The sequence below is a fragment of the Lithobates pipiens genome, unplaced genomic scaffold (genome assembly GCF_037356315.1).
Source record: "Lithobates pipiens isolate NorthernLeopardFrog02 unplaced genomic scaffold, aLitPip1_a1.2 Scaffold_19, whole genome shotgun sequence".
Taxonomy (NCBI): Eukaryota; Metazoa; Chordata; class Amphibia; order Anura; family Ranidae; genus Lithobates; species Lithobates pipiens.
Window position 1 is genome coordinate 594,702,730 of NW_027507764.1, and position 63,954 is coordinate 594,766,683.

Consider the following 63,954-nt stretch of genomic DNA (forward strand, 5'->3'; position numbering starts at 1 on the left):
GTCTGCCGTACTTTTGAAATGAGCGGACTTTTCCCGCCTACCTGGATACCCGCTCATTTCGAGCGGGTATCCAGGTAGGCGGGGCCCGTGAAGGAGACGTCGCTGGCCCCGCCGCCTGGAATGGACTTAAAGGGGAACCCCAACGGCGAAAAAAATCGGCGTGGGGGTCCCCCCCAAGTCCACAACAGACCCTTGTCTGAGCACGCTACCCGGCCGGCCAGGAAAGGGGGGCGAGCGAGCGCCCCCCCTCCTGAGCCGTACCAGGCCGCGTGCCCTCAACATGGGGGGGTGCCTTGGGGAAGGGGGGGCGCGCGGCCCCCCCACCCCAAAGCACCTTGTCCCCATGTTGATGAGGACAAGGGCCTCTTCCCATCAACCCTGGCCGTTGGTTGTCGGGGTCTGCGGGCGGGGGGCTTATCGGAATCCGGGAGCCCCCTTTAATAAGGGGGCTCCCGGATACCGGCCCCCCACCCTATGTGAATGAGTATGGGGTACAATGTACCCCTACCCATTCACCTGTAAAATAAAAGTACAAAAAAAAACACAACACACGAGATAAAATACTTTATTGCACAGCTCCGGGGGTCTTCCGTCTTCGGGGGTCTTCTCGCCGGACTCCTCCGCTATCTTCTTGTAGCTCTTTTGCTAGCGGAGGAGTCCGGCTTTCTTCCTCGCCACCGGCCTCTTCTCCCGACTTCGGGGGTCTTGTCCCCCTCTTCGGTTCTTCTGCCGGGCCACCGCGCCTTCTTATAGCTCTTTTACAGGCGGTGGCCCGGTCTTCTGTCGCCGCTGTCGCCGCCGCCTTCCGTTCTTCTTCTTCTTCTTCTTCTCCAGGCTTTATGTCACATGGGTTGGTGTCACATGGTGACCCCGCCCCCTTACGATGTCATAGTCCCCATGTGACATCAACCCATGTGACCAACCCATGTGACATAAAGCCATGTGACACCGCCCCATTGTCCCTATATAAGTGGCCGCGCAGTGTGTCCCTGGCATTCCGGCCGGAGAGATCGTCGAGGCAACATCTCCTGGAGAAGAAGAAGAAGAAGAAGAAGAAGAACGGAAGGCGGCGGTGACGGCGGCGACAGAAGAACCGAAGAGGGGGACAAGACCCCCGAAGTCGGGAGAAGAGGCCGGCGGCGAGGAAGAAAGCCGGACTCCTCCGCTAGCAAAAGAGCTACAAGAAGATAGAGGAGGAGTCCGGCGAGAAGACCCCCGAAGACGGAAGACCCCCGGAGCTGTGCAATAAAGTATTTTATCTCGTGTGTTGTGTTTTTTTTTGTACTTTTATTTTACAGGTGAATGGGTAGGGGTACATTGTACCCCATACTCATTCACATAGGGTGGGGGGCCGGTATCCGGGGGCCCCCTTATTAAAGGGGGCTCCCGGATTCCGATAAGCCCCCCGCCCGCAGACCCCGACAACCAACGGCCAGGGTTGTCGGGAAGAGGCCCTTGTCCTCATCAACATGGGGACAAGGTGCTTTGGGGTGGGGGGCCGCGCGGCCCCCCCTTCCCCAAGGCACCCCCCCATGTTGAGGGCACGCAGCCTTGTACGGCTCAGGAGGGGGGGCGCTCGCTCGCCCCCCTTTCCTGGCCGGCCGGGTAGCGTGTTCGGACAAGGGTCTGTTGTGGACTTGGGGGGGGGGACCCCCACGCCGATTTTTTTCGGCGTTGGGGTTCCCCTTTAAGTCCATTCCAGGCGGCGGGGTCAGCGACGTCTCCTGCGCGGGCCCCGCCTACCTGGAGACGCGCTCGAAATGAGCGGACTTTCCTCCGCGTGTGTGGGCGAGTCCGTTCATTTCAAAAGTAGGGCGGATAGTATGGCGGACTTAGTACGCCGTATTAGTCCGCTCAAAAAGTGCCGTGTGTGGGCAAGTCCGTTCATTCGAAAGTATGACGGACTGTCCGTCGGATTGTCTGACGGACTAAGTTGGCCAGACAGTCCGCCCCGTCTGTACGCGGCTTTACTGTGTGCAATAGTATTAAACGGTGGGCCGTAACCCACTCATCAACTGGATCAGAGTTCGGGGTGATGGCTTTGATCCAATAACTGCAGCTTGCTCCCGCTCAGGCTGGGCCAGATGCTCTGTGTCGCTCCACAGATTGGATCCTGTCCTCCGCTACTCCAACAAGTGTCTCCGAACCTTGTCAATCTGATCACCAGCTCTCAGGCTCCGTCAAGTCACCTTGCAAACGGTTTGGTTTGCACTCTGTCTGCTAATGTGTCCGAGAACCTTCAACACAGTTCCGCACAGACAGGCAGCGTGGTCCCAAGAGAGCAAATATGGCTGCTGCAGCTCCTTTTATCCCCTACCCAGCATGCACTGCATATCAAAGTCTTCATGGGTAGGTCACACAGACTCCTGGGTAACAAACAGGCATGTACTGGCCATCGGGACTACCGGGAGTTTCCCGGTGGGCCGATGGCTCAGTAGGCCAGTTTGATTGACAGCCATTACTTTGAGCACTGCTGTACTGCAGGGGTGGACTGACCTATCGGCACTGTGGGGCCCCCATGACAGGCTCTGCAACACTAGCACTGGAAGTGGCTGCAATTGGACCTTTCACAGCGTGCTGTGAACCCGCCGGCCCCTCCTTCCCTCCTGTCCACCCCAGGTGCTTGTACATGACATCATCCGGGATGGACAAGAAGAGCGGAGGGGCCGACAGAGAGCAGCGTACCATGTGAGGTTCTTATTGCAGGCATTGGGTGAGGCTGTGTACTATTGCCATCACTGAGGAGGGTGGAACATCACTGAGGAGGGTCCTCCACCCCCCACGCTGTCCCCCTCTGTCCTCCACCACCCACTGTGTCCTCCACCCCCCCCCCCCAAGGTGTCTCCCTGTGTCCTCCACCCACACTGTGTCCTCCACCCCCCAACTGTGTCCTCCACCCCCCACTGTGTCTCCCTCTGTTCTCCCGTCCTCCACCCCCCCACTGTGTCCTCCACCCCCCACGGTATCCCCCTGTGTCCTCCACCCCCCACTGTGTCCCCCTCTGTTCTCCCGTCCTCCACCCCCCCACTGTGTCCTCCACTCCCCATGGTGTCCCACTGTGTCTTCCACCCCCACTGTGTCCTCCACCCCCCATGGTGTCCCCCTGTGTCCTCCACCCCCCACTGTGTCCTCTACCCCCACTGTCTCCCCCTATGTCCTCCACCCCCCACAGTGTCCCTCTGTGTCCTCCACCCCCACTGTGTCCTCCACCCCCCACTGTGTCCTCCACCCCCACTGTGTCCTGCACCCCCCGGGGTGTCCCACTGTGTCCTCCATCCCCCACTGTGTCCCCCTCTGTTCTCCCCTCCACTGTGTCCTCCATCCCTCACGGTGTCCTTCACCCCCCCCCCCCCCCACTGTGTCCTCCACTCCCCATGGTGTCCCACTGTGTCTTCCACCCCCACTGTGTCCTCCACCCCCACCTGTGCCCCACTGTGTCCTGCACCCCCCACTGTCTCCCCCTATGTCCTCCACCCCCCCAACAGTATATATACTGTTTATGTGCGTGTTTGTGCAAAATTAAAGTGGGCCGGTCTGGTTTCAGACAGTGAGGGAGATAGCAGCAGAGAAGCCAATCAGCAGGCAGTGCCAGCACCATGGCTGAGGATCAGCACTGGACTGGCACCTCCGGACCTCCTCAGTGGAGCCCTGCATAGGTGAGGGTAAGGGCCGGGCAGAGGGAGGGGCTCAAGCACAGGTTGGCACACGACTGCGCTGCCCTGACTGTGGCACTGATCATCTCCTGCACCCTCTTCATAGCCTGGCCTGACCTTTCCTCTCCTCCATTGCCTTCATGCGCTCCTGAGTCCTGAATTGTCAAAATTTCACAGATAAAAAAAGAATGCTTGTCGTTGTCGATCCCAGATTCCCTTCATACTTTTGTTATGTCAGTGTCCATGTGGTGGGACTATGTGTGCACAGCTAGTAATTATTTTGTGACTGAAAATATGACCTGTAGGTTTTTAAGGTTCGCCTGCCATTGAAGTCAATGGGGCCCGCCGCAAACTTTGCGGTTCGTGAACTTTTGGTCACGTTTGCGGTTCGCGAAAATGTCCCATTGGAAGTTTGTCCATCACTACTAGCAGTGCCCCTGGGTCTAGCTAAAGCTGGCCATACACCTATAGATTATCCGCAGATTTTCTATGGTTAGATGGAAAAAGTGGGAGATTCCTCCATCCACACAGAACATGGAGAAATCTGTTGCACTTTTTCCATCTAACCATAGAAAATCTGTAGATAATCTATAGGTGTATGGCCAATGTAAGACTGAACAAACTTATGCTAAACAGGAGGGGAAGACAGAGAAAAAAATAAAAATCACATAGTGAACAAGTTGCAGTGGATCAAAACTGCCACAGGGTGTCAGCATACTACAAACAATAGTAACTGGATGCAGTTGATAAAATATACACATGTGGGGGCAGGTGAGTCGGAGGTGCAGGAAGTGAGGTGCAGCTCCTCCGCCACAGGCATCACAGTCCAGGAATTAGATGATAATCCTGGATGATGCCTGAAAAAAGATGGTGCCATCCTTCTGGAGAGAAAAGCAGATGGAAGCCATGCTGGGGGGAGTATTGTGATCCCCGTACGAGGAAATAAACGCCTGGAAGGGGTACACCGACACATGTCTGAGAATATATGATGAGGAAATACATCTGACAGCAGACTGGACACCGGATGGAATAAAGGAAGATAACAGAACACGAGGGGTCGGCACTGATGTATGAAGGACAGAAAGCAAAAATGCAGCCAATCGGTCACAGTCGATTGAAAATAAGCAAGCCCTGTGATTGGCTGTCAGTCGACGGCTGCCCCTGGGTGCCATTCATACTAGACGGCATCCAAAAAACACGGTGCGATTTTGTCACGATTGTCACCCAACCAAATCGCACAGCAATCAGCAAAACAGCGACTTTAAAAATCACATGAAGCTCGGCGCCCAAAAAGGAGCTTCTCTTAAGTGACAAACGCAGATCAAGCGGGCTTATTCCTGCCACGGAAAATCACCCACAGAAAATCCCCAGCATGTGAACCCCCAAAATATGAACCCCGACATATGAACCCTGAAATATAACCCCCACAATGTGAACCCCACCACATGAACCCCACTGCGTGACCCCCACCATGTGAACCTCGCCATGTGAACCCCACCATGTGAACCTCGCCATGTGAACCCCGCTATGTGAACCCAACCACATGAACCCCACCACATGAACCCCACCATGTGAACCCCCGCTATGTGAACCCCACTGTTTGAACCCCACCATGTGAACCCCACCATGTGAACCCTGCCACATGAACCCCGCTGTGTGATCCCCACCATGTGAACCTCGCCATGTGAACCCCACCATGTGAACCTCGCCATGTGAACCCCGCTATGTGAACCCCACCACATGAACCCCACCACATGAACCCCACCATGTGAACCCCACCATGTGAACCCCACTGTTTGAACCCCGCCATGTGAACCCCACCATGTGAACCCTGCCACATGAACCCCGCTGTGTGATCCCCACCATGTGAACCTCGCCATGTGAACCCCGCTATGTGAACCCCGCTGTGTGAACACCGCCAAATGAACCCCGCTGTGTGAACCCTACCATGTGAACCCCGCCACATTAACCCCGCTGTGTGAACCCTACCATGTGAACCCCGCCACATTAACCCCGCTGTGTGAACCTCACCATGTGAACCCCACTGTATGAACCTGGCTGTGTGAACCCCGCCATGTGAACCCCGCTGTGTGAACCCCACCACATGAACCCCACCATGTGAACCCCGCTGTGTGAACCCCACCACATGAACCCCACCATGTGAACCCCGCCACATGAAACCCCACTATGTGAACCCAACTGTGTGAACCCTGCCATGTGAACCCCGCCGTGTGAATCCTGCCACATGAACCCCGCTGTGTGAACCCCACCATGTGAACCCCGCTGTGTGAACCCGACCATGTGAACCCCGCCACATGAACCCCGCTGTGTGAACCCCACCATGTGAACCCCGCCACATGAAACCCCACTATGTGAACCCAACTGTGTGAACCCTGCCATGTGAACCCCGCCGTGTGAATCCTGCCACATGAACCCCGCTGTGTGAACCCCACCATGTGAACCCCGCTGTGTGAACCCGACCATGTGAACCCCGCCATATGAACCCCGCTGTGTGAACCCCACCATGTGAACCCCGCCACATGAAACCCCACTATGTGAACCCAACTGTGTGAACCCTGCCATGTGAACCCCGCCGTGTGAATCCTGCCACATGAACCCCGCTGTGTGAACCCCACCATGTGAACCCCGCTGTGTGAACCCCACCATGTGAACCCCGCTGTGTGAACCCGACCATGTGAACCCCGCCACATGAACCCTGCTGTGTGAACCCCACCATGTCAACCCCACTGTGTGAACCCTGCTGTTTGAACCCCGCTGTGTGAACCCCACCATGTGAAGTGTGAATGGGGCCCAATGATTTCATTTTTATAACATTAAAAAGTACATAAAATTTGTTTTTGTTTTTTAAAATGACATTTTAGTCCTGTAGAAATCGATCGACATCAGCCAGGCGATCGCTGAGATTGTCCGGCATGCTGGAAATGTAATGGAGGTACGAACATTTTCCTTCTTCATCGTTACCAGGAGGCTCGGGATCTGTGGCACGGATTGTACAGATGTGATTGTATGGTGCGGAGAGGCGAATCTTCACCCAGAATTCAATACTGAGAGCAGGAAAGACCTGATTGTGTCCTGTGTACACCCCTCCCCCTCCCCTCCATACTACTGGGGAGGAAAGGGTTACTGAGCAGCTCTGCCCATTGGACTCTACCATTCCACACATGGGGGGGGGAATCATCCGATCACTCCCAGTACAGACTGGAATGAGCAATGTGAGTCCCCTCCCCCCACTCCATGGTTCATTCCACCCTGGGAGAGGATCATGGCCGATCATTGAGGTACAGAGCACAAAACACCCAACAAAATATACAAATAACAACATACCGATACATAATATATCATCACATAATACAATGTAACATCCCACCGATACATAATATATAATACAATGTAACATCCCACCGATACATAATATATAATACAATGTAACATCCCACCGATACATAATATATAATACAATGTAACATCACACCGATACATAATATATAATACAATGTAACATCACACCGATACATAATATATAATACAATGTAACATCACACCGATACATAATATATCATCATATAATACAATGTAACATCACACCGATACATAATATATAATACAATGTAACATCACACCGATACATAATATATAATACAATGTAACATCCCACCGATACATAATATATAATACAATGTAACATCCCACCGATACATAATATATAATACAATGTAACATCACACCGATACATAATATATAATACAATGTAACATCGCACCGATACATAATATATAATACAATGTAACATCACACCGATACATAATATATAATACAATGTAACATCACACCGATACATAATATATAATACAATGTAACATCACACCGATACATAATATATAATACAATGTAACATCACACCGATACATAATATATAATACAATGTAACATCACACCGATACATAATATATCATCATATAATACAATGTAACATCACACCGATACATAATATATAATACAATGTAACATCGCACCGATACATAATATATAATACAATGTAACATCACACCGATACATAATATATAATACAATGTAACATCGCACCGATACATAATATATAATACAATGTAACATCCCACCGATACATAATATATAATACAATGTAACATCCCACCGATACATAATATATCATCACATAATACAATGTAACATCACACCGATACATAATATATAATACAATGTAACATCACACCGATACATAATATATAATACAATGTAACATCCCACCGATACATAATATATAATACAATGTAACATCGCACCGATACATAATATATAATACAATGTAACATCGCACCGATACATAATATATAATACAATGTAACATCACACCGATACATAATATATAATACAATGTAACATCCCACCGATACATAATATATCATCACATAATACAATGTAACATCACACCGATACATAATATATAATACAATGTAACATCACACCGATACATAATATATAATACAATGTAACATCACACCGATACATAATATATAATACAATGTAACATCCCACCGATACATAATATATAATACAATGTAACATCACACCGATACATAATATATAATACAATGTAACATCCCACCGATACATAATATATAATACAATGTAACATCCCACCGATACATAATATATAATACAATGTAACATCACACCGATACATAATATATAATACAATGTAACATCCCACCGATACATAATATATAATACAATGTAACATCACACCGATACATAATATATAATACAATGTAACATCCCACCGATACATAATATATAATACAATGTAACATCCCACCGATACATAATATATAATACAATGTAACATCACACCGATACATAATATATAATACAATGTAACATCACACCGATACATAATATATAATACAATGTAACATCACACTGATCTCACTGATACAACAATCACAGAAAGCAAAACATTCACACTAAATAATAACACAAATACAAAACAAACAATCACATCTTCAATAATAAATACAAAGATTCCTCCACATCACATCATTCATCTCCACCATAGACCATCACTGCAATCCGATCATCACACATACACCGTATACAAGGACAGCGATACAAACTATCACCAGGGTCATAATAACGTCACAGCGATACAATATGACATCACAGCGATACAATATGACATCACAGCGGCGATACAATATGACATCACAGAAAAACAAAACATTGCACTGATAATAACATTGGGGTTTATTTTAAAAGCAAATTCACTCAGCACTACAAGTGCACTTGGAAGTTCAGTCGCTTTAGATTCAAGGGGAAGATCTGAAGTGAGGGGGAAGCTCTGCTGATTTTATCATCCAATCGTGTACAAGCTAAAATACTGTCCTCCTCAGATCTACAGCGACTTATAATACAAAGTGGATTTGCTTTTAGTAAATAAACCCCAATATACAATACGTGTGTGTGTGTGTGTGTGTGTGGGGGGGGGGGGGGGGGGGCACCTAACATTCCTCAGTCCTAGTCCCTGAGATGAATGCTCTGACAACACCTGAATGTCTGTGTCTGATTTTTGGAAAGGGGCGGGGCTGGTCACACGCTCCACGTGCAGAGCCTGCCAGGAAGACGGTGCAGCGCTAATCACAGGCACTGAGACGTTGCCCCCGATATGCGGCTGCAGAGATCGGGAAATGTCTCACTGCCTGTGATTAGCACAGCGCTGCGCCGACTTCCTGGCGGGCTCTGCATGTGGAGCATGCGAACACACCACAGCTCATCATTAGCCTTCACCATATCTACATGTTACAAATCACGCCCTAGTCATACATGCCACGGATCACGCCGTAGTCATACATGCCACGGATCACGCCGTAGTCATACATGCCACGGATCACGCAGTAGTCATACATGCCATTGATCACGCCGTAGTCATACATGCCACGGATCACACCGTAGTCATACATGCCACGGATCACACCGTAGTCATACATGCCACGGATCACACCGTAGTCATACATGCCACGGATCACGCCGTAGTCATACATGCCACAGATCACGCCGTAGCCATACATGCCACGGATCACGCCGTAGCCATACATGCCACAGATCACGCCATAGCCATACATGCCACGGATCACGCCGTAGCCATACATGCCACAGATCACGCCGTAGCCATACATGCAACGGATCACGCTGTAGTCATACATGCCACAGATCACGCCGTAGCCATACATGCAACGGATCACGCAGTAGTCATACATGCCACGGATCACGCGGTAGTCATACATGCCACAGATCACGCCGTAGCCATACATGCCACAGATCACGCTGTAGCCATACATGCCACAGATCACGCCATAGTCATACATGCCACGAATCACGCCGTAGTCATACATGCCATGAATCACGCCATAGTCATACATGCCACGGATCACGCCGTAGTCATACATGCCATGGATCACGCCGTAGTCATACATGCCACGGATCACGCCGTAGTCATACATGCCACGGATCACGCCGTAGTCATACATGCCATGGATCACGCCTTAGTCATACATGCCACTGATCACGCTGTAGTCATACATTCCACGGATCACGCCGTAGTCATACATGCCACAGATCACGCCGTAGTCATACATGCCACAGATCACGCCGTAGTCATACATGTCACAGATCACGCGGTAGTCATACATGGCATGGATCACGCAGTAGTCATACATGCCTCGGATTACACGGTAGTTATACATGCCATGGATCACACCATAGTCATACATGCCACGAATCACGCCATAGTCATACATGCCATGGATCATGCCGTAGTCACATCTTTGTAGTGTTAGCACAGCAGTATGCTGTGGAGGCAAACGATCGCATACACTGTACTTCCATTCTTCTGGCCTTGTGCCGGGATCTGAGAGGACTAAACTGCACCGGACGTGACATTTCCGGCCCACCCGGGAGTAGATTTGCCACCTCAAACCTGAACACATATGAATTACACGGGTTCTGAAGGCTCATGTAATGCAGATGAGGCTCCAAGTGAGTTTAATGACCACCTAAATCAGCCACAGAAGACGTGTAATTCATATGTGTTCGGGTTGGTGGCGACTCTACTCCCGGGAGCCCCCGGTGCCCCATGCCTCTGGCTGTACAAGGGAATGGCTGTATGGGGGTCACACTCTTGTAAATGCCAATACTTCTGTCCTCCAACGTTTATCTGCACCTACAATGTATTCCCCAATACCAAACCCCCACATTCGGGAAGTACGTCACACACACATGTGCATATTGGGGAGGGTAGGAATCCGGTCAGGAGGAAAAGTAGGCCAACATCCCACAACCAACTGAAGAGCAGAAAGGAAACCCCCCGAAGGGACTTTTTAGTCCCCCAGATACATGTGTGGGCAGATGATGAGGCTTCTGTGCATCGGTAGAAATCCGGCCCCATTCAGACATTGACCTGTATGGCCGGCCGGACACAGCCCCCGCTCAGCGGATTTCCATCCTCTCACCATCCGTGTTCATCAGGCCGTCCATCACGGGTGCCCAGCTTGTGGCCCTCCAGCTGTTCCGGACATTCTTGTCCCATCAGGCCTCTGCCTTTGGGAGTCATGCTTGCAACTGCCAGCAGCTTGCAATGCCTCATGGGAGTTCAGCAACAGTTGAAGGGCCACAGTCTGAGACCCCCCCCCCGGCTCTTTAAGGGGATTTAAATGCCAGGAGGTAGGGCCTACATGAGAAGGGGGAAAGCGGACATCTTACTACACCCACCGGAGTTTTGCATTTTACACTTATTTTCAACAGTAAAGTGAGTTTTTATGGTGAAATACATGACTTAGAACCCTGTCTGATTGCTTGGATGTTGAATTTTAAAAGCAGCAGCAAGCCTGATCACCTCACAGGTTTCCTGATCTGACAGAACATCTCTGCTTTTAAAATTCAGTTAAAGAGGAAGTAAACCCTTCCAAACAACTTGGACCTATAGGTAAGCCTAGATTAAGGCTTACCTGTAGGTCCAAGCAATATCTCCTAAACCTATATGGTTTAGGAGATATTTGCCCGAAAATGGGCACCGCTGTCTACGGCGCATGCGCCGTAGACAGCGGCGCGCAGGCGCACTAAATGCGGCAAATCCAAGAATGGATTTGCCTAATTTGTCGACTCCCGTGCGCATGCGCGGGAGTGACGTCATCGCGGCTTCGCCGTATGGCAGCGGCGGAGCTGCGAGACTCGACTCCCGTGCGCATGCGCGGGAGTGATGTCATCGCGGCTGCGCCGCTGTGATTCGTCGGAGCTGCGAGACGCCACCAGCAACATGGATGCGGCGGACTACAGGGGACAGCGGCGACTTCGCTGGCTCCTGTGTCAGGTAAGTGACACATAATGAGCTACTATGCGATGCATAGTAGTCCATTATGCCTTACCTTTGCAGGGAAAAAAAGAGGAAGTAAACCCATCAGGGTTTACTTCCTCTTTAAATAAGTGTAAAATGCAAAACTCCAGTGGGTGTACCAAGATGTCCGCTTTCTTCCTTCTCACTGTCTCCTTACTATGGAGGAGTGCGGGGTGTACCAAGATGTCCGATTTCTCCCTTCTCACTGTATCCTTACTATAGAGGAGTGCGGGGTGTACCAAGATGTCCACTCCCCCCCCCCCCCCCCCACCCTTCTCATGTATCCTTACGATGGAGAAGTGTGGGGTGTACCAAAATGGCGACAACTGAATGTCAATTCCATTACCATTTCTGATTTGTCGCCATATCTGACGGAACACCAGACTTTCAGATCATGTGACCGCTGTGATTGGCTGTCACAGTAGTCACATGATTGGAAGCTCCCAATCACAAGTAATATAATGGAGAGCTGCCTGTGACGGTGTGTTGGGAGCAGGCAGTGAGCGCACCCCCAACACTTAAAACTCATTCCCCATTGACATGTATATATATATATATATATATATGTGTGTGTGTGTGCACGGCCGGCAGGAACAGGTTAACCACTTGCCACAAATCGCCGTAGCTGTTCATCGGCACCTTGACACTAAATACCTTTGTTATGACAGCAGATAGCTACCATAACCCCGCTATTTTCAGAAACCGCGGGGGCGGTCCTCTTTAAGGTAAAAGTGGTCTCTGTGGCAAGATCACTTTTATCAGGGTTGGGAGAGGTGCCCCCCCCCCTCCCGCCGCGCTCTGGTCGTCTCCGCCGCTTGCCGGAGCAGCCGGTAGCGGTGGAGACGTTTCCTCTGAGAGGCCTGGAACCGAGTGATGGAATGATGGGCCCCCCCACTCGGCTCCATACCATTGGATGATGTCAAGCATCACTTCCGCCCAATGATCTTAAAGGGGGAATTTTTTTTTTTGGAAAAAAATAAATGCCCCGCAACTGCATGCTTTGCAGTCATGGCCAGGTCAGGGGGTGGGCATGAGGGGGACCGGCTTCCCTGGTATCATGTGAGGTTGGGGGAGGGGAGGTGCACTATGAAGGGATTGTGAGGGGGAGGGGATTTGTGTTGGGAGGAGGGGTTGGGGGGGGGGGGCAGCAAGGGATGAGAATTATTCTAGGAAGGGGAAATTAGGGTGTGTGTGTGCTAGGATTAGTGATTCAGGGGCGATTTGTTTTGGGAGGGGGATTGAAATACAGGATTTGTGCTGGGAGGGGGGATTGGGGGGGGGGGGTTGTGCTAGAAGAGGTGATATGGTAGAGGGAGGAGGAAATTTGTGCTAGTAGGGATGATTTGGTGGGTATTTGTGCTGGGGGGGCAGGTGGGGGATTTGGAGTTGAGGGGGGTGTATATTATGAGGGGAAATTTGAGGGGTGGTGGATTTGTGATAGGAGGGGTGCCTTTTTGGGGGGGGTTGTGCTGGGGGATGGAGGGTGATTGAGGGGGCAGAGATTGTGCTGGGAGAGGTGATTTCAGCAGGGGGGGGGGGGGAATTTGCCCTGGGAAGAAGGAGAATTTATGCTGGGGCGTAATCATGCAGATTAGTACCACTATTTTTGGGGGGCGGGGGGGGATTCTTGTTGACACATAATGCTCATCCTGGACTGGTAAATAGGACGTATTTACCGGGCCCTTCCCCTTGCTCTCCACCCTCAACTGATCCCTATGTGCCCACAGATGCTGGTGGGGGAGGAAGAAGAGGGAAGCCGGAAGCACTGTGTAGGGGGGTGGGGTGCGCAGACAGCGGGTGGAAGGGGCAGATATTAGAACCAATTGCTCCCAAAAGGGAGAAAACCAGCAGAGGAATCCACAAGAGCCACAAGGCAGCACAGCCGGCGCTCCTGCTTGGCAAGTGCCCGGGCCCCCCTTTTAAGCTAATGGGACCCCAAGCCCGGTACAGCAGGGCCAGCTGTGCTGCCTTATCAGTGGCCTTGCTTGGGCCCCAGTAGAGGGAGCATTGATTTGTAAAGGGTCCCTTATTTTTAGAAAAGTCCAGTGGTCTCATGCAACTCGTCCTTGGTCTCTGATGGTCTCCTATAACATGACTTCCATCTCCAACCCAATCTAGTAGAATATTCTCCACCCATTCCTGTAGAATATAGCAGGCTTGGACCGACTCTGGCCTGGTCAATATGTCAGCCCCTAATGTAATATCTTCAGTCCATGACAGTTTTCTGTAGCATTACGTGTAATAAATATTATATGTGGCCCTTTGGGAACTTTAGGGTCCGCATTTTAGGACCCCTTTTCCATACAAGTTGACCACCACTGCTCTAGCCCCTGTATCACTACAGTAACGATGTAGAAGAGGCTACGGGACAAGGGGTGGGCAGGAGGGGCGGTTGCCCTGAGCACTGTGGTGTCATGTGAGGTGGGGGGGTACCACAAGGAGATTAGGGGGAAGGAATTTGTGTTAAAAAGGGGAATTTGGGGGGCTTCAGGGGGGTAAGAATTGTTTTAGGAGGGCAAATTTAGGGAGGGTGTGCTAGGAGTTGTGATTTGGGGGGGATTTGTGTTGGGAGTGGGGGGGTGGGGAAAGAGGATCTGTGTTAGGAGGGGGGATTTGTGCTATAAGAGTAAAATGGTAGAGGAGAAATATTTTTGGGAGGGATTTGTGCTAGTAGGGATGATTGAGGGGTATATGTGCTGGGAGGGAAAATTTGTTGGGGGGGGGGTTGTGCTAGGTTGGGGGATTAGGGGAGCGGGATTTGTGCTGGAATGGGGGATTTGGAGTCGGGGGGGGAGAGTATTTGTGCATGAAGGGGGGTATTTGTGCTGGGGCATATTGGGATACAAAGGGTTTGAGCTGGGGTGATGGGGGGGCAGAGATTTGTGCTGGGAGGGGGGAATTCAGCAAGGGGGGCAGATTTGTACAGGGAGAAGGGGGTAATTTATGCTTAGGGGTTTAGCATACAGATAAGTGCTTGATTTTTTGGAGGGAGAGGGAATTTTCACTGACAAATAATGCCCATACATCTTGGGGGGGGGGAGGGGGCACAATTGGGCATGTCCGCCCTGGTCTCTAAATGACCTTGTCCCGCCACTGATTGCAGCACAGCAGCAGATGCAATGGAAAGTGTCGAGTGGTGAACATTCTCCAGTTACCAGAACTTGGAAGCAACTCTTACACCACCACCAAATGCTACTGATAGGAAGGCAAAACCAGTGCCTGGTGATGGGACACTCTGATGTAAGGGGGCTGGTGATGGGACACTCTGTAAGGGGGCTGGTGATGGGACACTCTGATGTAAGGGGGCTGGTGATGGGACACTCTGATGTAAGGGGGTGCTGATGGGACACTCTGATGTAAGGGGTTGGTGATGGGACACTCTGATGTAAGGGGGCTGGTGATGGGACACTCTGATGTAAGGGGGGTGGTGATGGGACACTCTGATGTAAGGGGGCTGGTGATGGGACACTCTGATGTAAGGGGGCTGGTGATGGGACACTCTGATGTAAGGGGGCTGCTGATGGGACACTCTGATGTAAGGGAGTGCTGATGGGACACTCTGATGTAAGGGGGCTGGTGATGGGACACTCTGATGTAAGGGGGGTGGTGATGGGACACTCTGATGTAAGGGGGCTGGTGATGGGACACTCTGATGTAAGGGGGCTGGTGATGGGACACTCTGATGTAAGGGGGCTGCTGATGGGACACTCTGATGTAAGGGGGTGCTGATGGGACACTCTGGTGTAAGGGGCTGGTGATGGGACACTCTGATGTAAGGGGGCTGGTGATGGGACACTCTGATGTAAGGGGCTGGTGATGGGACACTCTGATGTAAGGGGGCTGGTGATGGGACACTCTGATGTAAGGGGGTGCTGATGGGACACTCTGATGTAAGGGGTTGGTGATGGGACACTCTGATGTAAGGGGGCTGGTGATGGGACACTCTGATGTAAGGGGGGTGGTGATGGGACACTCTGATGTAAGGGGGCTGGTGATGGGACACTCTGATGTAAGGGGGCTGGTGATGGGACACTCTGATGTAAGGGGGCTGCTGATGGGACACTCTGATGTAAGGGAGTGCTGATGGGACACTCTGATGTAAGGGGGCTGGTGATGGGACACTCTGATGTAAGGGGGCTGCTGATGGGACACTCTGATGTAAGGGAGTGCTGATGGGACACTCTGATGTAAGGGGTCTGGTGATGGGACACTCTGATGTAAGGGGGCTGGTGATGGGACACTCTGTAAGGGGGCTGGTGATGGGACACTCTGATGTAAGGGGCTGGTGATGGGACACTCTGATGTAAGGGGGCTGGTGATGGGACACTCTGATGTAAGGGGGTGCTGATGGGACACTCTGATGTAAGGGGTTGGTGATGGGACACTCTGATGTAAGGGGGCTGGTGATGGGACACTCTGATGTAAGGGGGGTGGTGATGGGACACTCTGATGTAAGGGGGCTGGTGATGGGACACTCTGATGTAAGGGGGCTGGTGATGGGACACTCTGATGTAAGGGGGCTGCTGATGGGACACTCTGATGTAAGGGAGTGCTGATGGGACACTCTGATGTAAGGGGGCTGGTGATGGGACACTCTGATGTAAGGGGGCTGCTGATGGGACACTCTGATGTAAGGGAGTGCTGATGGGACACTCTGATGTAAGGGGGCTGGTGATGGGACACTCTGATGTAAGGGGGCTGGTGATGGGACACTCTGATGTAAGGGGGTGCTGATGGGACACTCTGGTGTAAGGGGGCTGCTGATGGGACACTCTGATGTAAGGGAGTGCTGATGGGACACTCTGATGTAAGGGGTCTGGTGATGGGACACTCTGATGTAAGGGGGCTGGTGATGGGACACTCTGTAAGGGGGCTGGTGATGGGACACTCTGATGTAAGGGGCTGGTGATGGGACACTCTGATGTAAGGGGGCTGGTGATGGGACACTCTGATGTAAGGGGGTGCTGATGGGACACTCTGATGTAAGGGGTTGGTGATGGGACACTCTGATGTAAGGGGGCTGGTGATGGGACACTCTGATGTAAGGGGGGTGGTGATGGGACACTCTGATGTAAGGGGGCTGGTGATGGGACACTCTGATGTAAGGGGGCTGGTGATGGGACACTCTGATGTAAGGGGGCTGCTGATGGGACACTCTGATGTAAGGGAGTGCTGATGGGACACTCTGATGTAAGGGGGCTGGTGATGGGACACTCTGATGTAAGGGGGCTGCTGATGGGACACTCTGATGTAAGGGAGTGCTGATGGGACACTCTGATGTAAGGGGGCTGGTGATGGGACACTCTGATGTAAGGGGGCTGGTGATGGGACACTCTGATGTAAGGGGGTGCTGATGGGACACTCTGGTGTAAGGGGGCTGCTGATGGGACACTCTGATGTAAGGGAGTGCTGATGGGACACTCTGATGTAAGGGGGCTGGTGATGGGACACTCTGATGTAAGGGGGTGGTGATGGGACACTCTGATGTAAGGGGGCTGCTGATGGGACACTCTGATGTAAGGGGGTGGTGATGGGACACTCTGATGTAAGGGGGTGCTGATGGGACACTCTGATGTAAGGGGGCTGGTGATGGGACACTCTGATGTAAGGGGGCTGGTGATGGGACACTCTGTTGTAAGGGGGCTGGTGATGGGACACTCTGATGTAAGGGGGCTGGTGATGGGACACTCTGTTGTAAGGGGGCTGGTGATGGGACAATCTGATGTAAGGGGACTGGTGATGGGACACTCTGATGTAAGGGGGCTGCTGATGGGACACTCTGATGTAAGGGAGTGCTGATGGGACACTCTGATGTAAGGGGGCTGGTGATGGGACACTCTGATGTAAGGGGGCTGGTGATGGGACACTCTGATGTAAGGGGGTGCTGATGGGACACTCTGGTGTAAGGGGGCTGGTGATGGGACACTCTGATGTAAGGGAGTGCTGATGGGACACTCTGATGTAAGGGGGCTGGTGATGGGACACTCTGATGTAAGGGGGTGGTGATGGGACACTCTGATGTAAGGGGGCTGCTGATGGGACACTCTGATGTAAGGGGGTGGTGATGGGACACTCTGATGTAAGGGGGTGCTGATGGGACACTCTGATGTAAGGGGGCTGGTGATGGGACACTCTGATGTAAGGGGGCTGGTGATGGGACACTCTGTTGTAAGGGGGCTGGTGATGGGACACTCTGATGTAAGGGGGCTGGTGATGGGACACTCTGATGTAAGGGAGCTGCTGAAGGGAAACACTCTGATGTAAGGGGGCCGGTGATGGGACACTCTGATGTAAGGGGGTGCTGATGGGACACTCTGATGTAAGGGGGCCGGTGATGGGACACTCTGATGTAAGGGGGTGCTGATGGGACACTCTGATGTAAGGGGGTGCTGATGGGACACTCTGATGTTAGAGGGTGCTGATGGGACACTCTGATGTAAGGGGACTGGTGATGGGACACTCTGATGTAAGGGGCTGGTGATGGGACACTCTGATGTAAGGGAGCTGCTGATGGGACACTCTGATGTAAGGGGGTGCTGATGGGACACTCTGATGTAAGGGGGTGCTGATGGGACACTCTGATGTAAGGGGACTGGTGATGGGACACTCTGATGTAAGGGGCTGGTGATGGGACACTCTGATGTAAGGGAGCTGCTGATGGGACACTCTGATGTAAGGGGGCTGGTGATGGGACACTCTAATGTAGGGGGGGTGCTGATGGGACACTCTGATGTAAGGGGGTGGTGATGGGACACTCTGATGTAAGGGGGCTGGTGATGGGACACTCTGATGTAAGGGGGCTGGTGATGGGACACTCTGATGTAAGCGGGTGCTGATGGGCCACTCAAAATGTAAGTGGGCCGATCTGGATGAAGTCCAGGGCCAAATTTCTGTCCCAGTCCAGCCCTGACAGAGCGGACGACCAGAACATGCAAAATCCTGGAAGTGGTGGGTTTTCGAGTGGCTTCAGGAGGAGATTAATGCATTCCAGTTGTTGATACTTCTTGATACACATTTCGTAACTAGTGGTTTGAGGGTGAGCACCAAGTTCTTTCCAAGGGTTTGGGTACTTTTTAGGAAGAACTTTCCCGTTATAAAATAACTTTTGTGGTAGAATACATAATCCCAGTATTCTAGCAGCAATATATTAATTATTTTTTTAATCTTTTCTCTGATTGATACAGGTTGTAAATTTGGCCCGGCAATGTACAAACATCGGGGCTTGAAGACTGCATCACTGGAAGTGCCCGTTCCAGAACATACAGCCCACTCTAGAGTCTAACCGGATCACTAGAGATCAGCTCCACACGCCAACATTCCATCATGTAAGAGTTGATGATTTACACCCAGCATGGCTTTACATTTGTCTCCGAGAGGAAGGCCGACCACCAGGGCTGCCACACAGAGTACCGAGATGCCTTCTAACAAGAAGAACCAGGCAGCGGAGACCGAGTCCAGCCCCAACCTCCATCCAGCAGCTGATCCAAACGATGTGGACTTTGTGAAAGTTCAGTGTCCTGCAAAAGATGGAAGCAACTTCAAAAAAGTCCCTGAAATTGAAATCAAATTGGAGTCAAGTGATGAGGAAGAGGACAGGTCTGAAGAAGGTTCCACTTGTTCGGCTCCTCCTGACAAAAGGAAAAATGGACCCAGTACACCTTACAATGTATTCTCCACTGTACAGGGAAAAGGACACTGTGGGGACGATGGAATTCTCTCTTCAATGATGCGTCCAATCAGAAAGAGAAAGTCCACCTCGGAGGTCTGGCAGTTTTTCTCCCGTAACCCCACCAACATCACCAGAGCCATATGTGGACTTTGTAAAATGAGTGTCAGCCGAGGGAAGCTCGGGGGTAATTTTGGGACCACGGCCCTGAAGCGCCACCTAGAATGCAAACATCCACAGGAATGGGCCCAGCGGACGTCCATGAGGCTGCAGAGAGCGGAGCTGGAGGAAGAAGAAAAGGAAACCTTTGAGGGTGATGAGGAGAAGGATGAGTCCTATCAAAGTCCAGCCCCCGATGCCCCATCCTGCCTACCCAGTGCCCAACATGCTGCTCAGAAAGGTGTACAAACTAAGTATTGCTCTTTTCTACCTTCTCAGGATCCCAGTTCACCAAAAACATATGAGATCATTGATTCCAGCGAAGAAGAGGAAGAAAGAGGGGAACAAACTCTAGGACAGCTTGAAGAAGACAACGAAAGGAAAAGAAAGAAATTGGAGGACATTGATAAGGTAACCCTTCCAAATGGCCATTTCGCTATTGACACAGGAGATCCTTCCAGTGCTTCGCTTGGCCTTGAATACGCCCAGCCTTCAAGTTCCCTAACTTTTACAATCCCAGACTATTCCGCCGTGCCTCTAGGAGCCCGTCGAAGGAAATCCATTTCTGCCGTATGGCAGTTTTTCTGCCTTGACCGCACCAACATCTGCAGAGCCATCTGCACGTTATGCCAGACAAGCGTCAGCCGCGGCAAAATGGGTGGACATTTTGGGACCTCGGCACTGATGAGACATCTCGAGGGGAAACATCCCATAGAGTGGGGGAGGGGGAAGTTTAACAAACTGAACATTGCCAACACCATAGAGGTGGAGGATGAGGAAGATGAAGACATGGACGAGTCAGCTATGTATCCAGATTTTCCTTTCGGCAATTATGGACCGGCAGATCTCACTTTGTATTCTAATATGCCAGAAGCTATAAACCAAATACATTATAATATGCCAATCGAGTACAACTTTGACAGTGAGGAACCTGTGATGGATGGTAGGGACGTCTCTTCACCGATGTCTCTACCATCTTTTAAAGGGAACGTTGCTGCACCAACAAACAGTAAAATGAAACCCATTGGCAGGTATCCCCCCAACCACCCGAAAGCCCAGGCATGGAACAGGAATATTACTGAGCTTCTCTGCGAATCGGCCTTACCCTACTCCTTCGTCAGCTCCAAGGCTTTTAAAAAATTCATGGGCAGAGCCGACTCGCAGTACTCCGTCCCCACAAAATCATTTTTCTCTAAGAAGGCTGTCCCTCAGCTCTATGAAGCCGTGTGCGAGAACATCGCGAGGGAGCTGAAGAGGTCATCGTGTCCGTTCATCCACATCACCGCCCACGTCTGGAGTGGTGACCTCACTTCTTACTATTTGTCTCTGACGGCACACTGGTCAGTTATGAGCCCCGAGGCCGACCAGCCTACCGAGAGGAAGTATGCCGTTCTTTGTGTTAAACGTTTTCCAAAAGAATTCACCGAAGTCAGCATTCAGCAAGAACTAATTCGGCAGGCCAACCTTTGGCTTATGTCCAACGCTTTAAGTCCTGGCTTTTTCATCTCCAATAGAGACTTTAATCTTGTTCAGGCCATCAAAGGCGCCAATTGCACCTACATCCCCTGCTTTACCCATTCCCTGAATTTGTTGGTCAAAGACTTTCTACAGAACAATCGTTACATTGCAGGAATGCTTGCCGTGGCCAGAAAAGTATGCGCCCATTTCATCCACTCTGCTAGAGCGAGGAGAATCCTTGCAGGGTTACAATACCAAAATAACTTGCCTAAGCAGTCTCTAAAACTAGAGACGGTTCCTCACTGGACTTCCACATTCTACATGCTGCAGAGGCTTCTTGAGCAGCAAAAAGCCGTCCAGGCATACTTCCTGATGCACAAAGTAGATACGGTGGACACCGTCCTCAACCCAAGTCACTGGAACCTTATGCTGTCCTTGGTGGATCTCCTGCAACCGTTCGAGATGGCCACCCGTGAGGTCAATTCCCATAACTCCTGCCTTAGCCAGGTGTTGCCAGAACTTCGTTATCTTCATATCTTCCTGAAAAAAATCAGAGGGCATTTCGAAAATACAGGGGATGCCAATGGAGTTGTCATAGCTGACAGTCTGGCCCTCAAGCTTTCTACAGATTACGGAGTCAATGAAATGTTCCAGAAGGAAGAGTATGTTCTGGCCACGTTGCTGGATCCGCGATTCAAAGGAAGGATAGAGGCCATACTGCCTCCAGAGTCAGATATTGACCACTGGAAACAGGTCCTAGTGAAGAAAGTCAAGGAGCTAATGTTGTCCTCTAACTCCTCACTCCAGGTGAGTAGGACATCTTGCCAGTTTCGGGACAGTGGAAACTCAGAGCCGGAGCTGTTTTCTGGTAAGTTGGTAGACTTAGAAGCAGGTGGGCCTCCATGGAGTAGGAACATGGCTGCCGCACCCTTAATTTACAAGGAGAAATCTTTAATCGAACACTTGGAGAGTGTAGGCCTTCTGGCATCAAAGTCTACAGGGGCCTCCTTGTCGACAGAAAGCCACTCCGCAAACGTCATGGTGGAGAACTACCTTCAGGACAATAAAACGATCGGAGCCAAAGACGACCCCCTGATCTACTGGCAGAAGAGAACGTGGCTGTGGCCGGCCTTAACCAAGCTGGCCGTCATGTACCTGACCTGCCCACCCTCCAGTATTTTTGCAGAGCGTGTTTTCAGCTCTCCTCAGACGTTTATGGACAAGCAGTGTTCTTCGGATGTCATGGAAGGAATGGAGCCCATCGTCTTTCTGAAATGTAACCTGGAGAACTTTCCTAACTACAACCCTCCCCCGCTAATCTTCTCCTCCGACAACGAAGCTGAGCAGAGTGACTCCGATGAGGCGTTTTAAAGGGGTTGTAAAGGTTCGTTTTTTATTTTCTAAATAGGTTCCTTTAAGCTAGTGCAGTGTTGGTTCACTTATCTTTTCTTTCTATTTCCCTTCTAAATGTTTTTTTTCTTTGTTTTCTTTGTCTGAATTTCTCACTTCCTGTTCCTCCTCAGTAAGCTGTTCTGGCTGACTAACCACCACTCAGATGATGGTGTGAAGTTTACTGAGGAGAAATAGGAAGTGAGATATTCAGATAAAGAAAAAAAACATTTAGAAGGGAAATCGAAGGAAAAGGTAAGTGAACCAACAATGCACTAGCTTAAAGGAACCTATTTAGAAAATAAAAAATGAACCTTTACAACCCCTTTAATGTCAATGTTGAATGTCACGAGGCAGATTAGGGAAAAACATTGCATATCGTATTAGTTATCTCTTATTACATCTTGAAGTGTTAGTGTGGTCAGGGGGAAATTTTATTAGTTGGCACAGATGAGGAATTGTACATGTTGTCGGAGTCCAAGTAGCCAAAAATTTCTCAGCGGATGTGTCCAGAGCTGGTACAGCTGCAATGAGAGATAGAATGTTTTATTTCTAGAGTTAATAAATTTCCTGTTTCTGCTTTATGATGTCATAACGACCCTGAATTCTTCATCCCAAAGAGGAGCACACTGTACAACACAAAGAACCGATAGATGAAATGACACATAATGGCCAACAGGGGGTGCTATAGTGAGTGTGGGGCCAAGATGACTGAAGGGGCCCCACTAGGGATTACATAGAGGCACAGAGTGAGCATTATATAATGCCTCTACCATGGATTACATAGAGGACCTCACATACAGCCCCCAATAGAGACCTCCACTAAGCATTATATAACGCTCTCACTAGGGAACACATAGTGGTCCCCACTAGGGATTACATAGAAATCCTGCTACGAAATTACTTGGCACCCCCACTAGATATATAATCCCTAGTTAAGGCCAACATGTAATCTCTAGTGTGGACTGCTAAATCCACACTAGAGATTACATGGTGGCCCCACTAGGGATTTACATAGAGGACCCCACTAGGGACTACACAGCACCCCCCCCCCCAGGGATTACATAGCACCACCACTAGGGATTATATAGAGGCCCCCCACTAGGGATTACATAGAGGCCCACCACCAGAGATTACATAGAGGCCCACCACCAGAGATTACATAGAGACCCCCCACTAGGGATAACATAGAGGTCCCCCACTAGGGATAACATAGAGACCCCCACTAAGGATTACATAGAGGCCCCCCACTAGGGATTACATTGAGGCCCCCCACTAGGGATTACATAGAGGCCCCCTACTAGGGATTACATAGAGGCCCCCCACTAGGGATTACATCGAGGCCCCCACTCGAGATCACATAGAGGCCCCCGCTAGGGATTACATCGAGGCCCCCACTAGGGATTATATTAAGGCCCCCAATAGGGATTAGAGGCCCCTACTAGGGATTAAATAGGGGCACCCCTTAGGGATTACATCAAGGATCCATTTGGGATTACATCGAGGCCCCCCATTAGGAATTATATAGAGGCCTCCACTAGGTATAACATTGAAGCCCCCACTAGGGATTACAGCGAGACCCCACTAGGGATTAGAGGCCTTTACTAGGGATTACATTGAGGCCACCACTAGGGATTATATAGTGGTTACCACTAGGGATTGCATCGAGGCCTCCCAACTAGGAACTACATCAAGGTCCCCACTAGGGATTATATTGAGGCCCCCACTAGAGATTAGAGGCTCCTACTAGACTAGGGATTACATCAAGGCCCCGACTAGGGATTATATAGCAGTCCCCACATGAGTTTATATACCGATCCCATAAGGGATTATATAGCAGCCCTCACTAGGGATTACAGCGAGGCCCCCACCAGAGATTACATTGAGGCCTCCACTAGAGATTACATTGAGGCCCTCACTTGGGATTACAGCAAGGCCCTCACTAGAGATTACATTTAGGCCCTCACTAGGGATTACATTGAGGCCCTCACTAGGGATTACAGTGAGGCCCCCACTAGGGATTACATTGAGGTCCCCACTAGGGATTACATTGAGGCCTCCACTAGGGATTATATAGCAGTCCCCACATGAGTTTATATACCGATCCCACAAGGGATTATATAGCGGCCACCACTAGAGATTACATTGAGGCCCCCACTAGAGATTACATTGAGGCCCCCACTAGGGATTACATTGAGGCCTCCACTAGGGATTACAGCAAGGCCCTTACTAGAGATTACATTGAGGCCCTCACTAGGGATTACATTGAGGCCCTCACTAGGGATTACATTGAGGCCTCCACTAGGGATTACAGCAAGGCCCTTACTAGGGATTACATTGAGGCCCCCACTAGGGATTACATTGAGGCCTCCACTAGGGATTACAGCAAGGCCCTTACTAGAGATTACATTGAGGCCCTCACTAGGGATTACATTGAGGCCCTCACTAGGGATTACAGTGAGGCCCCCACTAGGGATTACATTGAGGTCCCCACTAGGGATTACATTGAGGCCTCCACTAGGGATTATATAGCAGTCCCCACATGAGTTTATATACCGATCCCACAAGGGATTATATAGCGGCCCCCACTAGAGATTACATTGAGGCCCCCACTAGGGATTACATTGAGGCCCCCACTAGGGATTACATTGAGGCTCCCACTAGGGATTACATTGAGGCCTCCACTAGGGATTACATTGAGGCCTCCACTAGGGATTACATTGAGGCCTCCACTAGGGATTAGAGCGAGGCCTCCACTAGAGATTACTTTGAGGCCTCCACTAGAGATTACATGGAGGCCTCCACTAGAGATTATATAGCAGTCCCCACATGAGTTTATTGACCAATCCCACAAGGGATTATATAGAGGACCCTACTAGGTATACATAGCACCCCCACTAGGGATGATATATTAAACAAGCTGCACCTCAGCAGTTTCTCTGACATCTTAGGGTGTTGGGGACACTGAGCTCTGTACATTGCCGGGTTTCCAGCTGACTTCCTTGCAGATCTTCAGCGGACGGCTCGGTCCTTCCCGCTGGCTGAGCAGAACTGACTGCAATGTGGGAGGATCTGATTCATTATCACCACCTGAGCAGTGTCAGTGTTGTCATATGACATCCGACAGCCTCCACATTCCACTTGTATCCAGTCTCAGCAATGGCGGAGATGGGGGCCACGGCGCGGGTCCTGGGTCTCTGGCCTCCACAGGCTGCCCAGTCCTATCACTGGTCACCAGGGAGTCTGTGCTCTATACAGAGAGGAATACTAAATACAACTCCGCACAAAACACTCATAGACACAAAAACATGTCTGCCGTCCTACCCACTGAAAGATTATGTATTCTGTTCAGTTGGTCTTGTGATTTAGACACCTCTGCCACACTGCACAGCCTGGTCAGTGATTCCAATACTTTTCAGCTTCCTGTGTCACCTGATGACAGTTCACTGACCAATGAGAGGGCTGAAAGCAGAAAGACGGAACAGAAAGAAGCAAGAAAACCCTCTGGAAGGTAAATCGATATACTGTATATATGTATACTATCATCTGATATATCTATCTATATACACAGGCTGGGAAGGGGATAACATGTAGGGCAATCAATGGGTTAAATGTGTGCCTAACAAGTGTTTTCTCACTGTGGGGGAGGTGCTTTTACTAAGGGAAGACATAGATCCTGTACTTGCTTTGCAGGAACACAGGATCAATGTCTTCCACACTGACAGAATGGAGAACTGCCTTGTTTACATAGGCAGACCACTAGGCGAGTCTGCCAGATCCGCTGATTGGCTCTGACACCCAGAAATGCAGGATCATGTATATACGTGATCCGGCGCAGAGCAACCCCCCTGTAGCAGTAAATCTGCTATCAGGCAATCGGAAACTGGTAAAGATCATCAGCATTATGATAACTCACAGGCAGGGGGCACTCTATCATGGCTCTGCCAGCATTATGATAAGTCACAGGCAGGGGGCGCTCTATCATGGCTCTGTCAGCATTATGATAACTCACAGGCAGGGGGCGCTCTATCATGGCTCTGTCAGCATTATGATAACTCACAGGCAGGGGGCGCTCTATCATGGCTCTGTCAGCATTATGATAAGTCACAGGCAGGGGGCGCTCTATCATGGCTCTGTCAGCATTATGATAACTCACAGGCAGGGGGCGCTCTATCATGGCTCTGTCAGCATTATGATAACTCACAGGCAGGGGGCGCTCTATCATGGCTCTGTCAGCATTATGATAAGTCACAGGCAGGGGGCGCTCTATCATGGCTCTGTCAGCATTATGATAACTCACAGGCAGGGGGCGCTCTATCATGGCTCTGTCAGCATTATGATAACTCACAGGCAGGGGGCGCTCTATCATGGCTCTGTCAGCATTATGATAAGTCACAGGCAGGGGGCGCTCTATCATGGCTCTGTCAGCATTATGATAAGTCACAGGCAGGGGGCGCTCTATCATGGCTCTGTCAGCATTATGATAACTCACAGGCAGGGGGCGCTCTATCATGGCTCTGTCAGCATTATGATAAGTCACAGGCAGGGGGCGCTCTATCATGGCTCTGTCAGCATTATGATAAGTCACAGGCAGGGGGCGCTCTATCATGGCTCTGGCAGGCTCTGTCAGCATTATGATAACTCACAGGCAGGGAGCGCTCTATCATGGCTCTGGCAGCATTATGATAAGTCACAGGCAGGGGGTGCTCTATCATGGCTCTGGCAGCATTATGATAAATCACAGGCAGGGGGCGCTCTATCATGGCTCTGGTTGGCTCTGTCAGCATTATGATGTCACAGGCAGGGGGCGCTCTATCATGGCTCTGGCTGCGTTTGTCACAGTGTGTCACATAACATGGCTGCTGGGTGCTGATTTTGTTAACTTCTGACCAATAAGTGCCCCCCGCTGCCTGTGAGTTCTGATCCCCTCCATTATACCAGAGAGACAGACACAGTGCAATGTAGTCTATTCACAGACACCCCCAAAGCTCACCTGTGTTGAAGCCTTGAAGGCACTGGCAGCCCCCCGATTGGATCCCCTCCCCCTCTATTCCTGCTGCTGGACATCATCAGCGGAGCTCAGCTGCCTCTTTCTGCCCGTTGCCTCCGCCACTGGCCTCACAGCCTCTCAGGTCTCACTCTCTGGGCCCCGCCTACTACTGAGTGGGGAGCGGAGGAAAATGACTCTGCCGGGGAAGGAGATAAGCAGGCAGGCGGCTGGCTGGGACTTGAGCCAAGGCAGAAGAAGATGTGAGCGGAGCTGAATGGGCATGTGCTGTAAACTGAAGTAATAATCCATCCGCTCCGACCAGAACATCATCATCAGAAAGGGGCACAGATAATGGAAAAAAATACACCCCCCCTAAACTAGTAGGAGCGGGGGGGGGGGGGGGGTAATTCAGTTTTTTTTTATTCTGCACTGACTGTCTTTGAAAATTGCCCCAGTTCCTGTTGAAGTCAAATCCGGGGACAAAACCGGGGACAGACTTGGTCCGGGGACAGTGTCCTCAATCCGGGGACTGTCCCCTGAAACCGCGGACATCTGGTCACCCTAGTTTGGGGTGGTTATCATGCTGGAATACTGCCCTGCGGCCCAGTCTCTGAAGGGAGGGGTTTATGCTCTGCTTCAGTATGTCACAGGTAGGGATGAGCCGAACACCCCCGGTTTGGTTCGCACCAGAACTTTCGAACGGACCCCAAATTCGTACGAACGTTAGAACCCCATTGAAGTCTATGGGACTCGAACGTTCAAAATAAAAAGTACTAATTTTAATGGCTAATATGCAAGATATTGTTTAGGGACCCGGCATCTGCCCCAGGGGACATGGGTCAATGCCTAAAATGTTTTTAAAAACGGACGTTTTTTCGGGAGCACTGATTTTAATGACGATTAAAGTGAAATATTCCTTTAAATATGGTGCCTGGGGGGTGTCTGTAGTATGCCTGTGAAGTGCCACGTGTTTCCCGTGTTTAGAACAGTCCCTGCACAAAATGACATTAAACGGAAATAACACCATTTAAAGCTGCTTGTGGTTTTAATGTTATATCTGGTTCCTGCAATACGGATGAAAATCATTGCGAAAAATGGCATGGGTAGCCCTCCCTGCCCATTACCAGCCCCTTTGGGTCTTGTACGCATATTAAGGGGAACCCCGTACCCATATTAAAAAAAGGAAATGCGTGTGGCCCCCAGGCCCTATATACTCAGAACAGCAGTATACAGGCGGTGCAAACAAGACAGGGACTGTGTAGGTTTGTTGTGTTAAGTTGAATCTGTTTGTAATTTTGAACCGGTACATTTTTAAAGTGTAGCTCCAGTCAAAAAACTATTTTTAAGCTTTTTGGAAAACATAGGGAAGGGTTATCACCCCTGTATAATTTGTTTTGTCGTCCATCTTTTTTCATCTCACTTGCTGTTGTCTCCTTGCGTTTGCAAGTAGGAGATGTTTGTAAGTTGGATGTTTGAAAGTAGGGGCCTGCCCTATATGCTCTGCAGAAATGGCGGAACAAGGTGTTGGTTTTGCCACAACATTGTAAGCCCTCAAAGTGACTCTTGGTGGGCGCTGGAGCGCCCTGCTGTGAACGATTATATCAAGAATTGTAATTACATGCCATTGTTGAACAGTGGTAGAAAAATTGACCTTTGGTGGTTGTGGTGCTGGTGCCACAACACTATAAGTCCTCACAGTTACTCTGGGTGGGCACAGGAAGGGGCCCTCCTGTGAAATATTATATCAAGAATTGTAATTACATGTCCCTGTTAAACAGGGGCAGAAAAATTGGGCCTTAGGCACTGGCACTGGTGCCACCACACTGCAACCTCTCCCATATACTCTAGTTGTGGTGCAGGAATGAGCCCTGCTGCAAAGCATTGCATCAAAAATTGTAATTAAACGCCCCTGTTAAACAGGGGCAGAAAAATTGGGCTGGTGGCATCACCCAGAGCCAGAAATGTTCTTCCAACATATCAGCGGAGGAGGAAGAGGATAGACAATCAACATAACAGGACAGTCACTCAGCATCAGCATAGGCAGTCTTGAAGGGATGTGATATTTCAAAAAAAATTATTCGGTTACATCAGCTTCAGGTGCTTGGTAGCTGTGGGTGATCCAAGACTGATTCATCTTGATGAAGGTCAGTCGATCAACTGATTCGGTGGACAGGCGCACCCTGTGATCGGTAACAAAGCCACCAGCAGCACTGAAGGTGCGTTGCGAAAGAACGCTGGATGCAGGACAGTCCAGTAGCTCAATTGCATACTGTGCAAGCTCTGGCCAGTGATCCATCCTCAAGACCCAGTAAGCCAGAGGATTTTCGGTGGGAAAGGTGTCCAAGTCTGACCTTGCCCCTAGGTATTCCTGCACCATGTAAATCAGACGCTGGCGATGGATTCTGGAACCGATCATACCTTGGGGCTGCGGACTAGAAAATTGTCTGAAAGCATCGGTCAGACGGCCACCTTCTCCACCGCTCCTTCTGACCGATGCCTCAGCAACACGTTGTCCAGGACCAGGAGTTTATAACCCCCCAGTCTCTAGGAACGCGTTGCACAGACCTTTCTGCAAGGCCTCCCGGAGATGTCTCATCCTCTGCTCCCTCTGCGATGGCAAGATAAGATCGGCAACCTTACCCTTGTACCGTGGATCAAGGAGAGTGGACAGCCAGTAATGGTCCCTCTCCTTGATCCGAAGAATACGAGGATCCTTCCGCAGGCTTTGCAGGATCAGGGAGGCCATGCAGCGTAGGTTAGCTGAGGCATTCGGTCCGGAGTCCTCTGGGTCACTAAGAACAACATGATCCGCAGCTACCTCCTCCCAGCCACGTACAAGTCCACGGGTTTCTTGGGACTGTAAATCATCCCTACAAGACTGCTGCTGCTGATGCTGAGTGCCAGCCTCCACCTCCATGCTGACACAATCATCCTCCTCCTCCTCCTCCTCTTCCTGTGTGATGGGTGGCACAGCAGGAACACTGTCTGGATAAAGGGGGCCTTGAGAGGCAAGGAAGTCCTCCTCTTCCTGCCTCTGTTGTGCCTCAAGTGCCCTCTCCATTATTCCACGCAGCGTATGCTCCAAGAGGTGGACAAGAGGTACAGTGTCACTGATGCATGCACTGTCACTGCTCACCATCCTTGTGGCCTCCTCAAACGGTGACAGGACAGCGCATGCATCCCTGATCATGCCCCACTGACGTGGTGAGAAAAAACCAAGCTCCCCTGACCCTGTCCTGGTGCCGTAGTCGCACAGGTACTCATTGATGGCCCTCTGCTGCGTGTGCAGCCGCTGCAGCATGGCCAACGTTGAGTTCCACCTGGTGGGCATGTCACATAGAAGGTGGTTCTTAGGCAGGTTCAGCTCCTTTTGGAGCTCAGCCAGCCGAGTACAGGCATTAAATGATCGGCGGAAATGCACACAGACTTTCCTGGCCTGCCTCGGGACATCCTGTAAGCCCGGGTACCTGCCCAAGAACCGCTGCACCACCAGGTTAAGGACGTGAGCCACACAGGGCACATGGGTCAGTTGTCCCTGTCGGAGGGCGGAGAGGAGGTTGGTGCCATTGTCGCAAACCACCATTCCTGGCTTAAGCTGGCGTGGCGTCAATCACCTCTCGGCCTGCCCCTGCAGAGCTGACAAAACATCCGCCCCAGTGTGGCTCCTGTCCCCCAAACAAACCAGCGCAAGCACGGCATGGCATCGTTTTGCCTGCGTACTTGCGTAGCCCCTGGAACGCCTACGGAGCACCGCTGGTTCTGAGGACAGAGCACTGGAAGAGGCCATGGAGGAAGAAGAAGAGGAGGGGGTGGAGGAGAGGGGTGTGTCACAACCAATAGTAGCATTTTGGAGGCGTGGTGGCGGAACAACCTCCAACACTACTGCACCTTGTCCTGCATCCTTCCCAGCTGCCAGAAGAGTGACCCAATGGGCCGTGAAAGACAGGTAACGTCCCTGTCCATGCCTGCTGGACCATGAGTCAGCGGTAATATGCACCTTACTGCTGACCGCCCTGTCCAGCGAGGCAAGGACATTGCCTTATACATGCCGGTAGAGAGCCGGAATCGCCTTCCGTGAGAAAAAGTGGAGTTTGGGGACCTGCCACTGAGGAACCGCACATTGTACAAAATCACGGAAGGGGGCCGAGTCTACCAACTGAAAGGCAGCAGTTGAAGTGCTAGCAATTTAGCCAAGCTAGCATTCAACCGCTGGGCATGTGGATGGCTGGGAGTGAACTTCTTTCGCCGGTCCAGCAGCTGGGGCAGAGACATCGGTGTACAGCTAGCAGAGTGCCCGGAAGCACTTGGCTGTGACACACCTAATTCTACACCTTCATTCCTCTCAGAGCAGGTTTCAGAGAGGACTAAAGGTCTAGTGGGGTTGGAGATGCCAGCTGATGAGGAGCAAGGAGAGGTCCGCTTTGTTCTTTGGTGTGAGTCTTTGAGGTACGCTTGCCAACGAGCTGCATGGCAGGTCAACATATGTCTGGTCAAGCATGTGGTGCCCAAGCGGCTGATGTTTTGGCCACGCGAGATACGCTTGAGACATATGTTGCAAATAGCAGCGGTGCAATCTAATGCACCCGTCTCAAAAAAAGCCCACACCAAAGAACTTTTAGAATAACGTGCAGAGGCAGCGCCCTGCACAGGCGGACTCTGCGGTTTGATTCAGTTGGCGTGCTGCCCCTAAGCTGGCCCCCGGAGGGCATCCTGCCTCGTTGGACATGTGCCTCCTCCTCCTCCTCCTCCTCCTCCTCTCTCCTACCAGGCACCCATGTGGAGTCAGTGCCCTCATCATCCCCTCCCTCTTCATCGCTGGAGTAAACCTGGCAGTATGCTGCAGCTTGTGGAACATGACTGCCAGATTGCTGTCCTTCTTGAGCATCCCCTCTCTCTGCATTCACGCTACTGCCTTCCTCTAGCTGAGTATCATCATCAGAGCCTACAAAACACTGGGCATCCTCCTGGAGCATGTACCCAACACTGTGCTCAAAGAGTTCAGGAGACTCCTCAAGAGGACGTGGTGGGTCTAGGGAAGGAGTCACTGATGATGACATTGAGACGAGGGAAGACGATGCGTTGGCAGCTGCTTTGCTAGTACCCTGAGACTGGGTGAGAGAGGATGAGGAGGATGAAGAGGGCTTGGTCATCCACTCTACCAAGTCGTTGGCATGTTGCGGCTCAACATGTCCAGCTGCCGAAAAGAAGGGCAAGCGTGTCCCATGGCCATGTGCTGATGACGATGCACCGTGTCCACGACCAGCACTGTTGTCTCTAGACACAGAGCCTGCTTGCCCTCTTTTATCGGCTCGCGCCTGTCTGCCTCTCCTTGCTGGCCTTCCAGACACGGTAATGGCCTGAAGGGAGTTGGGAAAACCAGCAATTGGGTAGTGTATATTGTACTGGAGGCACACAACACCCACTAACTCCTGCAGATGGCAGATGGCCCAAATAGAGAAGAGCTATGTAGGTGGATATAGCGGTGTATACTGGGTTCAGAGCACGCAAACAGCACGCACAATCTCCTACAACTGACTGCAAGCTCTATTTAGTGTTGAAAATATTTTTATTGGTGCTTTTCAAGAGAAAATAGTAAAACAGTAAACATCATGAGATAAATGTAAGCAAAGAACAGTAACAGAAATACATTTACGGGCGGCCAGCTAATGACTATCGGCCACAGCTGGTCCCCGTCAGTAAGCTTGGAGAATTGGGAAGATAGCCTATTCTCTGATCCATGAGGTCATACTAGTGAGAGATGCTCATGGGTTACTACATGAGCCAATGTCTAAACAATAGCATAAAGGAGACAAAAAGAGAGAAAAGAGAGGAAAGAGAAGAACAAAACAAAGAGGGAACAAGGTGGTAGAGGGGTGAACTGAACAGCAAGGAGGGAGGAGAGTAGAGGGAAGGGGAGAAGGGGAAGGGTTACGGATAAGGGGGCAGGGTAAGAGAGAGCCCAGGGTGTCCCTATGCGTTCGAAATTTTGTTCAACAATGTGTCAGAGGAGGAGAAGCGGAGCCAGATCGACCATTGAGTTATAAATTTGGTGTAAGTGTCATTGTCCAGTGCCAGCATCTCCTCCATTCTCATGGTGTCATTCATAATTGATACCCACCGTGACAATGGGGGAGTATTCTTTGTCTTCCAATAAGCGGGTATCAATTGCCTAGCAGAGGACATAAAGAAACGGAGCAATCTTTGCCTCTGCGATTTAATAGACCCGGGCAGTATAGAGAGTAATGCAATTTTCGGAGAGATAGGAACCGGAATATCAGCTATAAGATTATAACATTCAAAAACCTGTGTCCAGAAGGGGCGGATCCTCTCACAGTCCCACCAGACATGTAGATAAGTTCCGACTGAGGTTTCACAGCGCCAGCAGGTGGCTGGCGCAGACGGGAAGATTTTTTGTAAAGTTGCAGGGTCTCTGTACCATCTGGACAAGAGCTTGTAGTTCTTTTCTTGGGAGTAGCAGGAGATAGTTGATTTATGCGTAAAGTGAAAAGAGGTTTGCCATTCCGGCACAGAGATGTCTTCACCCAAGCCCGCAGACCACATCCTAGTGTAATGCGGGAGTTGATCATGTGCTAAAGTCTGCAGTAGGTTATATAAGGAGAATAGGAGGTGTTTGGGAGTTTCTGGAAGCGAACACAGTTCCTCGAAGTTGGTATGCTTGCGATGTATTTGAGAGGAGGTATGTAGACGTTTGGTAAATGTGGACACATGTGAGGCTGTGAGCCAATCTCCAGAGTCTGCCGGATGGACCGGAGTCCCCTGAGAAGTGTGTACAAATGTGTAAGCTTGTGGCCAGTCCGTGCGTTTAAAGAACCCTAGGGAGGCTGCCCCCGTACCTTGTGGTAGAGCAGGATGGTCAAAAAGGGACATCAGGGGCCCTGGGTCAGAGGAGAGGGTGGTGTTTAGCCCTTTCTTATACCACAGCTTCAAGGAGGCCAAAGTCAGTGGGGATAAGGATGTCAAGCGAGTGTAGTCTTGTTTGTAACCCCATAAAAGAGCCCGGAGGTCTACAGGAGAAATGTCCTGTTCAACGGTCACCGAGGCCTTGCAGTGGGGTTGGGGGAACCATTCTATGATGCGAGCCATATGAGCAGCTGTATGGTAAGTCTCAAAATCAGGGAGGCCTGTTCCTCCCATAGTCTTCGGAAGCGTAAGCAGTTTAAATTTAACTCTGGGAAGACCCCTGTGCCACATGAATCTGGTGGCTAGTAGGCTTGTGCAATTCGTTTCGTAACTAATCGAAATTCGGCCGAATTTTGCATCTTTCGTACATTCGGATGTATCCGAATGTCCGAATAAAAAAATAACAAATTACAACAAATATGAAAGAAATATAACAAATGAATTCGAATGAATTCGACATGATTCGAAATTATTTCAACTGCATTCGACATTATTTCAACCACATTCGAAAATATTTTGTGACCCGACTTTAGGGCCATGTATCTCGGGGTCACTTGGTGCTAGACAATTTGGATATGTTGTAGTGCTAGTATTATTTTGTTTGCATACCAAATTTGGGGTTTCTAGCTATAAGTGACCCCGAGATATGTGGCCCCAAAATCGGGTCGCAAAATGTTATTAGTTATTAGAGCAGAGAATAACATTTTGCGACCCGATTTTGGGGCCACATATCTCGGGGTCACTTATAGCTAGAAACCCCAAATTTGGTATGCAAACACAATTTGGAGTTTCTAGCACCAAGTGACCCCGAGATACATGGCCCTAAATTCGGGTCACAAAATATTTTCGAATGCGGTTGAAATAATGTCGAATCATGTTGAAATCATTTCGAATCCGGTAGAAATATTTTCGAATTTGGTTGAAATATTTTCGAATGTGGCCGATTTTTCGAATTCGGTAGAAAACTAAACGAAATCCGAAAATGAATTTAAGGAAGTTAACGAATATAACTAAACGAAATTAATGAATTAACGAATTAAAACGAAACGAAACTAAACAAATTTTTTCCTTTTGCACATGTCTAGTGGCTAGTGAGCGCAGGGAGGTAAAAAATGATTTGGGGACGTGGATGGGAACCATTTGAAATAAATACAGGAATTTGGGTAAGGTGTCCATCTTTAGGATGTTGATCCTTCGGAACCAGGGCAAGGAAGACCCACCCCACTCCTCAAGGTCTTTCCGTATACGGGAGAGTAGAGGAATATAATTTAGGGAAAACAAATTAGCTAAATTTGAGGGTATAGGTGTCCGTTTAGTATATTTTGATATTTTGTATCTCTCGAGTTCTCTGCTGTTCTCGGAGATATTTGTTCTCCCCCATGTGGCAGCTTAATATATCATGTAGATCACTTCTCCCATTGAGAATAGATGTGATCTACAAACGCTCTGAGAATCCTGAACGGCTTCTGTTTCTGTAATCTCACGATAGCTCATGAGATTTCAGTATCAGAACCCCAAAGTTAAATACGAAGCATTCCACATACACTGCACATATTAATAAAATATTAAAGATATAATCTCCCTAACCAATAAAGAGACACCCCATAACTGTAAAACATTACAATGATTAATACATAAGCATAACACATGTGCACATTTATGTGAATGGTGTAATCTGAAATGATTGTACTTTATTTATCATGCAGACATGTACCATTCATATAAAAACAATAAATATATATATATTAAATAGTTCTAAATAATTTTAAAAAGCATAACAATAAAAATATTGTTAAATTATAAATTAAATTAAATATTAAATAAATTAAATAAATTAAATAAATTAAATAAATAAAAAATATAAATTAAAAATAAAAATACAGTCACTGCCCTATGCGAACTGCTGGGAGTGTCAGTGAAACGTTAATGACACTCCCAGATCAGTTCGCATATTGCAGTGCGATCTGCAAACTCGGACAAGAATCAGATCGCATGGTGTGAACACCCATGCGATCCGATTCTGCTGCGGACCAAAAAAAGGGTCCTGTGCGAGTTTGGGGCGGGTGCGATGCAAATTCAGCCATACTATTTAGGCCGGGTTCACACTGCTGCGGGGGGAGATCCGGATGTGATTCGCACCGCACTGCAGTGCAAATCACATCCGATCTCCGTAGCGATGCGAGTTCAGCCATACAGATAGTATGGCTGAATTCGCATCGCTCCCGCAGCAAACTCGCACGGGACCCTTTTTTTGGTCCGCAACAGAATCGGATCGCATGGGTGTTCACACCATGCGATCCGATTCCTGTGCGAGTCTGCAGATCGCACTGCGATATGCGGACGGAACTGGGGGTGTCATTAACATATCATTGACACTCCCAGCCGTCCGCATAGGGCAGTGTGAACTGCCGGCGGGAGGTGTGTGATGCTGTAAAACGCCGCGGATTCGCGGCATTCCCGCATCGCTATAGTGTGAACCTGGCCTAAGGCTGAACTCGCATCGCATAGAGATCGGATGTGATTTGCACTACAGTGCGGTGTGAATCACATCCGGTTCTCGTAACCGCAGCAGTGTGAACCCAGCCTTAGGCCGGGTTCACACCGCTGCGATGCGGGAACGCCGCGAATCCGCGGCGTTTTCCCGCATCGCATTACTCCCACTGCCCTATGCGAACGGCTGGGAGTGTCAATGATATGTTAATGACACCCCCAGTTCCATCCGCATATCGCAGTGCGATCTGCCGACTCGCACAGGAATCGGATCGCATGGTGTGAACCCCCATACGATCCGATTCTGTTGCGGACCAAAAAAAGGGTCCCGTGCGAGTTTGCTGCGGGAGCGATGCGAATTCCGCCATACTATCTGTATGGCTGCACTCGCATCGCTACGGAGATCGGATGTGATTTGCGGTGCGAATCGCATCCGGTTCTCCCCCCGCAGAAGTGTGAACCCAGCCTTATAAACAAATGTGAAGGACTCGGAGGATATATATATATATATATATATATATATATATATATATATATATATATACACACATACAGATATATATATATATATATATATACATACACATACAAATTGTATATATATATATATATGTGTGTGTAATTGGTAATTGTATAGTTAATGTAAATCTAACCTGCTCTTGATGGATGTTCCACTGCAGTAGAGAAATTTTTTACTTTCAGTATTGACCATGCAGGCAGATGGACGAAGGAAGAATCTATTCTCTCTCAGAGATCTCCTGATATCTCCACCTCTGGGCTGGAGAAGCCAGAAAGGAGAACTTGAAAGAGAATCACAGAGATAAAGTGGCATCTCTGTATACTAAACATGCCGTTTCTATTGCAGTCAATGCAGCCGTTCTGTGGACTGAGATGAGAAGAGAAAAATAGTTCTCCATCTTCTGATCTCAGTATATTAAACCTGCAATGCTCTGAGATGAGCAGAGATCATCCTGATCTCAGCTTATCTCAGTTTACTAAACGGACACCATAATGATCCCTAAGTAAGAGATCCCCTTGGTCTGCCATCTAAATGAGAAATTAGATTTTAGAAGGGACAGGGTGGAGGGGGTGAGGGATACATTGAGGGCTTCTGTCTTAGTGATGTTGATCTTAAAGTTACTATGGATGCCAAAACGTTGAAATTCTCTGAGCAGGGATGGTAGAGAGATGTGTGGATTCTGGATATACACAAGGAGGTCATCAGCGTATAGGGAAAGTTTGTAGTGTGCAGACGGAGTTTGAATACTGAGAATGGAGGGGTTTTGACGTATGGCACAGGCCAGATGTTCAATGATGATGACAAAGAGGAGGGGGGACAGGGGGCAGCCCTGCCTGGTGCCATTTGCAATGTCAAAGGGAGCCGATGTGGTACCGTTGACTAGGACCGTAGCTGAGGGTCGGGAGTATAGGGACATAACGTTAGAGATGAAGGGAGCTCCGAGGCCAAGCTGTTCTAGGGAAAGCTGTAGAAACCTCCACCTGACCCTATCGAAGGCCTTTTCAGCGTCGAAAGATAAAAGGCAAGCTTTCAGGCCATTACGTTGGTTCAGGGATATAAGGTGTATCGTCTTGGTGGTGTTGTCCCTCACCTCTCTGCCAGAGACAAACCCCACTTGATCATTATGGATAATTTTAGGTAGTAGAGGGGACAAACGGGTAGCCAGAACTTTTGCGAATAACTTAATATCTATGTTGAGTAGGGAGATGGGCCGATAGCTGCTGCACTGGGATGGGTCCTTGCCTGGTTTAGGGACAATAGAGATGTTGGCAGATAAATATTCCTTGGAGGGGAGGCTGAAACTGTCTACCGAGTTAAAGACCTTTGTCAGAAGGGGTGCAAGTTGGGGGGCAAAAGTTTTGTAGAACCGGGGTGTAAAGGCCGTCAGGACCCGGGCATTTTCCCACTTTAAGGGCTTTGATGGCCTGTAAAAATTCAGAGGTAATCAGGGGCTCATCTAGGGCAGTCTCCATAATATAATCCTGTGTGGGGTCGGGAGAGGGGGGGCCACCGATCGGAAAGGGATTGCGCGCGGAAGGTTATATAGCTGTGAGTAGTATTGCCTGAAGGATGCAGATATCCCAGAGGTGTTAAATGTTTTCGTATGATCCGGTTGAACGATAAAGGGGATAGAATGTCGCGGGGGGTCTAGGGTGAATGATCCTAGCCAGGTGCTTACCACATTTATTCGCCAGCGAGTAGAAGTGGTTTCGCGCTTTGGCGATTAAGGAGTGCGCGTCTAGGAGCTGGAGTAGGTCTCTGCGGGCATTGGAAAGCTGAACAAAAACAGTAGGGACTAGTTCTTTTTTTGTGAAGGGGTTTGAGGTCCGCTATGGTAAGGAGCTTGCGTATGTCATTAGCTCGGGCCTTCTTAAGGTGAGAACCGTGTTGTATAAGGGTACCCCGGATCACACATTTGAGTGTGTCCCATTGGTTCAAAGGGGAAGTCGTGTCAGCTGAGTGGTCACCTGTAAAATCTTTAATGGCTTTAGAGACATCTGCTACACACACGGTGTCCCGCAGCAGATTGTCGTTAAGTCTCCAACTCGCCCCCCCGGTGGGTAGCAGGGGGGCGGACTAGAGTCAGATAGACGGGGGCATGGTCGGACCACAGGAGGTTACCGATCGACGTTTGGAGAAGTGTGTCTAGAAGTGATTGCGATATGAGAAAGTGGTCTAATCTACTGTAGGAGTTGTGTGCAACTGAGAAATAACTGTTGTTGTCAGTTGTCAGACAAACCTGATTTCTTTTTATGAGGTGGTAAGTAAAACCTTGGACTGAGGGGTGGCGGTGGACGTGGTATACTTGGACAGAGGGGTGGTGGTGGACGTGGTATACTTGGACAGAGGGGTGGCGGTGGACGTGGTATACTTGGACAGAGGGGTGGCGGTGGACGTGGTATACTTGGACAGAGGGGTGGCGGTGGACGTGGTATACTTGGACAGAGGGGTGGCGGTGGACGTGGTATACTTGGACAGAGGGGTGGCGGTGGACGTGGTATACTTGGACAGAGGGGTGGCGGTGGACGTGGTATACTTGGACAGAGGGGTGGCGGTGGACGTGGTATACTTGGACAGAGGGGTGGCGGTGGACGTGGTATACTTGGACAGAGGGGTGGCGGTGGACGTGATATATTTGGAATTTGCAAAAGCGTTGGATACAGTTCCGCACACACGGCTCATATGTAAGGTAAAGTCTACAGGTTTGGAAATATCAGTTTGTAAATGGATAGAAAACTTGCTTAATGACAGAATTCAGAGAGTCATTGTTAATGATTCTTACTCTGAATGGTCTGAGGATATCAGTGGTGTACCCCAAGGTTCCGTGCTGGGACCCTTACTTTTTAATGTCTTTATAAATGATATTGGGTCTGGGATCAAAAGTAAAATTTCCATGTTTGCAGATGACACCGAGCTATGCAGTGCAATAACGTCCTTACAGGATGTCTCCAATTTACAAGCCGACCTCAATGCTCTGTCTAATTGGGTGACTATGTGGGAGATGAGGTTTAATGTTGAGAAATGTAAAGTTATGCACTTGGGGGCTAAGAATATGCATCATACATACTAGGGGGAGCGGACTAGGATGAAGCCACAGCCTCACCTAAAAACGGCCTGTCCATAAAAAAAAAAAAAAAACTGGATTCGAATTGTGAATCGAGTTTTTTTTTTAAATGACAACATTTTTTTTTTTTTAGAAAATCGCCCAGCTCTAATATGGGAAGGGGGGGCAGGATTAAACGCAGATACATAAAATGTGCATACCTACATCTAAACAGCGGCGGCTGGTGCTCAAAATTTTTGGGGGCACAAAAATTTTTATAAACCAAATCATCAAATGCAGCCACGGTGCCGTCAAACACTGCCACTGTACCCTCAAATGCAGCAACTGTGCAATCAATCGCAGCCACTGTACCCAAACGCTGCCACTGTGCCATCAAACGCTGCCACTGTGCCATCAAACGCTGTCACTGTGCCATCAAACGCTGTCACTGTGCCATCAATTGCAGCCACTGTGCCATCAAACACTGCCACCGTGCCAATTAAACACTGCCACTGTGCCCTCAAATGCTGCCATTGTGCCATCAAAGGCTGCCACTGTGCCATCAATTGCAGCCACTGTGCCGAACGCTGTCACTGTGCCCATTTAACGCTGCCATTGTGCCCTCAAATGCTACAACTGTGCCATCAAAAGCTGTCACTGTGCCATCAAAAGCTGTCACTGTACCCAAACGCTGCCACTGTGCCATCAAACGCTGTCACTGTGCCATCAATTGCAGCCACTGTGCCATCAAACACTGCCACCATGCCAATTTAACACTGCCACTGTGCCCATTTAACGCTGCCACTGTGCCCATTTAACACTGCCACTGTGCCCATTTAACACTGCCACTGTGCCCTCAAAGGCTGCCACTGTGCCATCAATTGCAGCCACTGTGCCGAACGCTGTCACTGTGCCCATTTAACGCTGCCATTGTGCCCTCAAATGCTACAACTGTGCCATCAAAAGCTGTCACTGTGCCATCAAAAGCTGCCACTGTGCCCTCAAATACTGCCACTGTGCCATCAAACGCTATCACTTTGCCATCAAACGCTATCACTGTGCCATCAATTGCAGCCACTGTGCCAAACGCTGCCACTGTGCCCTCAAATGCTACAACTGTGCCATCAATTGCAGCCACTGTGCCATTAAACGCTGCCAGTGTGCCATTAAACGCTGCCAGTGTGCCATCAAATGCTGCTAGTGTGCCCTTGAATTCCCCCAGTGTGCCCCCCCCCCACCCGCTCGCCATCCAAACACACACAAATGCACACACACATAAAGTCTTTTAACCACTTTCAGACCGGACCAATTTGCTGGTCAAAGACCAGACCACTTTTTGCGATTCGGCACTGCGTCGCTTTAACTGACAATTGCGCGGTCGTGCGACGTGGCTCCCAAACAAAATTGACGTCCTTTTTTTCCCCACAAATAGAGATTTCTTTTGGTGGCATTTGATCACCTCTGCGGTTTTTATTTTTTGCGCTATAAACAAAAATAGAGCGACAATTTTGAAAAAAACGCATTATTTTTTGTTATAATAAATATCCCCCAAAAATATATAAAAAAACATTTTTTTCCCTCAGTTTAGGCAGATACGTATTCTTCTACATATTTTTGGTAAAAAAAATCGCAATAAGTGATTATTGATTGGTTTGCGCAAAAGTTATAGCGTTTACAAAATAGGGATAGTTTTATAGCATTTTTATTAATAATTTTTTATTATTTTTTTTTTTTACTAGTAATGGCGGCGATCTGCGATTTTTATTGTGACTGCGACATTGTGGGGGACCCATCGGACATTTTTGACACATTTTTGGGACCATTGTCATTTATACAGTAATCACTGCTATATAAATGCAGTGATTCCTGTGTAAATGACACTGGCAGTGAAAGGGTTAACCTGTGGGTGGCAGTGTAGGGGTTAAGTGTTCCTAGGGGTGTGTTACTAACTGTGGGGGGGTTGGGCTTTCATTTAGTGTACACTGATCTCTGCTCCAATCACATGGAGCAGAGATCAGCGTCACTAGTTGCTAGGCAGAATGGGAAAATGTTGTTTATACAGCATTTCCTCCATTCGGCCGCTCCGTGAGACGATCGCGGGGATGCCCGCGGCGATCGAGTCCGCGGGTCCCGCGACCGGACTCACGGGGGTCCCGACCAGCGCGGGAGCGCGCCGCCGGCGGCGCGCTCCCGATGGCACGGCGGCAACGAATATTGGACGTACATGTACGCCAATATGCCTGCCCGTGCCATGCTGTCGACGTACATCGTCGTGCGCTGGTCGGGAAGTGGTTAAAAAATGGCAGTGCTTTATCTTACCTCTTCCTGCCGGGTACTGCACTGCAGGGGGAGACAAAGAGCACACACTGCTTTCACTTTAGTTATAAGCAGTGTGAAGACCCCGAGCTCCCCGCACAGCGCCGATTACACTTCGGCTGAAGATTGGGGAGCTCGGTCTCAGCCGCCCGCTCCTTCAGATATACAGGGGGGCCCTCAAGGCCCCCCCTGCAGCACGGGGCCCGGTAGCCTTGGCAATCTCAGTGACCCCTATAATTCCGCCACTGGTGGGAGGGCATAGGTAGAGAGAAGACGGAAGGGAGAAAAAAAGTAAGAAGAGAGAGAAAAGACGGTATAATAACCTTGTGTAGGAAGTACCAACAATTATAAGCATGGCCACATGCTCCCATTACAACAAACAGGGGTACATGGAACATAGTATTTGTAAGCATCAATTGTGGGAGACGGGCCCAATAGGTCAGGCAGGGGATATGCGTCACAGGGGATAAGGATATGCAACAGGCCCTATGAAGGGATCAGACTAAACATAGCAATAACTGTAAAGTATGGCAAGGGCAACACAGAGGGGGCCGTTGCAGGTAGTGGAGTGCAAGGACAAGTCCTGAGATCCGTACAGTAATAATCGAAAAAAGTTATAGCGGAGCACCCCAACTATAGGGATAGGGAAGGGGGGGGGACAGCAACAGAGTGCGTGTAAGATATACAAAAAACCTGTAAACAAGAAGGTTAATCAGCAGATGAGCTATTTGACCCATACGGGTCCAAGCACATCACAGGGGAGGACCCCAGTGGTGGGAAGAAAAAATAGGCCTCGGGGGGGGCCCACTGGGTCGGGTCAGTCATTGGGGTCCTGATGCTGCGGAGACCGAGGGGTGCGCTTGCGACCTTGCTTCTGCCATTGCGGGGTGTAGGGTAGACCTGGGGTGGTCGGTGCAAACGGCCAGTCGGGTAGTGCGACTTGAGGCAGTTCAAGCGTACTGAGGAATGTAGGTAGGTCTCCCAATGTACGAAATATGGCGGTTTTACCCGCATGATGCACTCGAAGATGGAACGGGAAACGCCATTGGTATTTGATCTGCCTTGCTTGTAGGAGTTGCGTGAGGGGTCTCAGGGATTTCTGCATCGCCAGTGTTTGGCGGGAGAGATCAGGGAGGAGCATGATGGGTGTTTCGTTGAAGAAAATCGACTGCTGTGTGCTGGCAGCCCTCAGAATATTCTCCTTTATTTTGTAGAAATGGACACGGCACAAGGTGTCACGTACGAAGGAGGGTGTCATGAAATGGTCCACCCGTTGGTGGCGCTGTTGATCTCTTGGATTGCAGTACCAGTGTTCACCAACGGGTGTACTCCGGCAGTGTGGAGCAGACAGCACCTGCAGCGATCAGCTGTTACGTGAGGGTAATCAGTAGTCTTATAAAGACCCAGCAAGCCCTAACATGCTTGTCTCAGTATCACACTCTCTCCATGTAACCTGAACCTTTGGACCTGAACCTTTGGACCTGAACCTTTGGACCTGAACCTTTGGACCTGAACCTTTGGACCTGAACCTTTGGACCTGAACCTTTGGACCTGAACCTTTGGACCTGAACCTTTGGACCTGAACCTTTGGACCTGAACCTTTGGACCTGAACCTTTGGACCTGAACCTTTGGACCTGAACCTGGACTTTGTATTTACCTGACCTGTCCCTTCCTGATTCTTAAGCCTATCCTGGACCCGTCTCTCTTGTCTCCTGCTACCTTGATCCCTGCTCTGCAGCCCATCCATCCGTCCTTACACTTCTACTGTTTCCCCGGTGTTTGACCTCGGCCTGGCTTCCGTTGACGTCACTGGTAGTTTCCATTTATTATATATATATATTACTTGTTCTGGTTGGTAGTGCACTGTTTGTTTTCATTTTCCTTTTTATTTATAATAAACACGTTATTACTTCATTCACATGCGTTTGGGTTCCTTCTGTGCAGTCCACACAGTCTGGTCTAATCGCTCCCTGACAGTATACTGAGACCATCCCTGACCAGACGTGGCTGCATTGAGGAACCATCCTGACCTGTTAGCCTGCCAATATGGATTTCAATGAAATAATGTATTATTCCCTGCTGGCAAAGGAGGTTGGTGAATATTGTCGCCAGCTTCTAAAAAGGTGGTCTAGTGACCGGCTGATGGAGACCATCCGATCAGCCCATTCCCTGGTGGATCAGGGCTACATGTTGTTTGGGGATGCTCAGCCCTTAATCCAACTATGTGCAGAGCTAACCCTGACATGTAATTCCAAAGTAAGTGGTGATTTTTCTCCCCCCTTCAATTTGAGCCAAGTTGTATCTTTGGTATGGTTGTTAGAGGATGATCCGGCCTATTTCATGGAATGTTATTCCTCTTGTCCACAGCAGGTGTTGTCTGATTGCATCCATTCAGTGCAATCTCTGGTTAGTCAGGCTGTGTGTGAATCAGCGTTTGTTCAACCTGTGCTACAGGCATGGTCAGATCTCCTGCTTTTAGCTAAGCCACAACCTTCCAGCCCTGTCATTAACCACCTGCCTTCCCAAGTATCTATCTCCCCATTGCCTATGGCAACCTCAGTTACAACCCAGTCTACTCCACTTCCTACCAAATACTACTTTCCTGCCTGCAACCCACCTGCCTCTTCTCCTCCACCTGTAACAGTTCCACAAACCCCTCCTCCTGCTACTGTTCCTTGGTCTTCCTTTTGCCCAGATACTTTGTTCTCTCACAGCCCTGCACCTACATACAAAGCTGCAGCGGCTAAGTCAAAAAAAAGACGAAAATTCTTTCCGACCCGCACAATCCTGCCAGTAACCCAACCCGCCTCCGCACTAACCAACCCGGTCCAGCCTGCATGCATGCCAGTTGTATCCGGTGGGCCACCTAAGCCTGATGTCCCAGCTTGCCAGCCCGATGTCCCAGCTTGCCAGCCCGATGTCTCAGCTTGCCAGCCCGATGTCTCAGCTTGCCAGCCCGATGTCCCAGCTTGCCAGCCCGATGTCCCAGCTTGCCAGCCCGATGTCCCAGCTTGCCAGCCCGATGTCCCAGCTTGCCAGCCCGATGTCCCAGCTTGCCAGCCCGATGTCTCAGCTTGCCAGCCCGATGTCTCAGCTTGCCAGCCCGATGTCTCAGCTTGCCAGCCCGTTGTTCCAGCTTGCCAGCCCGTTGTTCCAGCTTGCCAGCCCGTTGTTCCAGCTTGCCAGCCCGTTGTTCCAGCTTGCCAGCCCGTTGTTCCAGCTTGCCAGCCCGTTGTTCCAGCTTGCCAGCCCGTTGTTCCAGCTTGCCAGCCCGTTGTTCCAGCTTGCCAGCCTGTTGTTCCAGCCTGCCAGTCCGAAGTTCCAGCCTGCCAGCCTGTTGTTCCAGCCTGCCAGTCCGAAGTTCCAGCCTGCCAGTCCGAAGTTCCAGCCTGCCAGTCCGAAGTTCCAGCCTGCCAGTCCGAAGTTCCAGCCTGCCAGTCCGAAGTTCCAGCCTGCCAGTCCGAAGTTTCCCAGTCCGAAGTTTCCCAGTCCGAAGTTTCCCAGCCTGAAGTTTCCCAGCCTGAAGTTTCCCAGCCTGAAGTTTCCCAGCCTGAAGTTTCCCAGCCTGAAGTTTCCCAGCCTGAAGTTTCCCAGCCTGAAGTTTCCCAGCCTGAAGTTTCCCAGCCTGAAGTTTCCCAGCCTGAAGTTTCCCAGCCTGAAGTTTCCCAGCCTGAAGTTTCCCAGCCTGAAGTTTCCCAGCCTGAAGTTTCCCAGCCTGCAGTTTCCCAGCCTGCAGTTTCCCAGCCTGCAGTTTCCCAGCCTGCAGTTTCCCAGCCTGCAGTTTCCCAGCCTGCAGTTTCCCAGCCTGCAGTTTCCCAGCCTGCAGTTTCCCAGCCTGCAGTTTCCCAGCCTGCAGTTTCCCAGCCTGCAGTTTCCCAGCCTGCAGTTTCCCAGCCTGCAGTTTTCCAGCCTGCAGTTTTCCAGCCTGCTACCCAGCCTGCAGTTTTCCAGCCTGCTACCCAGCCTGCAGTTTTCCAGCCTGCTACCCAGCCTGCAGTTTTCCAGCCTGCTACCCAGCCTGCAGTTTTCCAGCCTGCTACCCAGCCTGCAGTTTTCCAGCCTGCTACCCAGCCTGCAGTTTTCCAGCCTGCTACCCAGCCTGCAGTTTTCCAGCCTGCTACCCAGCCTGCAGTTTTCCAGCCTGCTACCCAGCCTGCAGTTTTCCAGCCTGCTACCCAGCCTGCAGTTTTCCAGCCTGCTACCCAGCCTGAAGTTTTCCAGCCTGCGGAGTCGGGGCCCGCTACCCAGCCTGCGGAGTCGGGGCCCGCTACCCAGCCTGCGGAGTCGGGGCCCGCTACCCAGCCTGCGGAGTCGGGGCCCGCTACCCAGCCTGCGGAGTCGGGGCCCGCTACCCAGCCTGCGGAGTCGGGGCCCGCTACCCAGCCTGCGGAGTCGGGGCCCGCTACCCAGCCTGCGGAGTCGGTGTCCATTAATTGGCCTGTTAAGCTTGTGCCCGTTATTTGGCTTGCCGGACCAGTGCCTGGTGTCCAGCTCGCTGAGCCGGGGCCCGTCACCCAGCCTGCTGGGCCGGGGCCCATTACTCAGCTTGCTGAGCCAGTGCCTGTAATCCAGCTTGCCCTTGCAGTACTTGCTGTTTGGCCTAAGGACCCAGAGATCGCTGCCCAGCTCAAAGACCCAGAGCCTTTGCCCGCTGTCTGCCCTGATGTGCCCTGTACCCAGCTTGACGTGCCCTCATCCATGGTGTGGTTTGAGGTCATTAACTATGGACAATTACACCTAGCTGGAGCGTCCGGAGGCCGCTCCTTTGAGGGGGGGTACTGTCATGAAATGGTCCACCCGTTGGTGGCGCTGTTGATCTCTTGGATTGCAGTACCAGTGTTCACCAACGGGTGTACTCCGGCAGTGTGGAGCAGACAGCACCTGCAGCGATCAGCTGTTACGTGAGGGTAATCAGTAGTCTTATAAAGACCCAGCAAGCCCTAACATGCTTGTCTCAGTATCACACTCTCTCCATGTAACCTGAACCTTTGGACCTGAACCTTTGGACCTGAACCTTTGGACCTGAACCTGGACTTTGTATTTACCTGACCTGTCCCTTCCTGATTCTTAAGCCTATCCTGGACCCGTCTCTCTTGTCTCCTGCTACCTTGATCCCTGCTCTGCAGCCCATCCATCCGTCCTTACACTTCTACTGTTTCCCCGGTGTTTGACCTCGGCCTGGCTTCCGTTGACGTCACTGGTAGTTTCCATTTATTATATATATATATTACTTGTTCTGGTTGGTAGTGCACTGTTTGTTTTCATTTTCCTTTTTATTTATAATAAACACGTTATTACTTCATTCACATGCGTTTGGGTTCCTTCTGTGCAGTCCACACAGTCTGGTCTAATCGCTCCCTGACAGAGGGGTCAGGGGTGCGGGGACCCGAGGTACGGTGCACCCGGTCCAGTTCGATCGGGTCATCTTTGGGGTGTTGGAGTATTTGGTTGAAGATAGCCGTTACAGCTGCAGGTAGATTCTTGGGGTCAACCGACTCGGGTATCCCCCGTATGCGTATGTTGTTGCGGCGACTGCGGTTTTCGAGGTCGTCCTGCTGGTATGAGAGTTGCTGGAGCAGGACAGTGTGGGTATTGAGGATCCGATCATGTGATTGTACAGTGTCCCGCAGGCCATCTACTGTGTTCTCCTCATCATCAAACCATACCCCCACATCTTTTCTCAAGTTTCATAGTTTCATAGTTAGTAAGGTTGAATAAAGACACTAGTCCATCCAGTTCAACCTGAGTGAGTGTCTACAATTGTCCCTATCCATGTACATCGCACACTCACATTGGTCCCTACCCTCAAGGAGCCCACAATCATATACAGTGCCTTGCGAAAGTATTCGGCCCCCTTGAACTTTTCAACCTTTTGCCACATTTCAGGCTTCAAACATAAAGATATAAAATTTTAATTTTTTGTGAAGAATCACCAACAAGTGGGACACAATTGTGAAGTGGAACGAAATCTATTGGATATTTTAAACTTTTTTAGCAAATAAAAAACTGAAAAGTGGTGCGTGCAAAATTTTTTGGCCCCTTTACTTTCAGTGCAGCAAACTCACTCCAGAAGTTCAGCGAGGATCTCTGAATGATCCAATGTTGTCCTAAATGACTGATGGTGATAAATAGAATCCACCTGTGTGTAATCAAGTCTCTGTAGAAATGCACCTGCTCTGTGATAGTCTCAGGGTTCTGTTGAAAGCGCAGAGAGCATCATGAAGACCAAGGAACACACCAGGCAGGTCCATAATACTGTTTTGGAGAAGTTTAAAGCCGGATTTGGATACAAAAAGATTTCCCAAGCTTTAAACATCCCAAGGAGCACTGTGCAAGCGATCATTTTGAAATGGAAGGAGTATCAGACCACTGCAAATCTACCAAGACCTGGCCGTCCCTCTAAACTTTCAGCTCAGACAAGGAGAAGACTGATCAGAGATGCAGCCAAGAGGCCCATGATCACTCTGGATGAACTGCAGAGAACTACAGCTGAGGTGGGAGAGTCTGTCCATAGGACAACAATCAGTCGTACACTGCACAAATCTGCCCTTTATGGAAGAGTGGCAAGAAGAAAGCCATTTCTCAAAGATATCCATAAAAAGTCTGGTCTAAAGTTTGCCACAAGCCACCTGGGAGACACACCAAACATGTGGAAGAAGGTGCTCTGGTCACATGAAACCAAAATCCAACTTTTTCCCACAATGCAAAACGATATGTTTGGCGTAAAAGCAACACAGCTCATCACCCTCAACACACCATCCCCACTGTCACACATGGTGGTGGCAGCATCATGGTCTGGGCCTGCTTTTCTTCAGCAGGGACAGGGAAGATGGTTAAAATTGAGGGGAAGATGGATGCAGCCAAATACAGGACCATTCTGGATGAAAACCTGTTGGAGTCGGCAAAAGACCTGAAACTGGGACGGAGATTTATCTTCCAACAAGACAATGATCCCAAACATACAGCAAAATCTACAAAGGAATGGTTCACAAATAAACGTATCCAGGTGTTAGAATGGCCAAGTCAAAGTCCAGACCTGAATCCAATCGAGAATCTGTGGAAAGAGCTGAAAACTGCTGTTCACAAACGCTCTCCATCCAACCTCACTGAGCTCCAGCTGTTTTGCAAGGAAGAATGGGCAAGAATTTCAGTCTCTCGATGTGCAAAACTGATAGAGACACCCCAAGCGACTTGCAGCTGTAATCGCAGCAAAAGGTGGCCCTACAAAGTATTAACGCAAGGGGGCCCAATCATTTTGCACGCCCCACTTTTCATTTTTTTATTAGTTAAAAAAGTTTCAAAAATCCAATAGATTTCGTTCCCCTTCACAATTGTGTCCCACTTGTTGGTGATTCTTCACAAAAAATAAAAATGTTATATCTTTATGTTTGAAGCCTGAAATGTGGCAAAAGGTTGAAAAGTTCAAGGGGGTGAATACTTTCGCAAGGCACTGTACTAGGGCCAATTTTGGACAGAGGCCAATTAACCTACCTACTTGTCTTTGGAGTGTGGGAGGAAACCGGAGTACTCGGAGGAAACCCACGCAGGCACAGGGAGAATATGCAAACTCCAGGCAGGTAGTGTCGTGGTTGGGGTTCAAACCAGCGACCCTTTTTACTGCTAGTCGAGAGTGCTAACCACTACACCACTGTGCTGCCCAAGTCAGAGATCTCTTTCCGATAGGTTTCCTCAATCCTGTGCACACAGTGTTCAAAGTCAGCTTTAGTGGGTAGAGACCTCATGTAGCTGTGCAGGGATCTGATCTGCGATTCCATGTCCCACCCATCCCCCGATCCTAGGGAGGCATTAGATCAGCTTCTGGTAAGGCTGGGGGAGAGGGCAGTGTCCTCAGGGTGTGAGAGCAGGCTGTGGGAGCGCGCCGGAGATGGAGGAGCCGGCGCCACTTTAGATTCTGGTCGGTGCTGTGAGGACAACCTACCATGGCCGAAATAATCATCCAGATCCCCTCCTGGGCGATGACCACTGCCGCCCTTATGTGCCTTGGGCTTGTCTTTCACAATGGAGCTGTGTTTGGTCCGATTTACTGTCCGAAATGAGGTCCGTGGGGCCGGGGGAGCCGGGAGCTGAGTGTAGGCCCAACTCACCTCTCCATGTGTCGGGCCAGGCCCTTATAAGTGAAGGTTTAGATCATTTAGTAGGGGCTTGCATACGGCAAGATGTGGCCATACAGTTACAATCATGAGAGAGTTCAAGGTGACATCCACCGGAGTAATTCTGGGAGGTGTACTGGCTTATTATCTGAGATGATTGATCGTTTATCCAGGTAGAAGCAATGTAAATTTGTCAGTCTCCTGCTGCAGTAGGGTGAATGAGTATACAATGAGAGCCAGAGCAAAGTCTGTAAGCAAAGGGAATATGAGGCTGCAGGGGATGCTTGTAGTGTGGATGCCTGGAATAGTAGGCCAGGAGAGCAAGCTGAGTGTTAGGGCCGGTTCACACTGCGAGCCGCAGCGAGGCGTCTCCGACTTCCTCGCCGCGACTTGCAGGGGGGGTCAGCGGCGACTTGCAGAGGACTTCTGCATAGAAGTCAATGCAAGTCGCCCCGAAGTAGTACAGGAACCTTTTTTCTGAGTCGGAGCGACTCGAGTCGCTCCTCTCAGAACGGTTCCATAGTACTGAATGGGGGCGACTTGCGGGAGCGAGGCGAGGCGAGCCGTGTCGCCTCGCCTCGCCTCGCAGTGTGAACCGGCCCTTACAGTCAAATGTTGATTGATAACAGCAATTAAATGGTCAGCAGAGCAAGCCTCTGTGAGGAGGGGGTGGGAAGGTAACCAGGCCAGTGTAATAAGGCAAACCGCGGCCGCAATTGTAGGACGGAGCGGCCGTGGAGCGCGTTCCCGGGCAGCAGCTGTAGGAAACTCCGAGGATTCCTAGGCCTCAGTAGGCCGCACTAGGCCGGAGCCGGCCGCGGACTCCCCGAGGGCCGCGGAGGTCCGAAACTGCCCCAAACGAGACCCGGGCGAGAGGGAAGATGATGGGAGGGGACCGATAGCAGCCCCTTACCTCTCCTGCCGGCGTGGCTCCTGTGTCTTCTGGCGGTCCCGGAGGCCAAAGATGGCTGCGGCCGGAGGGGAATTCAGCAGCAAACTCGGGCGGCTGGGAGCTTTATTTCGGTGGAATATGCGTCCGGAACCCTGTAGCGGCACGATGCGGTCCGGTTAGGGCGATCCTGGAAGGCGGATTATGTGCGGTGGTGGATGGATGGCGACAGATAGCTCCCTGGGTGGCTGGAGCTCTCAACTAGACGTCCGCCGCCATTCGGGTCAGGCCACGCCCCCTCCTGCAAGCTATATTTAAAACGAGCAAGATAGTTAGCTATATAGGTGGATATAGCGGTGTATAGGGATGAGCTTCGTGTTCGAGTCGAACATACGTTCGACTCGAACATTGGCTGTTCGTCCGTTCGGCGAAGTCCGAACATTTTGGTCCGTTCGCGCCAAATTCGTGTGGCGCTCACGGCCCACAATGCACTGCGATGGCGCAGTGCATTGCTGGCTCATGATTGGCCAAGCATGCACTGTGACCCCGCATGCTTGGCCAATCGCAGCGCCAGCAGCGAGGAGAGCCATGATTGGCCACAGGCAGGATGCCTGTGGCCAATCATAGCTCAGACTGTGTAGTGCACGCCCCACACTATATAAGGCCGCCAGCGCGGCGGCCTTGTGTAGTGTGTTGGCGTCTGAAGCAGTGGGTGTTCTGTGTACCTTCAACACAGTACACACCGATCGTTTTCGGCCGATTTTCGATCTTGCTGTTGTGTAGTGGTTGTTGTCTGTGTGCTCTGACCGCAGTATACACCGCTATATTCACCTCACCTATATAGCTAGTGATCTATCTTTTATAATAGAGCTTGCAGTCAGTAGTGTTAGGAGATAGTGCGTGCTGTCTGCGTGCTCTGTACCCAGTACATACCGCTATATCCACCTACATAGCTCTTCTCTATTTGAGACCACTTGCCATCTGCAGGAGTTATTGGAAGTTGTGTGTGCCTCCAGCACAGCACAGTATACATCTGTATATACCCCTTTTTCTCTGGTGTTCTATAATAAAGGCATCTGCAGGAGTTAGTGGGTGTTGTGTGCCTCCAGCACAATATACACTACCCAACTGCTTTTTTACTCAACTCCCTTCAGGCCATTACCATGTCTGGAAGGCCAGCAAGGAGAGGCAGACAGGCGCGAGCCGATAAAAGAGGGCAAGCAGGCTCTGTGTCTAGAGACAACAGTGCTGGTCATGGACGCGGTGCATTGTCATCAGCACCTGGCCATGGGACATGCTTGTCCTTCTTTTCTGCAGCTGGACATGTTGAGCCGCAACATGCCAACGACTTGGTAGAGTGGATGACCAAGCCCTCTTCATCCTCCTCATCCTCTCTCACCCAGTCTCAGGGTAGTAGCAAAGCAGCTGCCAACGCATCGTCTTCCCTCCTCTCAATGTCATCATCAGTGACTCCTTCCCTAGACCCACCACGTCCTCCTGAGGAGTCTCCTGAACTCTTTGAGCACAGTGTTGGGTACATGCTCCAGGAGGATGCCCAGTGTTTTGTAGGCTCTGATGATGACACTCAGCTAGAGGAAGGCAGTAGCGTGAATGCAGAGAGAGGGGATGCTGAAGAAGGACAGCAATCTGGCAGTCATGTTCCACAAGCTGCAGCATACTGCCAGGTTTGCTCCAGTGATGAAGAGGGAGGGGATGATGAGGGCACTGACTCCACGTGGGTGCCTGGAAGGAGGGAGGAGGAGGAGGAGGAGGAGGAGGAGGAGGAGGCACATGTCCAACGAGGCAGGATGCCCTCCGGGGGCCAGCTTAGGGGCAGCACACCAACTGAATCACACCGCAGAGCTCCGCCTGTGCAGGGCGCTCCCTCTGTGCATTATTCTAAAAGTTCTTTGGTGTGGGCCTTTTTTGAGACGAGTGCATCAGATCGCACCGCTGCTATTTGCAACATATGTCTCAAGCGTATCTCGCGTGGCCAAAACATCAGCCGCTTGGGCACCACATGCTTGACCAGACATATGTTGACCTGCCATGCAGCTCGTTGGCAAGCGTACCTCAAAGACCCACACCAAAGAACAAAGCGGACCTCTCCTTGCTCCTCATCAGCTGGCATCTCCAACCCCACTAGACCTTCAGTCCTCTCTGAAACCTGCTCTGAGAGGAATGAAGGTGTAGAATTAGGTGTGTCACAGCCAAGTGCTTCCGGGCACTCTGCTAGCAGTACACCCACGTCCGATTATAGCAGGCAAATGTCCCTGCCCCAGCTGCTGGACCGGCGAAAGAAGTTCACTCCCAGCCATCCACATGCCCAGCGGTTGAATGCTAGCTTGGCTAAATTGCTAGCACTTCAACTGCTGCCTTTTCAGTTGGTAGACTCGGCCCCCTTCCGTGAGTTTGTACAATGTGCGGTTCCTCAGTGGCAGGTCCCCAAACGCCACTTTTTCTCACGGAAGGCGATTCCGGCTCTCTACCGGCATGTGGAAGGCAATGTCCTTGCCTCGCTGGACAGGGCGGTCAGCGGTAAGGTGCATATTACCGCTGACTCATGGTCCAGCAGGCATGGACAGGGACGTTACCTGTCTTTCACGGCCCATTGGGTCACTCTTCTGGCAGCTGGGAAGGATGCAGGACAAGGTGCAGTAGTGTTGGAGGTTGTTCCACCACCACGCCTCCAAAATGCTACTATTGGTTGTGACATACCTCTCTCCTCCACCCCCTCCTCTTCTTCTTCCTCCATGGCCTCTTCCAGTGCTCTGTCCTCAGAACCAGCGGTGCTCCGTAGGCGTTCCAGGGGCTACGCAAGTAGGCAGGCAAAACGATGCCATGCCGTGCTTGCGCTGGTTTGTTTGGGGGACAGGAGCCACACTGGGGCGGATGTTTTGTCAGCTCTGCAGGGGCAGGCCGAGAGGTGGTTGACGCCACGCCAGCTTAAGCCAGGAATGGTGGTTTGCGACAATGGCACCAACCTCCTCTCCGCCCTCCGACAGGGACAACTGACCCATGTGCCCTGTGTAGCTCACGTCCTTAACCTGGTGGTGCAGCCGTTCTTGGGCAGGTACCCCGGCTTACAGGATGTCCTGAAGCAGGCCAGGAAAGTCTGTGTGCATTTTCGCCGATCATTTAATGCCTGTGCTCGGCTGGCTGAGCTCCAAAAGGAGTTGAACCTGCCCAAGAACCGCCTTATATGTGACATGCCCACCAGGTGGAACTCAACGTTGGCCATGCTGCAGCGGCTGCACCCGCAGCAGAGGGCCATCAATGAGTACCTGTGCGACTACAGTACCAGGACAGGGTCAGGGGAGCTCGGTTTTTTTCTCACCACGCCAGTGGGGCATGATCAGGGATGCATGCACTGTCCTGTCACCGTTTGAGGAGGCCACAAGGATGGTGAGCAGTGACAGTGCATGCATCAGTGACACTGTACCTCTTGTCCACCTCTTGGAGCATACGCTGCGTGGAATAATGGACAGGGCACTTGAGGTAGAACAGAGGCAGGAAGAGGAGGACTTCCTTGCCTCTCAAGGCCCCCTTTATCCAGGCAGTGCTCCTGCTGTGCCACCCATCACACAGGAAGAGGATGAGGAGGAGGAAGAGGATGAGGAGGAGGAAGAGGAGGAGGAGGATGATTGTGTCAGCATGGAGGTGGAGGCTGGCACTCAGCATCAGCATCAGCAGCAGCAGCAGCAGTCTTGTAGGGATGATTTACAGTCCCAAGAAACACGTGGACTTGTACGTGGCTGGGAGGAGGTGGCTGCGGATCATGTTGTCCTTAGTGACCCAGAGGACTCCGGACCAAATGCCTCAGCTAACCTACGCTGCATGGCCTCCCTGATCCTGCAAAGCCTGCGGAAGGATCCTCGTATTCTTCGGATCAAGGAGAGGGACCATTACTGGCTGGCCACTCTCCTTGATCCACGGTACAAAGGTAAGGTTGCCGACCTTATCTTGCCATCGCAGAGGGAGCAGAGGATGAGACATCTCCGGGAGGCCTTGCAGAAAGGTCTGTGCAACGCGTTCCCAGAGACTGGGAGGTTACAAACTCCTGGTCCTGGACAACGTGTTGCTGAGGCATCGGTCAGAAGGAGTGGTGGAGAAGGTGGCCCCGTCTGACTGATGCTTTCAGACAATTTTTTAGTCCGCAGCCCCAAGGTATGATTGGTTCCAGCAACCATCGCCAGCGTCTGATTTACATGGTGCAGGAATACCTAGGGGCAAGGTCAGACTTGGACACCTTTCCCACCGAAAATCCTCTGGCTTACTGGGTCTTGAGGATGGATCACTGGCCAGAGCTTGCACAGTATACAATTGAGCTACTGGCCTGTCCTGCATCCAGCGTTCTTTCGGAACGCACCTTCAGTGCTGCTGGTGGCTTTGTTACCGATCACAGGGTGCGCCTGTCCACCGAATCAGTTGATCGGCTGACCTTCATAAAGATGAATCAGTCTTGGATCACCCACAGCTACCAAGCACCTGAAGCTGATGTAACAGAATAATTTTTTTTGAAATATCACATCCCTTCAAGACTGCCTATGCTGATGCTGAGTGACTGTCCTGTTATGTTGTTTGTCTATCCTCTTCCTCCTCCGCTGATATGTTGGAAGAACATTTCTGGTTCTGGCTGATGCCATCAGCCCAATTTTTCTGCCCCTGTTTAACAGGGGCGTTTAAGTACAATTTTTGATGCAATGCTTTGCAGCAGGGCTAATTCCTGCAATAAAATAAGAGTATATGGGAGAGGTTGCAGTGTGGTGGCACCAGCACCAGTGCCTAAGGCCAAATTTTTCTGCCCCTGTTTAACAGGGACATGTAATTACAATTCTTGATATAATATTTCACAGGAGGGCCCCTTCCTGTGCCCACCCAGAGTAACGGTGAGGACTTATAGTGTTGTGGCCCCAGCACCACAACCACCAAAGGTCAATTTTTCTACCACTGTTCAACAATGGCATGTAATTACAATTCTTGATATAATCGTTCACAGCAGGGCGCTCCAGCGCCCACCAAGAGTCACTTTGAGGGCTTACAATGTTGTGGCAAAACCAACACCTTGTTCCGCCATTTCTGCAGAGCATATAGGGCAGGCCCCTACTTTCAAACATCCAATTTACAAACATCTCCTACTTGCAAACGGAAGGAGACAACACCAAGTGAGATGAAAAAAGATGGACGACAAAACAAATTATACAGGGGTGATAACCCTTCCCTATGTTTTCCAAAAAGCTTAAAAATAGTTTTTTTGACTGGAGCTACACTTTAAAAATGTACCAGTTGAAAATGACAAACAGATTCAACTTAACACAACAAACCTACACAGTCCCTGTCTTGTTTGCACCGCCTGTATACTGCTGTTCTGAGTATATAGGGCCTGGGGGCCACACGCATTTCCTTTTTTTAATATGGGTACGGGGTTCCCCTTAATATCCGTACAAGACCCAAATAGGCTGGTAATGGGCAGGGAGGGCTACCCATGCCATTTTTCTCAATGATTTTCATCCATATTGCCGGAACCAGATATAACATTAAAACCGCAAGCAGCTTTAAATGACGTTATTTCCGTTTAATGTCATTTTGTGCAGGGACTGTTCTAAACACGGGAAACACGCGGCACTTCACAGGCATACTACAGACACCCCCCAGGCACCATATTTAACCTCCTCGCGCCCGCCCTATGGCCGAATGACGGCAGTAGAGCAGGCGCCTTCGTCCGGGTTGTCGTCCCTGGACGGCGTGATGTTTACTTCCGCAATGCGCGCCGCCGCGGGCGCGCATCGCGGAAGTTCTGTGTTCGCCGTGTCCCCCGGGGACAGGCAAACACAGATCGCTGTAAACGGCCAATCACAGCGGCCGTTTACAGCGTGATCGGCGTATCCAATGGGAGATGATCTCATATGTTTACATATGAGATCATCTCTCAGCGCCGCTCTCCCTCCTCGCACAGACAGTGCGAGAGGGGAGAGATGAACGGCTGCAGCGGCAGCCGTTCTGACTGTGAAAGAAAAAAAAGTAAAAAAATAAAATAAAGTGCCATCCTCCCCTAGCAGTGCCATCCTCCCCTAGCAGTGCCATCCACCCCCAGCAGTGCCATCCGCCCCAGTGCCATCTGCCCCAGTGCCATCCGCCCCAGTGCCATCCACCCCAGTGCCACCTGCCCCCAGTGCCATCCACCCCAGTGCTACCTGCCCCCAGTGCCATCCACCCCAGTGCTACCTGCCCCCAGTGCCATCCACCCCAGTGCTACCTGCCCCCAGTGCCATCCACCCCAGTGCTACCTGCCCCCAGTGCCATCCACCCCAGTGCTACCTGCCCCCAGTGCCATCCACCCCAGTGCTACCTGCCCCCAGTGCCATCCACCCCAGTGCCACCTGCCCCCAGTGCCACCTGCCCCCAGTGCCACGTGTCGTCAGTGCCACGTGTCGTCAGTGCCACGTGTCGTCAGTGCCACGTGTCAGTGCCATTTGTCATCAGTGCCATGTATCAGTGCCATTTGTCATCAGTGCCACCTGTCAGTGTCACGTGCCATCTGTTGTCAGTGTCACGTGTCATCAATGCCACTTATCAGTGCCATCTGTCATCAGTGTCACGCGTCATTGGTGCCACGTATTAGTGCCATCTGTCACCGGTGGCACGTATTAGTGCCACGTATTAGTGCCACGTGTCATCAGTGCCACGTATTAGTGCCACGTGCCATCAGTGCCACGTATTAGTGCCACGTGTCATCAGTGCCACGTATTACTGCCACGTGTCATCAGTGCCACATATTAGTGTCATCTGTCATCAGTGCCACATATTAGTGCCATCTGTCATCAGTGCCACGTGTCATCAGTGCCACGTATTAGTGCCATCTGTCATCAGTGTCACGTGTCATTGTCCTGGTATTTCAAAAGTGTAATAAATAGTCAACAAGTTAGATGTGTAATTTATGCTTCTAGAACACGTGATGGCGCTCCCTGCATGTTGGGCCTCTCTATGTGGCCAGGCTGTGAAAAAGTCCCACACATGTGGTATTGTAATATTCAGGAGGAGTAGCAGAATTTTTTGGGGGGTGTCATTTGTGGTATACACATGCCACGTGAGAGAAATAACCTATTACAATGACAATTTTGTGGAGAAAAATAAAAAAAATGAAAAATCTTCATTTTGCAAAGAATTGTGGGAAAAAAATGACAACATCAAAAAGCTCACCATGCCTCTTACTAAATACCTTGGAATGTCTACTTTCCAAAAAGGGGTCATTTGGGGGGTATTTGTACTTTCCTGACTTGTTCGGGTCACAAGAAGCGAGATAGGCCACCAGTACATCAGATGTGATCAATTTTGTGCGATTCGCACCACAGCTTGTAGACTCTCTAACTTTCACAAAGACCAAATAATATCCACTAATTTGGGTTATTTTTACCAAAGATATGTAGCAGTATAAATTGTGACCAAAATTTATGAAGAAAAATTAATAATTTGCATAATTTTGTCACAGAAACAAAGAAATATGCGTTTTTTTTCAAAATTTTCGGTCTTTTTTCATTTATAGCGCAAAAAATAAAAACCCCAGAGGTGATCAAATACCACCAAAAGAAAGCTCTATTTGTGGGAAAAAAAGGACAAAAAATTCATTTGGGTACAGTGTTGCATGACTGAGTAATTGTCATTCAAATTGTGAGAGCACCGAAAGCTGAAAATTGGTCTGGGCAGAATGGTGTTTAAGTGCCCAGTAAGCAAGTGGTTAAAGGAATATTTCACTTTTTTTTTTTCACTTTAATCGTCATTAAAATCAGTGCTCCCGCCAAAACGGCTATTTTTAAAAACATTTTAGGCATTGACCCATGTCCCCTGGGGCAGGAGCCAGGTCCCCAAACCCTTTTTAGGACAGTATCTTGTATATTAGCCGTTAAAATTAGCACTTTTCATTTCAAACGTTCGAGTCCCATAGACTTCAATGGGGTTCTAAAGTTCGTTCGAATTTGGGGTCCGTTTGAAAGTTCTGGTGCGAACCGAACCGGGGGGTGTTCGGCTCATCCCTAGCGGTGTATACTGGGTTCAGAGCACGCAGACAGCACGCACAATCTCCTACCACTGACTGCAAGCTCTATTATAAAAGATAGATATATCGCTAGCTATAGAGGTGAATATAGCGGTGTATACTGCGGTGAGGGCACGCAGACAACAACCACTACAGAAGAGCAAGATCGAAATATCGGCCGATAACGATCGGTGTACACTGTGTTGAAGGTACACAGAACACCCACTAACTCCTACAGACGCCAACACATTACACAAGGCCGCTGCGCTGGTGGCCTTATATAGTGTGGGGCGTGTACTACACAGCCTGAGCTATGATTGGCCACAGGCATCCTGCCTGTGGCCAATCATGGCTCTCCTCGCTGCCGGCGCTGTGATTGGCCAAGCATGCGGGGTCACAGTGCATGCTTGGCCAATCATGAGCCAGCAATGCACTGCGCCATCGCAGTGCATTGTGGGGCGTGAGCGCCACACGAATTTGGCGCGAACGGGCCATAACGTTCGGAATTCGCCGAACGGGCGAACAGCCGATGTTCGAGTCGAACACGAAGCTCATCCCTATTTACAATAAAGGGTATAACACGATGTTGGACCCCTTGCATTTCTTTCACGCTTAATACCAACGAGGACACCAGAATAGAGCGGAGGGAGCAGGAGGAAATAAGAGGTGCCTACCTAACGCGATTAAAACAGACAGGCTTCTAAGTTGCAAGCTTCTGGTAAGCGGCCATTTAAGGGGATCCACACAGCGGTGCAAGCGGTGAAGGTGTAGGACTCTGATTATTGCCAGCTGCACGGGAGGACTTCCTGCATGTCCCTCAAAAATAGACTATTGGAAATATTCTGATGCATCTTATGTTGGACTGTTTTATATGTATTGATTTATTTCCCTTTTATAACTTCTTTTGGATATTGATTGGTGCTAGTCACTAAGACTAACGGTGGTACACCAAACATATGTGGACTGCATTTTTAGATTTATAGATAAGTAGTATTAATTTGAATATGCAGTAAAGCGCTGTTAGTGCTTTTTTAGATCAATCACATTAGTTATATCAGTGGTACCTATCAGTGCCCCTTAGTGCCACCCATCCGTGCCATCTTACCTGTGCCCATCTTTGCCACCTTATCTGTGCCCATCAGTACTGCCTTATCTGTGCCCATCAGTACTGCCTTATCTGTGCCCATCAGTGCCACCTTATCTGTGCCTATTAGTGCCGCCTTAACTGTGCCTATCAGTGCAGCCTATCAGTGCCCACCAGTGTAGCCTATCAGTGCCCACCAGTGTAGCCTATCAGTGTCCACCAGTGTAGCCTATCAGTGCCCACCAGTGTAGCCTCATCAGCGCATTTCAATGAAGGAGAAAAATGACCTGTTTGCAAAATTTTATAACAAACTATGAAACATGATTTTTTATTTTATTTTTATTTTGCAGCTTTTTTGGTTTGTTTAGCAAAAAATAAAACTCCGAGCTGTGATTAAATACCACCAAAAGAAAGCTCTATTTGTGGGAAAAAAATGGTAAAAATGTCATTTGGGTACAGTGTTGTATGACCGCGCAATTGTCATTATAGTTTCATAGTTAGGTTGAATAAAGACACCAGTCCATCCAGTTCAACCTGAGTGAGTCCCTACAATTGTCCCTATCCCTGTACATTGCACACTCACATCAGTCCCTACCCTCAAGGAGCCCACAATCCAAGGTCCCCATTTGTATACTAGGGCCAATTTTGGACAGAAGCCAATTAACCTGCCTGCATGTCTTTGGAGTGTGGGAGGAAACCGGAGGAAACCCACGCAGGCACAGGGAGAACATGCAAACTCCAGGCAGGTAGAGTCGTGGTTGGGATTTGAACCAGCGACCCTTCTTACTGCTAGGTGAGAGTGCTAACCACTACACCACTGTGCTGCCATTCAAAGTGCATCAGCGCTGAAAGCTGAAAATTGGTCTGGGCAGGAGGGGGGTTTAAGTGGCCAGTAAGCAAGTGGTTAAGGGATTCTTGTACCACGTGCCTCACTAGGGATTCCACTTGCTGGAAAACACCACCGCCTGGGCCTAGCATGGCTCACGCAGAGACTTACCCTCTGAGGCCGGAGTCCTGCATCCCCAGCAGGCTCCCTCCTAGGAGGAGCTGACATAGCGGTGGGTGCATAAAGGAGGATTCAGAGCTTCTGCTATGAAGGTTGGACCTTGATGGTGACCTATGACAAATACATCTGAAGAAAAATGTTGTGACCTAATGATGTCTTTATCATCTCGTGCCGTTTATTGTCAACCTGACCTAGAAAGACTCACAAAAGCAAAATGGGATAGAAAGGAATTGGATAAAAAATCCAGAAAGGGTACCCAGATCAGCAAGGAAAATAAATCTTGCTTCCACAATCAGACCTGGCCAGGTAGGTTGACCACACCGGGCTTGGGGCAGATAGGGCCACCTGCAAACAGCTGGTCTTTCTGGCCATTGCCCTGCTTGCCTGTCAATGGCCCCAGGCTTTAGCTCTTCCAGGGCCTCCTTCGCTTGCCCACTCCATACCCTGCTAACAGCCAAGGCTTATCGGAGTACCACGACCCGTCTTCCCAGCGCTCGCCGCCGGGCCGGTCTTGATCGCGGGCAGAGAAAAAAAATAATTAAGTAGACGAATAACCAAACCGGTCCTTAGGAGGAGGAAGACAAAAAAGGAACACGGCCGCTGGCTTGGAGCAAAGATTTATGGGAGAGGGGTCCTATAGGGGGCGGGGTTAACCCATACGTATGCTGCCATGGAGTCTGTCAGGAAAAGATTTTTTTTTCTACTTTTGGAACCCTGATCATTTTAAAGCAACTTAAGTTATTGTATTAAGAAAAATGCAAAAATTGTATTCCATAACTTGTTCCAGTAATAATAAAAATAATAGGAGCGTTATCTACTAATAAAAAAGTATTAAAAAATAAAATTGCGTGTTTTTCATGTGATCTTTTTTTTGTACAAAAAAAGTTTACATATAAAAATAATAAGAGATAAACAGGAAAAAAAAATTAAATAAATAAAAAAAATCAGATATCCTATATTCTCTTTCTCCCCATCCTATTATATTATATTCTTCCTATCCTATTGTTTTCTATGCTTTCTAATATATTATTAGTATTTTCTATGATTTTTATTATTCTTATCCTACGCTTATTATTATTATATCATATTCTTCTTATTTTTTATTATATAATATTAGAATATGTCCTATTATTCTTATCCTATGCTTTCTATTATATGACATTATATTATGATATTATATCATATTATATTCTTACAATTTTATTATATTATCATATTATATCCTATTCTTTATATTATATTTCTATTATATTATATCCCATCCTATATTTGCATTATATTATATCATTAATTTGAAAAATTGCTCAAAAGGGCCTATAGACAGCTAGAAAAAAAAATGTAACTGAATAGAATATATCAAAAAAGTTCTTTATTATTGTTACGTACAAATATATGAACACATGAATTAAAAACGACATGAGCTCTGCTATGCATGGTATCCAAACATGAGACGTCAATACTGCAAATAGCAAAAGAGAGTTTCTTAACACTAAATTCTATTGCTCACAGAAGAGCCCCAACGCGTTTCAGCTGTATATTGCTCTGATCTTCCTCAGGGGGATGAAGACATCCAACGTCACAAAACATATCAAGGTTTTGGCATTCTAAAATGAAGAAGTGGACATATATGGGCAAATCCTCCAATTGGTTTAGCCATTGTTTGATCAAAAAGTTTTCATCCCTTCAAATTGAAATATATTGCATAACCAGAGTCCATTAAAAACCTATAGGCGGGGCAGTTTCCAGGTGGTAATCTGTCCAAGGCGTAGGGAACGGCCCCCCACACCAACCCAAAATGTGA

General features: G+C 49.7%; 1 protein-coding gene across 1 annotated transcript; it reads left to right on the plus strand.

The window, feature by feature from the left end:
- The first annotated feature begins 6,902 nt into the window (after positions 1-6,902).
- On the plus strand, positions 6,903-23,334 carry LOC143997804 (zinc finger BED domain-containing protein 6-like). Its single transcript, XM_077493611.1, has 2 exons — positions 6,903-6,952; positions 19,263-23,334. The coding sequence occupies exon 2, from the start codon at positions 19,430-19,432 to the stop codon at positions 22,730-22,732; it is 3,303 nt and encodes a 1,100-aa protein (XP_077349737.1). The 5' UTR covers positions 6,903-6,952; positions 19,263-19,429; the 3' UTR covers positions 22,733-23,334.
- Positions 23,335-63,954: the final 40,620 nt, after the last annotated feature.

Excerpts from the sequence above, each read along its gene's own strand:
- LOC143997804 (XM_077493611.1), top strand. The coding sequence starts at position 19,430 with ATGGCTTTACATTTGTCTCCGAGAGGAAGGCCGACCACCAGGGCTGCC.